The 72,089-nt window shown below is 38.8% G+C and overlaps 1 protein-coding gene and 1 long non-coding RNA gene across 3 annotated transcripts; one reads left to right on the top strand and one right to left on the bottom strand.

Annotated features, from left to right (window-relative positions):
* Positions 1-33,297: 33,297 nt before the first annotated feature.
* On the top strand, positions 33,298-54,158 carry sdc4 (syndecan 4). 2 transcript variants are annotated; one of them, XM_044348317.1, is made up of 5 exons: positions 33,298-33,615; positions 50,346-50,568; positions 50,687-50,730; positions 50,838-51,036; positions 51,179-54,158. In XM_044348317.1, exons 1-5 carry the CDS (start codon positions 33,562-33,564, stop codon positions 51,328-51,330), a joined length of 672 nt encoding a protein of 223 aa, XP_044204252.1. In that variant the 5' UTR covers positions 33,298-33,561; the 3' UTR covers positions 51,331-54,158. The 2 variants fall into 2 exon arrangements, with proteins under 2 accessions (XP_044204252.1, XP_044204251.1); XM_044348316.1 differs by having other exon boundaries at positions 33,306-33,615; positions 50,343-50,568.
* LOC122980378 lies at positions 53,066-69,340 on the bottom strand. Its single transcript, XR_006403036.1, has 4 exons — positions 69,264-69,340; positions 68,427-68,555; positions 66,173-66,301; positions 53,066-56,260 (listed from the first exon to the last, which is right to left on the bottom strand). It is a non-coding gene; the product is annotated as an uncharacterized LOC122980378 (long non-coding RNA).
* Positions 69,341-72,089: the final 2,749 nt, after the last annotated feature.

The raw sequence follows: 72,089 nt of genomic DNA, 5'->3' as shown, positions 1-72,089 counted from the left end.
ACCCATTATACTATACTCATATATTATACCCATTATACTATACCCATATATTATACCCATTATACTATACTCATATATTATACCCGTTATACTATAGTATACCCATATACTCAAAGTTAACTTATTTGCTGCTATATTGACTAAAACTGGTTTTATGAATGCTTCAGTATTTGTCCACCAGAGTTTTAAGCTCTCAGACATAATTCATGTACAGAAATAGAAAGTACACAAAATTATAACTGAACTAGGGCTGGGCGATATATCAAATTAATTTGATTAATTAAAATTTTTTTGTCTTTGCTAGATATGTAAAATATCTAAATGGTGAAAGTCGAGTTAGTACAATATACACATAAAGATTATTCTTAGTCAGAAAGTAACGTAGGTGGTAGTTGCTACATTAGCCTTTTTGAGTCACGACAGTCCCGTAATACAGGATTAAATCTGTAATATATATTATATTATATATAATTGAACAAAATCTCCCAAGAATGAAACAAAACAAATAAATAACCAAAATAATGACCTTATATATATATATCCTTATATATTTATATATATATGATTACAATATTCTCACTATTCCGACTCTCTCATGTGAGACGTGCAACAAGTGGTTTGACTTAAATTCTCCGACCAATTCTTCTGTTTCTTGTAACTTGCAGTCCTGAGAGAAGTTAAGACTGTTCTTAATTTTTCTTGGGTTATTATTACTGATTAAAAATAAACATATAGATTCGTTGACTGATGAATATATATATATATATATATATATATATATATATATATATGAATTTGAAGAATGTGACTTGACGTTACGTGTGTTTGGGCTTTAATCAGCTGCAAGCTAAAGCTAACATGCTATAAAGGCAGCATTCCTGAAGGACTAATTTAGGTCTAGTTAACATTAATGTTAGATATATTTGAAAATAAGTGCAGCTTGTTGCACTTCGGACCATTGACCTGTTCCCCCAAAAGTAATTGGCCAATGGAGACGCAGCCCTGTCACACCTGAAAGCTTTAAGTGACCACAAAAGAGAAATCACCTGATTTCCTTCTTTTGCTCCCGTCATGATCACTACAACCACCAGAAGGCGCCGTTACTGCAACATAAATGTGTAGTTTTGGGGAACTTCCTGAAATGCCTGAATCTGTAGTTTTTCTTTGTAAAACATTTAAGTTTCATCTTCACAACCTCAGAAATTACACAGAAAACACAAAAAGTAAAGTTCACTGCTTCAAAATGCAGAAATAGGTCACAGAGTCGGGTTTTCACTTTCTCCTCGTCTTTATAGTTTTTCTTCCTGTTTCCTTCCTTCGCTGGAGGACAGGAGGCTTTGGTTTTGATTCTAAAACCTTTTGCCAGTTTAATTTATGGTGCCACAAGGAGCTCCAGCTTCGTGTCATAAATTTAGTTTAGACCCAGCTCGAGGAATAATTAGCAGCCAGAAAGCTTGGGTTCAAATTTGGAGATTTTGGCAGCGGAGCCGAGTCTCTGGAGGTTTGTAACCAGAGCCGGTGTTATGGTACAGTTTCTCTTTCCCTCTCTGTCTCTCTTACTTTCTCCCCTTTTCTCTCGATCCTGCGTCTTTCACCGTGCAGCTCGGCGTGAGGGCATGATGGATGAACAGAAGCGATTGGATAATATGAGGCTGTCATGGATCACACATAAAATCAACCTGATCCAGTCAATTCGACTAAACAGCTAAAGGATGTGAGTTAACAGCGACTGGCCCGAGCGGCTGCAGCTCAGACGAGGCTCAGGAGCAGGTTTATGTTTGGTTTAATTGTAAAATAAGCTTCACTTTTCTGTATTAACAGAGTGTACTGTTGTTTCTCTCAATTTGTAGCTGAAGTCTGCCAGACTGACTTTATATGCAGATAATTTTGGCTAAAAACACATTAAGAACCACAAGTCACTTTAATTTGAGTTTAAAGTTTACAGCTACACAAGCAGACTGAGAGGTTTAATGTTCACTTCACAGCAGAAACTAAAATAGTCTGAATGTATGAAACGTTGAAAGACATCTTTGCTTTTTTATGCCTTAATGGAGCAAAAAAAAAAAAGCAAACTTTGACCTGAGAGAAAATGTCTACAATAGTCTACAGTCATGCTAGCAGCTCGGTGCGCTTTAACATGCTGATGTTTCGCTGTTTACTGTCTTAGTTAGCATGCTACTGTTAGCATGCTAACATTTGCTAATTATCACTAAACACAAGTACAGCTGAGGCTGATGAGAATGTTATTAGTTTTGATGATGATGGTGCTTTAGGAAAAGTCACCAGAGTTATAACAGTAGGCTACATCCTCTGGGGAACATGAATGAATGTGTTAACCACATTAGAGCTGCAACGATTTGTCGAATAATCGATTAGTTGATCAGCAGAAATTAAGCATTTGGTAATCAAATAATAGTTTTAGTCCAGCTTCTCAAATGGAAGGATTTGATGCTTTTTTTGTTGTACATGATAGTAAACTGAATATTCTTGGTTTTTGGACTGTTGGTCACACAAAGCAAGACATTTGAAGATGTCAACTTCTACTCTGGAAAATTATGACCATAATTTTTCACTAATTTCTGACATTTTGTAGAGAAAACGATAATCGAGAAAATAATCGTCAGATTAATAAATAATGAAAATAATCATTAGTTGCAGCCATGAACATTAGCTTTGTCAGCTGTTTCATTCAGCTAGCTTACGCAACAGATTAGAGCTGCAACTATTAATCATTTGGAGTCATTTTTTAAGAAAAGAATGTCCAAACTGTCTAAATCCAGCTCAAATGTGAATATTTTCAGGTTGTGAAAATATAACAGTAAACTCAAATATCTTGGGGTTGTGAACTGTTGTTCAGGACAAAATAAGACATTTGAGGATGTGACATTTGGGCTTTGGGAAACAATGATCGGCATTTTTCACAATTTTCTGACATTCATAGACCAAACAACTAATCGTCCACATTTTGTGGACAAAACAGTTAATCGAGAAAATAATTGACAATGAAAATAATCATTAGTTGCAGCCCTAAACCAAATTAAAGTTGTTTAGATATTTCACACAAAACCTCAAATGTCAACTTCATGGTGGCACTAACCAGCGTCAGCATGATTCATCCTCTGGAGGAATGTGCGTACAAAATTTAATGGCGGTTCATCCAAAAGGTCAAAAAAAGTCAACTGTGAATATGCAAGATGTTTCGAGGAAATATGGTTCATCTTAAGCAGGCTCGACTGGCATGCAGGAAACATTACCTTTGGTTGCATTTCCAAAAGCAAATGAGCACAGAATTATCTCTGAAATATAACTTGTTGACATTTTTTAGATTGGGACATGCAACAAGGACCCCAGGCCAGAGTCAAACCAAGGACACCAAGTGCAAACATTTCTAACACATGGAGCTGCTTTGAAGGCAAAGATCATCTCCGAGTTTAAACTTAATGGGCCAAAGAACCACATTTTATCCTGGCTAATGTCAACAACACAATAAAAAAGATTTACTCTGACACGGTTATCAACAATCTGTCATAAGTCATCATTTATAGTCTTTTAAGAGATCTGAACATTGTAACATTTTGTGAGAATTGGGAGTCAACTGTGATGGAAAGTAACTAAGTACATTTTCTCAAGTACTGTATTTAAGTACAGTTCTGAGGTACTTGTACTGTACTTGAGTATTTCCATGTGATGCTACTTTATACTTTCTACTCCACTACATTTATTTGACAGCTTTAGTTACTTTTCAGATGAAGATTTGACACAATGGATAATATAACAAGCTTTTAAAATACAACACATTGTTAAAGATGAAACCAGTGGTTTCCAACCTTTTTGTCTTTTGACGTCTTACAAAAAGCAGTGTGTAGTCGGGGTCACATTTCACATGTCTATGAGTTGTTAACAGCTCCACCAAATAGTGATTTTTCCCTCTAAACTTCTCACATGCTTTCATTTCAATAAATGTTCAAATGATCCAATATTTCAGCAAAAATCAAAGATTAGAGAAAAAGTCCAAAAACTGAAAACAGATTTGTGTATCAGAACTTTGTTTTTTCTTCTTTCCTCTCCCATTAATCATCTCACCACCCCTCAGATTTATCTGCTGACCCTTTGGAGGGCCCCGACCCCTAGGTTGGGAACCACTGGACTAAACTAGCTAACTGTATATAAAGTAGTGTAAACTAGCTCCACCTCCAGCAGCTACAACAGTAACATGCTGCTCTAACACTGATGCTTCACTATTAATAATCTAATGATGTCATATATAATAATATATCAGTCAGAGGGACCAAACCACTACTTTTACTGCAATACTTTAACTACATCAAGCTCATAATACTTATGTACTTTTACTGCAATACTTTAACTACATCAAGCTCATAATACTTATGTACTTTTACTGCAATACTTTAACTACATCAAGCTCATAATACTTATGTACTTTTACTGCAATACTTTAACTACATCAAGCTCATAATACTTATGTACTTTTACTGTAGAAGGATTTTTCATGCAGGACTTTTACTTGTAATATGTAGTATTTTTACATTGCTGTATTGGTACTTTTACTTGCAGTAAATAATCTGAGTACTTTTTCCACCACTGGGAGTCACAGAGCATCACACATTCTTGTAGATTTTTTTTCCTTCACGAGGGATGTAAGGAGTCTGTTGTCAACCAAAAACGACATAACTTGAAACAGAAATGAAATATTAGTATTCACTCTCTGATTAGATAATCACGAGTCAGTCAGTTTTTGTGCATTAAATGGTTAAAAGTCATATCCTCTGCCCGTGTTAACGCAGTCTTTGTTTGAATGTGTTCTCCTGTCCGCCCCGGGGCTTTGCCATGCAACGACAATAATAACTCAGAGAGGGTGTGTCGGCTGCACCGCTGATATTTAGACAGACAGGGGTGAGTGATGCTGCTAAACCGCACAGCGAGACAGCGTCTGCCTGAGGTTAGGCCGATAAAATAAAGAGTCAATTTGTTACCCTCCTTTCATAACTGTGAGCCACTGCTTGGAGACGCGTCCTGTTGTCGCTCAGACTCGCTGGAAACCTGCTGCTGCTACTGCTGTGTTTATAAAACTTCACACCATAGGAGGAAAAAGGTTTGTTTAGATGGCAGGATATATAGAATATTCATGGTTTGGCTGGATGTGTGTGTCAGTGGGCTGATATTGTTTTTTTATTATATAATAAGAAATAATAGTCCACTAATGTAAAAGAAGTTCCACTATAATTAAAGCTACAAAAATAATCGAGCAGGTGTGAATTCATGTTTATGTTTCTGATATTCTGTGATGTATAGAAATCTTCCATCAGCGTGGACTCCCATTAGAGGAACTATATATTTCAGCAGTCCAGCAGGCTGTGCAGCATTGTCAGACTGAAAGGTAAAAACCCACTGTCTACATATTTGTCTGACTGGGTTCACTGTTTGTGTATTTTAATGTCGCCTTAGTCAGAATGATATTTTATTCTTTGTTGTTATTTTAAAACACAGTCAGAAATACGTGTTTGACAGAGAAGCAGAGTTTCCTTCCAAACTGACTTTTCCACCATTTCCAAAAGTGACACCTACAATTATAACTTTTAACCCACACGAGCAACGTGGCTCCTGGGAGGTAAAATCCTTCTATCCACCGCTTTGGTCCAGACTGAAATATCTTGACAGCTATATAACAGCAACTATATATAAATTGTATATATGAGTTTATGGATGAGTAGTTGAGAAAAGGGGAAGGGAAGGAATAAATAAGTTTATACTTGTTCCTGCTCATTTTTGAACATGTAATATCTGATTTGTGTTGTTTATGAGAATTTGTTTATCGAGTTTGTTGTATAGATTTATTGTTTCTTTCATTTTATTGTTATTTTTGTTTTGTTTTTATCTGCTTTTTATTTTTACATGTTCAAAATAAAATTAACTACCTATTGAATGGACTGAAATGATATCTGGTATACTTTGGTGTACTTTGATGATCCCAAGCGGCAACCTCAGGGTTGTAAAATGAAGCCAAAACCTGCAGTTCCTTGAACGACCACTTGAGGCTCCAAAAGCGGGATCAATCCCCATAGACCCCCATGTTAAAATGTCCAACTTTACAGCAGAAATAAACATGTTTACAGCCTGGTACAAACAACGGTTTTGGTCTCTGTAATTTCCTCTTTCATGACAACTGTACGGGGGGTGAATTTTTTTATAACTCACCCGTTTAAATGTTATTAAGCCGTAAAGTTCTGCATAATGAAGGACATGGCTGCTTTGAGTGACAGGTCCACCAGCCGCTAGGTGGCTTGTTTCAGCCGTTCGGCCCGCCTCTTTACCCATTTTTGATTGGCTGGGAGTTAGGCAGCGTCACGCACTGCCAAGATGGCGACGGCCAGAGCGGCTCACTTTGAGCTTCAAAACCGCTCTTCAGAAACCGACGGGTGACGTCATGGTAACTACGTCCATATTTTTATACAGTGTATGGGTGATACGCCGTGTTTCCCTGTAGCGCCACCATGACGTTAGCATGTGTCGTTCAGAGTAAGACAACTGTTGAATGGATGCAGACATTCATGGTCAGATTGACGTTTTAGGTTTTTAGTAAAATATTTAAACAACTATTTGATGGATTATCATGGAATATGGAAGTCCTGCACGCATTCATGGTCACCAGGGGAAGAATCCTACTGACTTTTCCTGCGGCGCCACCAGCAGGTCAAAGTTTTCACATATTCTGAGAAATATCTCATCATCTACGAGATGGATTGGCACCACATTTTACAGACATTCATGATCCATGGGGACTTTGATCATCCTCAAAGGTTAGTTGGTCGTCACAGAGAGGCGAGGAGACATACAGTACTCTAGTAAAAGTTTTAGGTGCTAAAAGTGAAGCGCTTTCAAAAATAACTCCAATAATAGTTTTTATTTAATAATTAACTTGATACAAAGTTGAGTAAACAGCAGTGAGTTCACATGAAAAGTGACAGAAATAGTTTTGTCAAGAGTGAAAAAAAAAAAAAAAGAGAACCCTGGCTCACCTCCACACAGCCGGCCAATCATGGCGTGAAGTGGGTGTGATTGGCGGATTGTCGGTTTTCGGGAAAGCCCCCTCCTAATCCGGCGCTGTGAAGGTGTGGGGTGAGGGGGTTTATGAAGCTATTTGACCATCTGACAAGTATTTCTGATGAAGTATACTGGTGCCTTTATGACCAAATACCTGCAAAACTAATGAAAAATCTGTGCTCTTGGTTACTAATGTGATGTGTTGGAAAAAAACTGAACAACCTCAGACATTTTTTCCAAAATGAAATACTGTGTGAAAGCTTCTTCTTCTTTTCTGGCTGACCTGACGAACTCTTGGCATGGTTGTATCCTCTTAAAAGAAAGGTTTTTTTGAACAGCAGCTGAAGAAGAAAACCTCCAAAAGATTTCCTTGTTTACAGCTCGTTTACAGCTTGTTTTGGTGAAATGTCCCTTTAGGACCCAAATAATTGTCCCTGGTTGCTTCACTTCAGTTACCCCTGACTTCAGCCCCATGTCATCTGCTCCGAGTTAGGACTGTGTGTGTGTACATGTATGCGTGTATGTGTGTGTTTGTGTAAATGTAATCCTGTGCGTGTTCACCAGGTGTCACACTGTTAAACGTTGTTTTGATCAAACAAGAAGAAGATGGGATTTGTACATCAGGATGTTGGTTTGTGTGTTAAAGGGATTATGTGCCTTGCGTGACTCTCTCTGTGTGTGTGTGTGTGGGTGTGTGTGTGTGTGTGTGTGTGTGTGTGTCACCAGGTGGTTAAATTCATCACGTAAACAAGAAATTGCAAGCAAAGGTTAGAGAGCTGCTGCAAGTCTTATGTACATACTTCAGATATGTATGTTGATGTTTGTATATTATAAATAAACTAAAATGTTAATACATTTTGTCAGATTCAGAATCTAACGGTTAGTGAGGTAGATGAAGCGAGGATGAGGCAGGAATCCAAGGTGCAAAAAATGCAGAGCTGTTTTATTTTATTTTCATTTCTTTGTGGGTTTCCTTTTCAGTGTGTGTGGGTGTGTGTGTGGTTGTGTGTGTTTAAGCTCTGCAAAAGAGAGAACAAAATGATTAACATCAAATCAATTCTCAAGAGAAATTGTGTGCGATAAAGATAAATCAAATATTAAATAAGGAAATTCACTTACAGGACGCCACAACATGGCTGAGGTTCTCGTTAAGGCGAAGTGATCGTACTATCCTACCCGGCCTCAAGTGTGATCATGTGACTCCTGTCCTGTTAGATACGGTGGCCCATAAGGACAATACACACACACAAAAGCATAAACATTAAGGAAACGTGCTCCAATTCCAAAAATGCTATAAATACTAAAACACGAACAACATTAAAGAGCAAGAAAACTGGTTATTGTAATGGATCGGGGTGATGGTGGAGCCTCCTGAGCTGTAAAATTACTCACTTCTGTCTCCTCAGTCTTTTTAAAGCTGCTATATGTAATTTTCAGAAATTCCCACCCATTAGTGACACCGGTGGCCGGCGGTGAAACTGCAGTCAGCATCTTGTCGCTCGCATGTGCTCACGCTCCGTCAGCACGAGCGAGCAGCAGCAGCAGCACAAGACTATTGTGGTTTTATTTGATTCAGCTGCAGACACTTTGAACATAAGGAAAGATGAACTAGAAGTGAAAATCATCGCAATTTTCACACAGAGAAAAACCTCTAATTTACTTGTAGCCAGGGAATATAGACAGTGGTAGTTCACAGGCTGAACACTACAGCACAGCAGAGATTATTATTATTATTCTCCACTTCTTTACGCAGTGTTTTCAATGCTATATCCATATACGCCTCTGTTCGCCTTTCAACACACAAACAGCCTCTCCTTTCCTCAATGAAACATGCTATAATCTAGCATAATCCTCAACACAGCGTCCTGTATTGGTACCCATGTATTTTTCACCCCCTAGTGGTAATTATTCCCCAGACATGACGGTGCGTTTATCTATAGCACATAGATCCCTACTTGCGTTGTCCACCCCACAGTCAGCCAGAGAGGTTCATCCTCATTATCTGACAGCAGACAAATCTGATGGAAACAGGTTGTATCTGTGTTGACGCAATAAATCAAAATTAGTCCAAAAAATGCCTTGGATGGGGTTTTTTTTGCTGCTGGTCTCTGCACTGTGGAGAAGTGAGCGGAGACAGCCACGCTCCTCCTCTTCCTGTCGCTGGACTCTGTGTTGTGGTGGATGCTGGTCGTTTGTTTGACGTTAGCTGACTCCATTTCTAAGGTAACGTTAGCTAGCGTTGCACAGGAGCGAGGCAAGGCACTTGGGAGCGCACATAAATGTCACATCCTTTTGGATTTTTTTTCAGTAAAGCCGTCCCGAGTCGTTTACATAGAAATCAGTCCACAGGCTGTCGAGAAAGTCGGGGAAGGTCTCATGGAGTCACACGGCTGATTAGTTTACATTATTTCTAATTGACATTGTGGGTGTATGTGATGTGCTGTGTGTTGCTTTGTATTCTGTATTTTGTACGGTGTGTTCTGTGTGTTTTTTGTCGGGGACTACAGATGCAAACTAGCTTCAAGCTAACTCTGGTGCAGTGCATCTTTAATGTTTCAAACTGCACACTGTCCCATTCAATAAATAAATCAATCAAATGTATTTATGTTACAATTTGTTCATATATTGGCAATAGAAAGCGATTAATACATGAAAACCGCCTCACAATTCTTACATTTTGCAAGTTAGTTGGAATTTTGAAATTCGCAACTCAAGAATGAGCGGCGTTGAGGCTGAAATTGTTGCTCCATCTCACCAGACAGTGAAATCAAATCTGCAGGTTTAGCAGGAGCCCACCGCCGCTCAGCGCTACGCTGAGTGTGAGCGCAACTTCTGTAGTTGGAGTTGGCATTTCAGCCGGATGACGAGCAAAGCAGGACACTGGAAGTGTGCTAAAGCTGAGCTACAGACCTCCAGCTAAGTTTGAAAAAATGACTTTTACTGTGTGTGAGGAAACGTCGGCGTGATCTCACCGTTTTGAAACATCCTGTTGAGTCTCAGCTGTGCAACAGCAGGTTCTTCACTTCATTCAGGATCAGACTCTGCTTCATAGACGCTATATACTGTCTGACATCTCCAACTGCAGACATTACTCCGAGTAAAAAGCCCACTGTTCTGAAGATACACTCTGGAGTTGAAGTTCAGTGACTACCAGCCTCACTGCTCTCCAGACTCCGTTAACATATTGCTCAATTTAACAGATCCAGGTTCCTCGTTACTCAGATACTCCTCCTAAATCATAATGTATGACTTTATGACTCCTAAAGAAAGATTTTTTCATTTCAGCTCTTCTGTAAACTAACTTAAATAAACTAAAGATTTTTAACATTATTGTTTGACAGCCTACAGTCAGCTGTGTACTAATGATTGATTGGTTTTAACTGTTTTTGTGATGTTAATAGTTTGATGTTGTGAAATAACTTTATTAAACTAAAAGTCCTGCATTCAAAACGTATGTAACAATAAACATTTTTATCAGCTAAATGTAGATAAATATTATCAGATAAAATCTTCAACTGTTTCCTTCTGTCGGAGGAAAACTTCTGTTAACATGATGTTAAATTTCATCATCTACTTCTTCTAAAAGATCATTTATGATTCCTTACGACTCATAAACAGACACTAACTCACTCTGTGAACATTTAACATATAATGAAAAGTGAATAAACGTGATGTTTCCCCCGATAATCCTCGTCTGTCTTAACAATTTACACATTTTTATAACTGCTGATTTATTAAATCCAAGTTTTACTGAGTGAAACATGATGCAGAATTTAGCAGAAGACCTCAGTAATATATATTAAGACTTGATTGTCGTCTTTTGCCTTTAACCTAACGTTATTCTATGTACACAACTCCTGTCTTTACGTGGATACTCATGCGACACATCTTTGGGAAGTTAAGATTCTTGTGATTCGATTGATGCAAACCATTTCGAGATACAATCACCACAGCAGGTACAATCAACACCTCTGTCAGACCAACAAACAATTACAAAATTCATGCTACTCATCTAAGAAGCCTCATATTACTCCACTGACTGAAAATAAAATATTTACTCCATTATTACATCAATGTCGTAATCTTCCCACGTATTTTCCATCATAACTCGCATTAGCATGAAAACAGTAGCCACATCTCGGTATCAAAATGGCCGCTGCGCTCTAATGTTTTGATTGATACCTCACTTGACCCAACAAGAGCTTCCGTGTCTTGTCCGCAGCCTACAATAGCCAACGAGAGTCCACGTTGAAAGGAGGTGCCTGCCCCCTTTTCTTCTGTGTAAAGCTCGAGCCAATGACTGTTGCTTCAAATAGCCAATGAAATTCTGAAAATGATCATATGCTGTTTAGTGGATAATATAAAGTCATAAATGGAAATTATGTTCATTTAAAGTTTGTTGTGTGTTACTTTTTATATTAACTGTTTTTCCACCATAGCACCTCTTTTGACTCTTTTATATGCACAAAGTTTAGTTTCAACAGGGGAACAAAGCACTATAATGTGTTTATGCTTCAGTTACTCTGAAACAGGGGTTATTTGGTGTCTTTAAATGGCCTTTTTCTGGAAGCAGCCTAGAAATACCCTCAGAAAAACATGTAAAATATTATTTTCCTGTGGTATTGTTATTAAATTTGAACTTGGACTAGGTAAGGCTCCATGCTGTGGTCCCATTGTGTTTTCCAGCTAATAAGTCCCAGCTATACGTCATCATGCAGGCATCGGTTTGCAAAAAAAAAAATTCAGGCGGAAATAAAAACCTTCTACTTCAGTTTGACATGCCTATTAAAAAATAATGATGTTTTATGATGTGACAGCGCTGTGGTTAACGTCTGGTTAGGTTAAGGCACAAAAACACTTGGTTAGGGTTTAGAGAAAGATCATGGTTTGGGTTAAAATGATCACTTGCACGTCAAAGTAAACTAAAAAAACTCCAGGGAGAGTGTGTATTTTCGGCACAGTGGGCTTTTGTTTTCGGGATAATGGGCTGTTGGACCAATGGCCAATCTGGATTGTAAGGAAAGATGGATTTAGAGAAATCTAAACAACTGTTGGTGAATAAAATGTCACAGATATGTTTAAAAAGACTCAGTATTTATATAACAAAAGAGTCAAAACGGGCCTTAATACCAGATATTTAAGAGAAACACAACAATGGTGGTGATAGAGGTCACATGGCTCAGGTCCTGTCTGTTTTCAAATATGTTATAAATCCATCCATGATTTTGTCATCCTGTTTTTCTCTGTTGTATTTCTGTAATTTTGGGAAACAAACAGGTCGCTTCATTTTCTACAAATTTCCTGGAAATTTTCAGTGTAGTTCGCAGGCACGTTAACGGTCAATTTTAAGAACATTTGACAGAAAACTGTGGTACAAATTATAAAAATGGGAAAAAGGTTACTGTGGTTGAGTTGTAGTTTCATGTTATTTCAACATTTTTTTCAATAATTTCCTAAAAGTAGTTGCTGTGTAACTTTTCATTCTTATGTAATTTGGTAGTAAAAGGGAAACGCACTCATTAAAGAGTTTTTAAAGAGTTTTTAAGAAAGAATGTAATCAGTCATTTATTAAGAATTATTAATTTTATTATGAGTTTGTACTTATCAACCAAACCAACTTAACTTTCTTCTGTATTTTCTTATAATTTGTACCAAATTGCACTGCCCTTTGTGTAAAATGTCCTACGAATTAACCAGGAATTTGTTATAAAATTAAAGGATCTGTAAAATAAAGCATTAATTTTGCTTTTTTTTTGGTCTACTCTGTATTCAATTAATGTCACTTCAGTTCAAAACACTTTAAGGCAAGCGAGTTTGCAAACAAGTACACATATACAGTTCATTTACACACATAAAAACAATTAAAAATTACAGGTATGACAATGTTAGAAAGAGTTTAAATACACAAGGATTAATTTCAGCGGCTGGTCTGTAGCTGGCCAACAATATCCAACACAACAAACACACTTATAATGTGTCAAAAGTACATTTATGAGTCTGTACACGAGGTAAACTGACCATTTCTTGTGCTGTGGCTTCTGGAATAAAAACAAACTTCCTTCTGTTTGTTTTACATACAGATGATCTAAAAGGCATTCCTGTTGGCATTAAGTTAAAGTAGTCATAGAGGACATCATGTGTGGGACATCTATTTCCTGTCTGTCCGTCCTGGCAGAGGAATCCCTCCTCTGTTGCTCTTCTTGAGGTTTCTTCCATTTTTTTCCCTGTTAAATGTTTTTTTTAGGGAGTTTTTCCTGAATATAATGGAGGGTTTAAGAATAGAAGAAGTTGTATTCTGTACAGATTGTAAAGCCCCCTGAGGGAAATTTGTGATTTGTGATGTTGGGCTGTATAAATAAAAACTGACTTAACTTTCTTTAAAGCGTGTTGCCCGTAGCAGCTGGGAGCACTTCCTGTTTACCAAATCTTTTATAGCATTTCTCCTTCTGTATTTGTTTTTCCTTTTTGTATGTGGTATTTTTTGATATTTGTTGCATTTCTCTTAATGATTGTGTTTTCACTCTTCTATGTGTTTTTCTCTTTTCCAGCTGTTTCTTGTTTTTTTGGAGCTCATTTCTATTCATGTTTTTGTTTTCACTTTCGTATGTGTTTTAGTGTTTCGTCGCATTTGGTTTCCTTAATGTTTGTGCTTTTGCTTTTCAGTATTTTTTTTTTTTTTGTCTTTAGGGGCCACTGTAGTACGAAACTTACAGGAAACCTTTTCTTAGGTTTTTCCAAGCAACTTTCTTTTGATGTCTGTTAGCACATAAAGTTTTTAACTGTTCATTCCTGTTGTCATATTTTTTTTCCATTTATTTCACATGAATAAAGCATCCAGCTTCTCGGAAATGACTACACGAGGAGCTCCTTTATTTGTTCTTCACGCAAAATGTTCAAGCACTTAAAATCTCCATTGTGCCCTGATCTGCCCCGCTGTCTGACAGAACTCCTGCTCCCCGTCTTGTGGTTTCTGGGCCTCGTAATTGACTTGAAACTGAACCCAGAGCCAGCGAGCGTGCTGCTGTATTTACTGCCTGACCAGATGCTCTTCCAGTGCCCCCTTTAGGCTAATATAAGCCAGGGCCTCCTTGTGGAACAAATTGAGAACATCCAGTCCGTGGCGAGGAGTTTACAGGTTGCAGGTGGGCCAAACAATGTGACACGGATCACTGCGAGAGTCTGTTTATTAGTTTCTTCATCTCTCACAGGAAACGCTCCCCGGGGTGGAGAACGAGTTAACTCCAGGCTCCTCTGACACGGCAGAGAGAGGCAGAAAGAGAGCGGTGAGACTGAGGTTCAAACATGGAAACTGTGACAGGTTTGGATTCGGTCGGTGAACTGTAAACCTTTCGTGGTGACCCTCGCAGCGGCCGTGGAGCGGGGGTGACGTTTCTCAGGCAGCGCTGGGAGAAAAAAAAAAAAAAAAAAAAAAAAAAAACAGGGTTGGGGTTGAAACACAGAGGGAGAAACAAATGTACAATCAGACTGACCGCAGTCACGTCAGCGTGTTTTGTTCTCGTCATGAAGGAGTATGTTAGTTATTGTATATGTACGATGATTGACTTGTTTCCTGGTCTGTGGTCGTCGTTCTGGGAGTTTATTTGGCGGCTGGACGTCACCAAACAATTCAACTTGATTCACAAAGATACTTTGATTTCTGTCCACCTCAGATTCTTTATTAAGACATTGAGGAAGCTTCGTTTCTGGGCCTTACAGACAGTATGCAATGCAAACAACCATAAAAAGACCAAAAAGAAATATGCCTGAAGTTAAATCTGATATCCTGCAGTAAATATGAACAATATCACATTAAAAATAAATGAAAAGGAGAAACACGATGACATGTATCTGTTTTTATCAGAGGAACAAAAGTCTGTTTGACACCAACTTCAACATAAATGGGAACAAATCTTTGCAGTGGAAGTGATATATCAAATTATACATGAAACAACCAAAGTGTTTCAGGTACTTTGGAACCAGAGGAACTAATCTCAGGAAATAAACGAGGAATTAAAGGAAGAACCGTGTAGATTATTAAAAGTGGACACATGAAAATCAAGAAATGACGCCTTCGTCGTCCTGTTCTTTGTATTTACTGATGAATGAATGAAGGACTGAGGACACTTCTCTCCGCAGTAAATCACCTGCTGAGTGTTTGTTTTATTCTTGCTTTCGAACGTAACCACCATGAAACTATCAGAAAATAAAGTTTTATTTCTTTCCTCCACTCTCTCGCTCGCTCACACTCTTCCCCTTTTTCTCTCACTCTTTATTAAAAAATGACTCAGGGAGTCGACAGCAAAGCTTAACTTTACTGTTAACATGAACAAACGATGAGAAATGTCCAACCTTCATCCTAATATCAGTACTTCATTGTTTTATGAATGCGGCGTCGACGTTGATCTCTCTCAACCAGATGATCTCTTCATGACATTTGTCTGTCTTATATGAATATATGTATATACAGTATATATATATACAGTACTGTGCAAATGTTTTAGGGACTAAAAGTGAGGATGCTTTCTCCTCGGTGTTTCAGGTACTTGACTTCCTGCATCTTGGAGAAGTTGCAACAGTTTTGTGGATTTAAGATATTCCCTCATTTGGTGTTTTGATGATGATGGTGGTGGAGAGCGCTGTCTAACACGTCAGTCTTAAATCTCCCAGAGGTGTCGAGTCGGGTTGAGATCTGGTGACTGTGAAAGCCGTCGCAGATGATTCACATCATTTTCACACTCAAACCATCCACTATCTATACACCACTGCTGCTCAAAAGCTTCAGAACTCACCTTCTTTCCAGTTTTATTGAAATGTAAGCAGCTCAAGTCCAGTGGAAAACGTTAAACGGTACAAAGTTGAGCAATAAACAAAAAATGGAAGGTTATCAAAGACTTAAAAATGATGTGAATCTTTTTTATAAAAAGGCCTTTTTCAGGGATGAAGTAATGCGTTTACAACTTAAAGCTTTTCCGCAGCGATGGATGTAAATTAAACCATGAAAGTTGATGCAAACAATTCCTACAGGTGAAAACTTTTGACCGGTAGTGTATATACATACATTACAAGCCATTTGATCCCATCTGCAGCTTATTTTGTTCATGTGATGTTTCTTCAAGGTGGATTTAACTGAAAACAGCTTCGCACATGTAGCGATTCTGTTCAACAAGTGCTTTTTTTTTTTTGGTGCGATACATTCAAAGTTTTAAGGTGCCGGACGGAGAAAAAAATGGATATTGACATTTAATATAAACACCAAAATTATTATGATATGAAGCAACATCATGATGAACAATTTCTGTCATCTGTTCCACTTTGTTTTCAGTTTGTTTCCTGTTTAAACATCCGAAGGTTGAAAGACCGTCCTGCATTCGGGTTTACAGCTTTCACTGTTAAGCTGCCGTAGTGTCAAGTGTCCAAACGCTGAGAGGGTTGATCCTGAGAGAAAGAGCTCCTTCTCTTGGCCAGAGAGGCCTTGCTTTTCCACCTGAGCCACAGGTGTTTGCTTAACATGCCTGTGGTTTGGAGCGACTGGAGCTCCGTCATTTACCTTCACCCTGGAAATGTTGACTTTCAGCCCCGCTCCTCCCTGAAGCCTGCCAGCCCAGGGGAAAAGAAAAACCCACTCTGGCTCCTAATAAACTGTGTGTGTAAACATGTCCGTGTGTGTGTGTGTGTGTGTGCTTTATGATGATGATGATGATGATGATGGTGGTGATGATTGTAGCCTATCACCTTCCACAGCTCCCCCTCCCCCTCTTCCTTTGACGCACTGTGGAAATGTGTGGATGTGGAAACGAGTGCAGGCAGGCGGCGCTCGGTAACCTGATGATGAGAAATGGCAGCGTGTGTGCAGGTGTTTCTGTGTTTTTTTTACCACTAAACACTGCTACTCTGCTCCAGTAAAGAACGCTGACGTTGTCATTTTTAAGCCACCGTGCTGCCTTTTAACATTTGTTCTAATGTTTGGAGGAAACTTCACATGAAGATTCACACTTATAGTTATATTACAACTTATTATTTGATGATTTTACAGGGTCTTGCTCTCCTGATGGCTTTAATTTCCTTCCACTGACAGTTTGGTTCCCAAATAAGCTTTTATTTGAGTTAGGGATGCGCAGAAAGCCCAGTATTTGTATTTGTATCCGTATTTGTTGAAGCAGCAAAATTATTTGTATTTGTTTTTGTCTTCAAAAAAGGAGGAAAGAGGCTTAAAAATCCTGTTTTTGTTTTTATTAGGCTTTTAATATTAGAAATTGTTCATGAAGCGTATGTCAGAGGGCTCAGGTTTATCTCTGGGGAACACCCCCAACTCCAGGAGTGATGTCTGAATTAGGAAATGTGCGTCATGTAGCAGGTGGATGTGACTCCCCTCACTGAGACCTGCTGATAGACGTCACAGCGGAGCAGAGGAGAGACACTGAGATAGTGATGTAACCGACCTGCACGCTGGTATTTAACAGGTTTTTTTTTTCAAATAATTTTTAAAATATTTGTATGAAACAAATATTCATAAAAACCCCACTATTTGTGCTTTGCTGAATAACGTATTTGTATTCAGGCCCTGATTTGAGTGTTAACATCGAGCAGCAGCAAACACGTCTCAAGACAGCCTCAACTTCTCTCTAGAAATACTAAGTCATTCATTTTTAATTTTTATTTTTTAATGATTATAGTCTGAATCTTTAAATTCAGGCCCTATAATAAGCATGATGGTGATCATTTTGGAAATTATTGCTCTTATATATATACAGTCTATGGTTAACATGCTTCCATCTATCAGATGATCACTTCACTCAGAGATCCAGTTTAATCAGTATGGAAAGATTTATGGATCATATTTAAGATCTTTGTTAAACTTGTGGACTGTAAAAAACAAGGGCAGTTGCCATGGCGACTGCATTTTCCCAGATAGACACAGCAACTTTGGACATTCAGCTTTTTTTGTGAGAGCAGCAACAAACCTTTGGCTGCATAGAAAACTTAATATCACACTTAAAATATGGTTCAAATCTACTCAGATGTTTTTATTGGTTAATTCTAACTTGTCTGATTTTATTGTTTGTTTAAAGCTGTTTGGACAAAGAGTTGTGAAACATTTTCTCCAGTTTTTTGTGGGTTTTTATCCATTTGTCAATCTTTAGTCATGTTGGGATTATGGCTGTAAATTAGCTGTTGAGCTAAAACCAGCACATTTACATCGATGTTGTTTGAATGTCAGTGATGATTAACGTCTCTGAACACCTGAATATACGGCAGGTGCGTTTGAGGATTTTGGTAAATAGTCTCCATTGAAAGTCATGTGAATCAGCTGTTCTGCAGCCTGTTTTTTCTCTGATTTCTAAGTGAATTTATGAAGGTTTATTGGCGATGGACATCAGAGATAAATATATCCTCAGGAAGTGTGAGTCACACTGAATCTAATAATATGAATCTAACAGCCATGACACCAGATCACAGCAGATTAGCTTTAAAAGTTCATCATACAATCTCAATAACATTTCTTGAATAAACACAGCTTAGTAATAATAATAATAATAATGTGTTTCATGTCTGAGTCATGACTTATGACTCAAAGAAGGAGGAAGAGTTTTGACACAAACAGATGGGAGACACTAACTGGGGTTAGAGGGACGCTGCTGCTATGTGTTCATATCTAAATGATTCACTGACTTAAAGCCAAACTGTTTTCTAATTTGGTCACAACTTTAACAAGATGTTTTTCCTCCATAAGTGAGTCAGAAGCAAACAGGAACCTGAAAAATGAAGTCAATGAGGAAGTGCCAAAAACTGCAGTTCCTTGAACGACCACATGAGGCTCCAGAAGTGAGTCAATCCCCATAGACCTCCATGTTAAAATGCCCAACTTTACAGCAGAAATAAACATGTTTACAGTCTGGTACAAACAACGGTTTTGGTCTCTGTAGCTAATTTCCTCTTTCATGACAACTGTACGAGGGGTGAATTTTTTTATAACTCACCCGTTTAAATTTCATTAAGCCGTAAAGTTATGCATAATGAAGGACATGGCTGCTTTGAGTGACAGGTCCGCCAGCCGCCATTTTTGATTGGCTGGGAGTTAGGCAGAGTCACGTACTGTCAAGATGGCGACGGCCGCAGCGGCTCGCTTTGAGCTTCAAAACCGCTCTTCAGAAACCAGCGGGTGTCGTCACGGCGACTACGTCCATATTTTTATACTAGTCTATGGTCAGAACTTGTAGCACACGGCAAGATAATCAGTCTTTATCAATAACTCCTTCACCTCTCTTTCCAGCAGCTTCTCCTCCTCATCCTCGCTCTTTCTTCTTCACCTTCACCTGTCTGACCTCCCTCCCCTTCCTCCTCCTCTCTCTCCGCCCCCCCCCCCTCCTCCTCCTCCTCCTACTCCTGCACCACATGGCCCTTGTATTACCTGGCATGCGAATGCAGCCGTTTATTTTCATGGGGATACGTTTTCTGGCAATCTGTGCCAGAGACAATATTATGCTGGAAATATACAGGTATTAACTGTTAAGATTTCAAATGGTCAAATAAACTGGAGTTGCCGGGCTCTGGCACGGCCCAACAGAGAAGAGATTGTGTGTGAACGGCCCGCTGCTAATGAAACACGTGAGGGGGAAGCTGCTCAATCACTAATAATTACTCCTCCCTCCTTCCCTTCATCCATCCATCCATCCATCCATGCATCCATCGCTCTCTGTGTCCCCTCTCTCTCTCTCTCTCTCTCTCTCTCTCTCTCTCTCGCTCCGGGTCCAGGTGATTTCCAACCAGCTCTCTCTCATTTATCTTCCCTGCCTTTGATTTCAATGTGACATTCATTTCACGCTCATTTCCTCTCGCCCTCTCGCGCTGCGGCTGCCGAGGTCGTCAAGGCCGGCCTTTCATACGCAGCTCAGAGCCACTAAACAGTCTCTTATGCTCTGACCTTTAGCAGGCGGCGAGCTGCGGGGACAAACAGCGCTCAGCGGGGCGTAAATGATGATGGATCTGTTCTGGCAAACTTCAGGGGTTGAGTTACGCAGGAGCCGGCTGCAGTTTACATCTGGCCGCATGTGTTCGCATTCAGGGCGAGACTGCAGATCTGTTATTGCACAGAGATACTTAATGACTCTCCGGGGGTTAAAAGATTAATTGTGGAACTGTTAATTAAGAGTTAATTACTACGTTAAGTAAACTATTAATTTAAAAGAAATATGAAGTTACTTTTGCTGTTGCTAAACTTTTACATTTACTGAGCTGTGAATGGAAATAAAATAAAAGCATTTCTTTGTTTGCTTCATTTCCTGTTTTGTTTTAACTTTATCGCCGGCTGTAGAAGAAACACTTTACTAAAAGTCCCCTTTTTTAGCATTTAAAAGCAGGATATACACATTTAAAAAGTGTTTTTTAACATAATATTTTTTATTTTGTTTTTATTTTTATTTGCACATATTGTCATTGTCCTGTTACAGAATAAATTTGGGACCAATCAGACGCAGATAAGAATGTAAACATCTGAAGTGCCTCAAACTTTTGCATAGTACTGTATATATATATATGTGTATATATATATATATATATATATATATATATATATACAGATGGGTAGCAGGAAGGAAAAACCAACATAAAGTGTCTTAGTAAGGTGTTGGGCCACCACGTATCACCAGAACAGCTTCAGTGCTCCTCGGCATTGATTCTACAGTGTCTGAACTCTTCTTCATTCTTCATAAAGATATTCCCTCATCTGGTGTTGTGATGATGGTGGTGGAGGACGCTGTCTAACACGTCAGTCCTAAATCTCTCATAGATGTTCAGCTGGGTTGAGATCTGCTGACTGTGAAGGTCATAAAATATGATTCATATCATTAAATACTCATCAAACGTGTCCTGTGAATTGAGGTCTCATCATCCTGGAAGAGACCGCTCCCATCAGGATAGAAATGTTTCATTATAGGATAAAGCTGATCACTCAGAACAACTTTATATTGATTAGCAGTGACTCTTCCCTCTAAGGGGTCAAGTGGACCCAAACCATGCCAGCAAATGCCCCCCAAAGCATAACAAACCCCCCAGACCCCCTCACTGTAGGGGTCAAACATGGACCTTTTCCTTTAATTTGTCACCTGCGTACATATATGTGTGTGTGTGTGTGTGTGTGTGTGTGTGTGTGTGTGTGTGTGTGTGTGCGTGCGTGCGTGCGTGTGTGCATGTGTGTGTATAGTATATATATACAGTATATATATAATTTATATAATTTACTGAAATCTCAGAGTTGAATGTTAACAAGCAGAACTTTTCACATACATTATTTTATATATTTTGCATGCTGATGTGCTCATAATGATAATGCTAACATGCTGACGTTTAGCAGGTGCTAACATTTGCTAATTAGCACTAAAGTACAGCTGAGGCTGATGGGAAAGTCTTTAGTTTTGTAGGTATTTGGTCAGAAACCAAATTATTGGACAAATTCAGATTGTTCTTTACTAGATGATGGCACTACATCACAACAATCCATCCAACAGTTGTTGAGACAAAAACTATAAATGTTAACCTACGGCGGCGCTTTCTATGCTAAATGCTAACATCAGACCACCTGTAAAAGTGAAATACTTCCTGTTCTTCCTTTGTGGATAACTGAGTTAGCTTCATTTGTTTATTTGGATCTCTTCTAGCTCAAGGCTCATCTCTGCTGACTGTTGATGGTTTGTCTGGATTATTCAGTTCATAGCAACAAGTCCTTTAACCTGCACAGGTACAGATTTAATCACAGTTAGCATGTTTATGAAGGAGCCACTTCAAGGTGAACCCCAAACATGAAGTCAGTTTGAGATTCAAACGATTCCTTTTCTCAGAGATACGATGATGTCACAGGAAAACATGCAGGTTATTGAGAAATCATTATGATCTGTTGGTGTAATTAATCAATAAATAATAACTAATGTTCACCATTAAGTTTAAGATCAAATACACAACAAAATAGGACATGTGCAATTAAAAATCAACCATAAAAAAGTATTTTCTGACAGTTAACAGAAAAAAACTCCAGAAAGTGTGAGATTTAACTCTGATATTACAACGAGAATTTGTCATTAACTTTAAAATGTATTAATTGTGCACACATCAACTACATAGTCTACTGTCTTCACTAGGATTGATACAATCAATTCATTTTACATTTGAGTAAGTTTATTATAAGTATATAAGTGATTTATTACTCACGGTCTATCTTCATTAACTTTTAATAACTAATTGTATAATTGTATCAGCCTATTGGCCAGTTAGTTAAATCACATTTTGAAGAACAACTTCAGCACCTCTACAGGTGAAGCTTGTATTTGCTGAGTCAGATGAACATGCAGCTGTGAGTGTGGGAGCACAGCGCCATCTACAGTCAGTGATGGCGGTCGTCACCTCCTCAGGTCTCATCCTGCTGCCACCACATGTAGATCCACAAACTCCTACAAACGCACATAAAAGTGTCTCCGAGCTGCAGACGTTTAGTTGAAGTTGTAGAAATGTTTCATTCAGTTAAACCATACAGGGACGTTATCAGGCATGATTAAAGTGATAGATGGTTAAGGTTTTTATGAAGCTCAATCCCATAATAACACATTTTTCCTTGTATGTTTTCCTTTGATTTATGTGAAAATGGTCATGAAGGAATCATACTTGCATTAAAATTAAGTATTAATATTTATTTCGATAAATTATCCACAGAAAATATTTAGAGAAAATATTATATTCTGAACCTCACAATAAATTATTGTAGAAAATATGATACTTATACAAACATGTATTTTATATCTTATATTTATTCATAAATAAAAAACACATCAATGTTGTAAAACAATGAAATATAATAACTTGTGAGCCCCAGTGTCTTTAAAAAGTGTAGTCACCCCCCTTTGGAAATTATTATATTTGTTATGTTGTATATATTGACATTGAATCAAAGGAGATTTCACGTGTTTTTGAATTTATTTTAAATTAATTGCAAATATAACTTACATATTTGAAATAATTCTTCACCCACTTTGCATAATAGGACAAACCTAAAACATCCAGTTTTTATTGAAATTTAAGCAGTTCAAGTCCAGTGAATAAGCTTCAGTGGAACAAAGATAAGCAGCAAACTGCCAGAGGTGAAAAGAAAATATATATATGTTTATATTTAGGTCACCAAAAACTGAAAAATGATGTAAATTTCAGACTTAAAACATTTCAGTAAGGGGTTTCTGCAGCAATGGAAGTAAATAAAGCTTTGAAAGTTGATGCAAATTCCTACAGGTGTCCCAACTTTAGTTCATGACCTCTAAACACACTCACAGTCTGGTCTACAGCTAGTTAGTCAGAAGTTCATCCTGCAGCGAGATAATGACCCAAAATGTATACATGTATATATATAGTTGTCAAGAAGTCATTTACAGTATGTAAAGTGTAATTTACAAAACATTTTGGTTTATGACCAAACACCTGCAAAATGAATGCCATTCAGTCTCAGCTGTACTTTGTGTTTAGTGCTAATTAGCAACTCTTAGCATGCTAACACACTAAATTACACAATGCTGAACATGGTTAACATCAGGTTAGCGCGCTGATGTTAGCATTTAGCTCAAAGCATCACTGCAGGTTGACTTTTGTGGTTCTGAGTGACACTTTCAACAATATCGGATGAACTGTCATGATTTAGCGCCATCATCAGGTCAAAAATATCAATGTGTCCAATACTTTGGTTTATGACCAAATGCATACAAAAAAATGACATTCCCATCAGCCTCAGCTGTACTTTCAGTTCATTAAATGCTACGAAATATACAGTCTGTTGTCCTACAGTGATGTTACTTATTTTAAGGTAAGAGGTTTAGACCTCCTCTGAATAAACTGCTATAACTCTCCAGAATCAAAAACTGAAATCCAAATTTGGTATTTGTGAGTGTAAACAGCCTTCTGTCAACACCAACCACTGATATAGAATATATGTGAAAATCCTACCATGTTGTACAGACATGAAGGTTTGTGTTTGATCAGCAGAGGGCGCTAAAGCATCAGCAGAAACATCCAGCTGCAGACTGACTTCCTCATAACACATTTAAAACCTGACTGACTGAAATAGTACAAAACTGCTGAAATTACAGATTGTAAACAAAATTCTACCATTACTTTAAATCATTTTTGGCTTATAGTAACTTAACCTCTCTGTCTACGAACAGGAAGTACACAGTATGCAGTAAAATGACATATTCAGTGAATCTGATGTTTAATGTCACTCAAGAATTCATATAAAAGAGATGCGTCCATGAGGTCATTTTTTGGGCTTCGGCCTCTTGGTTTCAGCTCATTTTTCCACTGAGGTATTACTCATAGCTTGTTAAACTTAACCTTATAAATCTGTTCTCTTATCTTTGTTAACGTTTCACTCTTAAAACAACTTTCACAATCATTATGATGTGAAACAGAACAAAATTGTGAAATTTCGTGGCAGACGATGAATCTTCCTGACTGCTGATCGTCTGACATTTCTGGTTTTATGTGAAACTACAACAACTACTTGACACATTCAGACCCTTTACTTAAGTAAATTAAAGTACATTAATCAATAGATTATCTTTCTGGCAATCAACTAATTGATTGATTGTTGCAGCTCTAATCTACAGTATAATATACAGCAACTTTTAAGAATAGAGGGAGAAAGTTGCATGCATGAAAAATCCTCCTACAGTAAAAGTACATAAGTATTATGAGCTTGATGTAGTTAAAGTATTGCAGTAAAAGTACATAAGTATTATGAGCTTGATGTAGTTAAAGTATTGCAGTAAAAGTACTTAAGTATTATGAGCTTGATGTAGTTCAAGTATTGCAGTAAAAGTACATAAGTATTATGAGCTTGATGTAGTTAAAGTATTGCAGTAAAAGTACATAAGTATTATGAGCTTGATGTAGTTAAAGTATTGCAGTAAAAGTACATAAGTATTATGAGCTTGATGTAGTTAAAGTATTGCAGTAAAAGTACATAAGTATTATGAGCTTGATGTAGTTAAAGTATTGCAGTAAAAGTAGTGGTTTGGTCCCTCTGACTGATATATTATTATATATGACATCATTAGATTATTAATAGTGAAGCATCAGTGTTAGAGCAGCATGTTACTGTTGTAGCTGCTGGAGGTGGAGCTAGTTTACACTACTTTATATACAGTTAGCTAGTTTAGTCCAGTGGTTCCCAACCTAGGGGTCGGGCCCCTCCAAAGGGTCAGCAGATAAATCTGAGGGGTGGTGAGATGATTAATGGGAGAGGAAAGAAGAAAAAACAAAGTTCTGATACACAAATCTGTTTTCAGTTTTTGGACTTTTTCTCTAATCTTTGATTTTTGCTGAAATATTGGATCATTTGAACATTTATTGAAATGAAAGCATGTGAGAAGTTTAGAGGGAAAAATCACTATTTGGTGGAGCTGTTAACAACTCATAGACATGTGAAATGTGACCCCGACTACACACTGCTTTTTGTAAGACGTCAAAAGACAAAAAAGGTTGGAAACCACTGGTTTCATCTTTAACAATGTGTTGTATTTTAAAAGCTTGTTATATTATCCATTGTGTCAAATCTTCATCTGAAAAGTAACTAAAGCTGTCAAATAAATGTAGTGGAGTAGAAAGTATAAAGTAGCATCACATGGAAATACTCTATTGTACTATTACCTTAAATAGTACTTGAGTAGATGTATTTAGTTACTTTCCACCACTCTTAGCATTTAGCTCACAGCTCTGCGGTGCCACTGAACGGCCTCACAGAGCTGCTTGCTGACTGTAGACTCTCAGTCTTGTTTGATGTTTGATAAAATGTTACATAAACGATGTGAAAAGTTGTGCTTGTTAACGTGTGACCCTGAGCTTTCAGTTCAGCACACATCAGACCGACCTCAGACTAAACTGAAAAGCTCTCTGTGATCCAGACGGCTGATAAAAAACTGTCCTTTTATCTTTCTTATAATCAGGAACATTTACTCTGCTACTTCAATTCTCAAGAATTATAACTCTTTGAGTTCCTGTTATTCGTTCTGTCTTTCTCTACTTTCTTCACTCTCTTTATTCCAGTTTATTCACCTCTCCTGCCCTCTCTCTCTCTCTCATGCTCTTTCTTTCTAAACGAGAGAAAACCCCGTCTGACAGTAAACATTTCACTTCCTGTTTCAATTGAAATGTGAATGTTCATGTGTGACTTTGTGGTTTTTAGTTTATGACCTTTGGGGAGGGGGGAGGGGGGGTTCCTCATACTGTGTATGAAGGTGTGATGTCACCGGATTTCTCTTTCACTTCTCTGTTTCTCTACCATGAGACCTTTCTAAATGTCATTTGAGATATGATTGTGTTCATAAACCCACACACATTCACTAACCCACACGCTCACACTTGGACTTTGCCTGTTTGGCCTTTAACCAGCTTCTCCTCTCACGTTTAGGTGGCGTTTCACTTCCTAGTCTTCGTCTAGTATTATTTATCCCCGTTGACTCTCACGGCTCTGTGTTATAAAATAAACTGACGAAGAAAACCCGACACAGCAGACATCAACGCTACTGTTAGTCTTCAAATCTTATTAATGGAGCAATAATTTCTAAAACAACCACCAGCACACGTAGAGGGCCTGAAGTTAAAGACTGAGACCACAATGACTCCTTGAAAAAAATGACTGACTTAGTATTTCAAGAGAGAAGTTGAGACTTTTTGTTCGGTCAGTTGAAGTATCCAGCAGCAGTTTAAGGTGCTTCAGCATCAAACACAAAGTTGACATAGTTTTTCAGGTTTGATCACAAAAAAATGAAATTTTGCTTTAATGATGCTGCTGCGGAGGGGAACATTAATGTGTGAACCAAATTTCACAGCGATCCATCCAACGGTTGTTGAGATATTTCACTCATCAGAAAACTGAACCTCATGGTGGCGCTCGAGGAAACGTCTTCTTCATATGAGAAACATGAATATCTGTATAGAATTTGGTGCCAAATCATCCGATAGTTGTTGAGACATTTACGTCTGGATCAAAGTGATGCACCAACCATCAACCTTGTCCTGAATGATGTTTAATATATTCTTTATTCTTCATTTTATTATTTGTTCTGCAAGCATATAAATGACCTCAGTAACTTTGTAATTTCAATCTCATTTTCATATTCTGTATTTAGTGAGCCTCTGTAACATCTGTCCAGGGACTACAGATGAAGAATAGCCTCTTAGCTAACTCTGGCACATTTACAGCAGTGTTTATTGATGTGAGTGCTGGTGTGACTGTGTGAAAAAAAGTATGAACAGTAAAACAAACAAAATCAAACATATTTGACATTTTTATTCTGCATATGAATAAAGATCTACAGCGATCGATACTGACCTTTATCATTCAAATAAGTGCCGTATGCAGGAGACATTTGTGTTATTTATGTCTCCTACAAACAACAGGTGCTTCCTTGTTTTTACTAATTATTTTGTGTTTATACATTTATGGACAATCCTGAAACATCATTGCTAAGCTGTGAAGAACTGTATAATAAATCTAAACTTTGATTATCTGCAATTTGGACATTTATTGGAAGTACGTGTCACTACGGATCTCACAGTAGCTGCTGCTCAATGACAAAGACAAGTTCACAATTATTCAAGTCAGGAGCCCAAATGAACAGTGAAACATGTTTTTCTTGCTGTAATCATTCCTCCTGTTCATACTGACCATTAGAAGATCCCTTCATAATGACCTTACAATGGAAGTGATGGAGGACAAAATCCACAGTCCTCCTTCTGTGCAAAAAATGTATTTAAAAGTTTATCTGAAGCTAATATGAAGCTTCAGCGTCCAAATGAGTCAAATCAAGTAGATATCTTTCAACGTTACAGTCTTTTTAGTGCCAAAGTTCCTCTTTTTGTTACTATACTTCCACCTGCAGCTCAACAGGGAAACACTGTCCGAGGAAACACAAAGAGGGAATTTGATGCTAAAAAGACTGTAAATGTGTCAGATATCCACTTGATATGACTAACTCAGACTGATGAAGCTGAATATAAGCATCACATCAACTTTTAAATGACTGTGTGGACACACTGTGGATTTTGGCCTCCATCACTTCCATTGAAAGCACATTTGAAGGATCTTTTAATATCCAGTATGAACAGGAGGAATGATTACAGCGAGGAAAACCTCTTTCACTGTTCATACGGACACCTGACTGCTGCTTTAAGACACACTTGAAAAAATTGTGAACGTGACCTTTAACCTTAAACCAAGTCCTCACCCTGTTATTGAATGATTTACATTATTTGTTTTTTGTCCCCACAACATGAGGAAAACCCAGTAGACACACACACACACACGAGACACACCTGACTTCATTCTCACCTGGGCAGGGATCTTACCTGTCGCCTCTGGGAATATACACACACACACACACACACACACACACACACACACACACACACACAGGCTCCTGGTTTTCCCTCCTCCTCCTCCTCTGTCTGAACGGGGAATTTACCTGCATTATCTTAATCTGATCTGACTGTAGAGTGAAAACGAGCCGAGCTCCTGCTCACTCTCTGTTACATCTTGTTCGGCTGCCGTAAACTTTGGATTTTTATTCTTCATACTGTATCAGATCATCGTGATAAGATACCCGATATTTCAACATTTATATACACCTGGCCTGGTAAACCGTGCCGCTACATGTCTGTCGCTGACACCTCCGCTCCACCCAAAACACTCCGCAACACCTTCAGTATGAAGGGAAACAATCATCTGTCCTTTGTAAAGTTTTTTTTTCATATCCAGTAGTGTGACTGGGGAAAGTTCAGCAGGTGTGACCGGCCAGGTGAGGAAAACAGAAGACAACTGCTGGAAACTACCTGCTTCCTCTTTTTACGTATCGATAACACACAACAACAATGTCTCTTAAGAAGTGACCTCATTTCATTTCAGCTTGGCTAGATGTAATGAATGTAATAGTTAATGTCACAGAAAGCACACGCTTAATTTCCTTTCATTATATTATTTTATTGGCAACGGAAATTTGCATTTAAACAAACACAAAGAGCCATTCAAACACACACACACACACACACACACACACACATTGTTATAAAATGTCTTAGTCTTGGGTTTTCCCAGATACACCTTATCTTTTATCTGCGTGTGTGTTATCTTGTTCCTATGTCTGCTCCATGTGTTATCTTTGTGTTACTTCATCCTCTGCTGTTTAATACTATAACAGTAACAGAAAAAATCAGAAAAAAACAGAAACATCTGAAAGGGCAGAAAATCTCCACGTCATGTGGCCGGTGGCAACTTCTTTAAAACAGACACAGTATGTACATACTGCAGATCTGTATCAGTGGATTGTTGTCCTTCCTCTCTGCAGACAAACATTTTATATCCCAGTTTAATCGCAGACGTGTATTCATGATGTACATGTTTGTAGTAGCAGACAGGTGGTTCAGACCTCCACAAAACAGATTTAGACTGGATTGGTAAACTCCAGTAACCCTTCCTCTAAACCTGCAAGGATGAGGAACTGGTTGACTGTAAGGAGAAATCCTCCAAATCAAATGACCAGATACGTGGTTTGACCATGTGATTCCAGCCTGACACCAAACCGTCACACATCACTGTTCAAAATAATGATGTTTTATGATGTGACGACGCTGTGGTTACAGTCTGGTTAGGTTTGTTAAGGTTAGAGAAACGTGATGTGAGTTAAAGTTACTACTTCCTTAAAGTTAGGCCACTTTTGTCGTCATGGCTACAATAATAACCACGGGGTTAAGGTGAGCGGACGATCGTAGTTACGCTTTATTTAAAAACTGTCCCGATCTGAACAACAGTCCACTGTTGGGTTAAAGCCTCCATACTCATCCTCACACAGATTCTAATGAGTTTATATGTACAAGCAAACATGTGTCTCTCCTGTCTTTAAAGGCAGCATTTCTACATACGTTCACCAGGATACATATAACAAAAAATCACAAAAAGCAGAATATGTCCTCTTTAATGTAAATACTTACTGGGCTGCAGAACACATCTTTATATTGATTTTTCTTTTTTTCTTTTTTTTAAAAATATTTTCCTTGTTCTACTCTGTTAGAATTATTTGGCTTTAAGATCGGAGTTCTCACTATTACAACTGTAAGAGTTAAAATGCAATGAATTGTGGGTTATGAACTATGAATGGACGTAATCAATTAATTTGACAATAAGTAAATATAAATAAATGAATAAAGTAATAAATAAATAAATAAATTACATTTAAAAAATATATATATATCTTGCGACCCTTGTTGGAGGTGCTGATCCACATGTTGAGAACCACAGATACTGATGTAGGTTCATAAATAAATATCAAAAATATGAATACATAATAAAAATAAATAATAAGATATAAAAAAAATAATTATTAAATAACAAATATAATTAATAATACAAATAAAATATAAAAATAAATAAACACATATATAAATTAATAGATTAATTAATTAAATCAAAGGAAACTCTTTATTTAAAGTTGTTCTAGTAGTAGCCAGATACTATTAAGTACATTAAGTTTACACTCAGTTTTAACTACAGACTGCTAATATAATTAAAGGCATACTGTGCAGGATTTGTCGGCTGCCGTTTGTAAACACACAACATTCAAAGTTGACCCCTCCTCCCCGTCATGAGCGAGCGAGAGAGCAGCGGTGGTCAAGCGAGCTAGAGAGTGAATGAAGAGAGCGAGCGGCGCTGGTGAGAACAAAGCCGTGAATCAGATAAATAAAATGTTATTTTCTGATTGTTTCATGGTGGTTAGTTTCTAAAGCACAAATAAACACGCCCACACCTCCGTACAACCCTGCAGGGAGGTGCCACGTTGCTGGATTTTGTGTGAGCCCCTAACCCGTTTTCCTCATCAAATCGACAGTTGGAATAGAGATTAAACCATTCATTTGTTTGTCTAAAAAATATTTCAGAAGCTAAACGTTGCTGGATAGTTCCCTCTGACCTGTCTAGTTGATAACTAGCCTACAGTTTTTAGTTTTGCTGCGCTGCTCCACATAATGAGCTCAGGATTTATCAGGAGGACGGCTGCTTTACTCCAAACAGTATGAACCTGGACCGCATGTGTAACAACTGAACACAGAACATTAATTAACATTTAATCCGGACCGATGTTGTCAGCGTGTCAGAGATTTAAATAATCAGTGAAGTTATGCTGCTGTGCCTCGTGCATAATTGCTCACAGCTTCTCTCAATGCAGAGATGCAGCTGCGGGGAGATCGCTGCATATAACTCTGTATTTATAATATATATATATATAATATATGTTCAGATGCTGCGCTACAGGAAATCAACAGGACGGGCGTTTGATTTTCGTGAGGAGGGACACAATATATTGCAGCTTTGGACAGAGGGAACACTGACTCCCAGTCCTCCCGCCAGTTAAAAACAACAAGAATTTGGTCTTTGCAAACGGATATGATGTACGTGTTTATTTGCATATAAAGTGGGGAAGTGAGATCAGATCACAAGTGGTCACTGAAGATGTATTTTAATACCAGGTGTAAACAGGGCCAGAGACAGAGAGCAGAGCGGAGCAGACAGAGATACTACCTCACACCCTGTGGCTGTTATTAGCTGGAGGCTTCACACCCACTGAGCAAAGGTTGACACCCAGAATATAAGTATTAAGAATAAGAATGTCAATATTCACCCAAACTAACACAAGTCTCATACGTCTGTTTTGCAGTATGACACAGTGGACGGTAAGTGAGGATCAAGAGAAGTGAAAGCATCGATTGTGCAACACCTTGTGAGACAACATGGAGAGGAAAAACGAAACCAGTGACTAATGGTGCTGTTTCCAGATAAACTCCACACAATCGTCTTTGCATCTGGATGGAAACGGGAAGGTTGTAAACACCAGAGCGAAAGGGAAGCACTAAGAGAGAGAGAGCGAGAGAAGAGAGACAGAGAGACAGAGAGAGACAGAGAGAGAGAGAGGGAGGGAGGGAGGGGGGAAGTTTTCTCACCGGAAGATGTCGTCACTCAAAGTATTTCCACCCCTCAGGCAGCTTCAGCTTTACGGAAACAGAAACATGACAACAACATGAAGAAATCCAAACACTGGATTGTTTGGCTTGTAATTTGAGTTTTATCATATTTCATGGTTGCAGTGCATAGAAACTTTTGTACTTCACTTTTAAAAATAACATTTTGACTCCTACCATTGTGGAAAAACCATGTGACTAATGCAGGCTGTTGCTTAAAGTGGGTTATTTTATTATACATGACATGGACAAAAGTATGTGGACACCCACAAAACAAAATGATGTCGTAAACTAGTGTTAAACATAAGTCTATTGTTCTCTGTTGGGAAAAAAATCACCTTTAATCAAAGTCTATCAGGCAGCCACACACTGTGGCTTGTTGGCAAATGGTTTGTTATAAAAACGATTAATTATTAGCTTGTTATTAGCTTGTTATCGTGTAATTAGTGGAGATAAACATAACTTTTTTCTTGTGTGTCACACTTAATGTCTATTAATAACCAAATTTAATATTCTTGAGCCTATAGATAGATAGATAGATAGATAGAGAGAGAGAGAGAAAGAGAGAGAGAGAGAGAGAGAAAGAGAGAGAGAGAGAGAGAGAGAGAGAGAGAGAGAGAGAGAGAGAGAGAAGGGAAACAAGAAAAAGGAAAACAAAGAAAAGAAAGTCACATTAATCATAAAAAAACAACAACAAATGAGATAAGAAAATCATGGTAATAGAGAATAAAGATAGGACCATAACGTTAACTCTAATATGTTGAGAAGAGAGAAAGAGACAACTGCAATTATGTAAATAACTGCAAATATTCTATTACAATATATTATTTTGAGAAAACGATTACACTTTGTACATAACAAATACAAAATCATTTATAAAGTGAGAGAGATATAGATTTGTTGGACCCCCCCCCCCCCCCCCCCCCTTCTTTCATATAATGTATTACGTATGTTTATTGTTGTATTTAGTATTCATAATGTCAATATCATCAAAAGGTTCTTTCCTTTTTCATTAGCGGGGATAAGTCTTCGGGGATAGCCCTCGTTTTTTAATTAAATGCTCCGCTTGTTTCAGGAAAGAATGTTGAACGTGACGTACGGTAAGTAGCCTATACATAAATGTGGCTATGTAGAAGCTACGTCACAGAGCAGCTCGTCAGCCATTGGAGGAGAGCTGGGGAGTTACTATATAAACCGAGATCGGCTCGAACGCCTGCAGTTAAGTCGCGCAGACACAGTAGAGAGAAGACGTTACCGATAAAGAGACGTTAATGGTGATAAAGGTGAACAACTGGTGAACTACTGGTGAACTATTTGTACGTTTCTTGGACTATATCGGGACACCGCTGCGGAGCAACTATACCTGAAGAGACACCGGTGTAGTTATTAACCACAAAGCTAACGTCCAACGGCTTTTAATTTAAACTTTTAACGTTAACGTAACTGTTACCTGAAAGGACCACCATGCTCCACCTTTGCCTCGTGTTGATTTTATCTGCCTCCGTTTTCTCAGAGTCGGTAAGTTGTTTACTTTACATTTCTTAAATGTGATATAAAAGTCTGAAAACGCTGAGTTTTCTTCGGTTGAACCGGCTTCGCTAGCTCACGTTAACCGCGACTCAGATAGCTGTGATTTAACGTCAAAGAGACCAACTGTTGTTTTTTTAAAAAAAAAAACTTTTAAGGCTCAAACGTACAAATAAAGTTGGTATAAAGTAGGTAACACAGTCACACAGCCTCAGTGTTGATATCCAGCTACCTTCATGGTTAGATTTAGGGCTAGAGGGAGGGAGGGAGTGTTGGCTGGGGGGGAGAGGGACACTCAGGCATCCACAGCCCGCTGCTATTATCCAGTTTGGGGCCCAGATGGGGGGAAGCTGCAGAGTCACTTTTCCTGCCTCTGATGGGACATTTGGGCTGCTCGTTTTACATGAATGACTCTTTTTGATCAACAAGCCAGAGCACACGTTTGATTTCAGTGGTGGAAAGTACATTTACTCAAGTACTGTTGTTAAGTACAGTTTTGAAGTACTTATACTTTAATTGATTATTTCCATGTGATGCTACTTTCTACATTTCAGAGGGAAATATTGTACTTTCTACTCCACTACATTTATTTGACAGCTTTAGTTACTTTTCAAATGAAGATTTGACACAATGGATAATATAACAAGCTTTTAAAATACAACACATTGTTAAAGATGAAACCAGTGGTTTCCAACCTTTTTTACATAAAGCAGTGTGTAGTCGGGGTCACATTTCACATGTCTATGAGTTGTTAACAGCTCCACCAAATAGTGATTTTTCCCTCTAAACTTCTCACATGCTTTCATTTCAATAAATGTTCAAATGATCCAATATTTCAGCAAAAATCAAAGATTAGAGAAAAAGTCCCAAAAACTGAAAACAGATTTGTGTATCAGAACTTTGTTTTTTCTTCTTTCCTCTCCCATTAATCATCTCACCACCCCTCAGATTTATCTGCTGACCCTTTGGAGGGGCCCGACCCCTAGGTTGGGAACCACTGGACTAAACTAGCTAACTGTATATAAAGTAGTGTAAACTAGCTCCACCTCCAGCAGCTACAACAGTAACATGCTGCTCTAACACTGATGCTTCACTATTAATAATCTAATGATGTCATATATAATAATATATCAGTCAGAGGGACCAAACCACTACTTTTACTGCAATACTTTAACTACATCAAGCTCATAATACTTATGTAGTATTATGTAGTAGCAGTAGTAGGATTGTTCATGCAGGACTTTTACTTGTAATGGAGTCTTTTTACGTTATTGTATTGGTACTTTTAAAGGATCTGATTACTTCTTACAACTTTCTCCCTCTATTCTTAAACGTTGCTGCATATTATACTGTAGATTAGAGCCGCAACAATCAATCAATTAGTTGATTGCCAGAAAAATAATCTATTGATTAATCGTTTAAATTATCTTAAAGAAAAAGTGCTTACAAACGCTCCTCTAACGTGAGAGTTTTCTGCTTTTCTTTATTTTATATCATTGTAAACAGAATATTTTTGGGTTTTGGATTGTTAGTCGGACAAAACAAGACATCTGATGTCATCACCTACGCCACTGTAAAAATGTGATGGACACTTTTCATATTTTCTGATATTTACTAACAAATCAATAATATAAATCTGAAGTTGCTGCCCTACTGTAGGATTTAAGTGTCTTTTATTCTGGCTGATTGTTGTGACATTTTGATGCAGTCAACAATCATGAAACTTTAAGATGAGAATAATCATTCTCTTAGCATCTAAAATGTTGAATTTTTCAGTAGATGTCCGTCAGAAGACTCTGCTTCATGAAGCACTGATCCTCTGGGGGAAAAGTTGAACTGCGTCTTGCTGTGCTGTGAAAGTCTGACTTAACCTCAGAAGAATTTGTGTACCGAGCAGCGTCACCGAGCTGGAAGTGGCTGACATATACCCACGTTATTTCACGAGACACCGGAGGGTTTCCATGTGTACTTTTATGACTTTTAGGAGTTATATGCTGTAATTATTTCTAGGGTGTGACCCATCTTGATTTGACAGAAAAAAAAACCCCTATTCATGTGGGCTTTCTCTTTATCACTGTATCACTGTTCTACTCTGTTATCCAGCGTTTTCTAAAGTTTAAAGTCAGGCTGTTGTCCTGTTTGGTGTCCTTCTGCCACACAAGCCTTGTTTCTTCATTGTGCAACATGTGTTATTCAAACACCTGAGAATGTCATGGGTTGACCCAGACCTGCCCTAATATGCAAAGGACAGATTTGCCATGTGATGGTGTGTGTGTGTGTGTGTGTGTGGTGGGGGGGGGGGCTCTGTGTGGGGGTTTATGTGGTGGCGGTCACACAGGCAACTAACCTGTTTTGTGTGTAGAAGTTGGCCTGTAGCTTCTTCAGTGTTGTGTAAATGGAGAGAGATGTGTGTATATACATGTTAAAGAGTAACAATTACAACATAGAGGAAGTGGAAATAAACTCTGCAGTAACATTTAATAAAAAGGCCTTTTAAAAGTTTAGAACACAGTGGATTAATTGAGGCAGATATTGATTTAAATAAAGCATTTATCAGCGTGAAAGCACAAACCACCAGTAGCATTGACGAGGCTGTCGGTCACGTCCGTCCTCATATTCTTTGCTTTTTAACATGAACTTGTAGCTGTGTGTACTGGAGTACTAATACAGGTTGTGAGGATGCCACCCACACACAAACATCCCCCCCCCAGTCAGCCCAGTTGGTCAGTACAAATGGTGCGAGAAGGTGGAAAGCAGTAAAACGCTGACTTTACTGGTCACTCTAGGTTTGACTACATGCCTGACATTTATCAGTTTACACTAAAAAAAAAAAAAGGCAGCGAGGGTTTGAAAGCTATCACATGCTTCAGCGTGACATATTGTGACACAGTGATATTTCCCATGTGAAGCCAGAAACACTCGGGACTCTGATCGTGAAGCGAAGGGGCTGAACCTTCATCTGCTGCTTCTGTCCAGCAGCATGTCGCTGGCGTCACTATCTGCTGCATTCCTCAGAGCTTCTGCTCACTCTCCCTCATCTTGTCTCTTCTTCTTTTTGATTTTTTTTTTTTTCCTCTCTGGAATGTGACCTTTGGTGACCTTGACCGGCCCTCTTAGGGATTTTGCACACTCGGAGGGATCTCAATAGGGCCCCGGGGCCTTTTCATAAGGGACACTCCTTTCCTCCGTTGGGTGGCTGCGAGCTAGCCTAGCGTGGCTACACCTACAGCTTTCCCACCGGGATATACTCTAAAGCTGCATCGATTAATCAATTAGAGAACTAATTGGACAGTAACTCTGATAATCCAATAATGATTTCAGTGAAGCTGCAGAAACTTTAATAATCATTTAAGTAAGTTTGCAAGCAAAAAATTCATCAGTCCAGCTTCTTTTCTTTAGTATTTTATGACAGTTAACTGAATACTTTGAGGTTTTGAACTGTTTGTGAGACTAAATGAGACATTTGAAGAAGTCACCTTGGAGTTTAGGAATGATTACTGTGATATTTATAGACCAGATGATTAATTGATAATGAAGATAATCTGTAGTTTAGTCTCCACTCAGCCCGTCTCTGTGATCAGTTGTCATTCCTCAGTAAGGCCCTCAGCGGCTTTTCTCCCTCTTTTTTCTTTTCTTTTCTCTCTTTTTTTTTTTTTTTTTGCTACTCTTTCCTTTGATGGATACTTAGCCTCTGAGCTATGACAATCCTTCCCTCCCTCCCTGCAGCCTTTTCTTCTCTCTACCCACTGAGGTCATTATTGGAATGTGGGTTTGGCGTTCCCAGCTAATCGATAACAATGTTCCTTTACCTGACAATACAGCCAGCTCTGAATGCTAAAAAGGGCTTTTTTTTGGGGGGGGGGGGGGGGCCGCAGGCATGATCGGAATGTTTTTATCAATGCATTGAGTCGGCTGTCTTATCAACAGGATGCCCAGGGACGATTAATTTCTCAATTCTGGGAAGTTATTGCCTCATTTAGCGAAGTCTTTCGCTGCCTGTGGTTGATGTTTCAGAGGCTGTTTTTTTTTTTTTTTTTTTATCAGTTAGTTCAAGATAGACCAAGCCAAACAAACCCTTTTTTTTTTTTTTTCCATTGACCTCAGCATTTTCTGCCCATGTATGGTCACACATGCAAACACACACGTCTCGAATGAGAGTTGAAAGATAGGAAAGTACAGTAAGTGCTTGTGTTTTTTTTAAAAAAAAAAAATAAAAGGCACACAAACGCAGATCTCTTCAAGCTGTTTTACGGTTTTCATCTCAATTAAGCAACGTCAGAGCACCTTAATTTACTAAATGTGCTTGTGGGGGCAACTGTGGTGGTTAATCAGGGTAGGAAGAAAAAAAATCCTCTTTGCCCCCGGAGTTAATCCATGTTGCACCACCAAACCTCAGCTTGTTGCCTTTGGAGCCTGGAGGCTGAGTCCATTTGTTATATCTTGTTGGAATGTGACTGGTTTTGCATTTAGCCCCCCAATCATTTGCACCAGAATGAGCCAGAGGTTTTTTTTTTTTAAGGAAGTTTTTTTTTTTTGTGTGTGTGTGTGTCTCTTTTGCATGACGGGGTGCACTGAAAGCTTGTGCGGTGAAAAGAAGGGAGCATGATAAATAGTATCACTAGGATGTAATAATGGTTCCTGCATTGCTGTCCGCTGGTCTATAAAATCCCTTTGGGCCGTGGAATGTTGGCACAGAGAGAGAGAGGAGGTTTTTGTCCTTCCTGCCTGTGATGGAGAGCAGTCGAGAGTCTGATTTCCCTCCTCCTCCTCCCCCCTTCCTCCACCTCCCTCCACCTCCTTTCAACCGCTACATATTCTGGCAGTTGTAACGGGAACTATATGAATACATTCAGGGCAGAAGTCGACCATAAAAAAACCCCTCCTTTCCTGCTTATATCACTTTCATCTAACAGTTTCTGGACTCTTTTTGTTGTAGTTAAAGTTGAGCCTGCAGCCGTCGGAGCAGTAGAGCTGCAATGATTAATTGAACCGAGGAGAATTAATTGGAAACTATTGTGGTGATGGAGTAATCGTTTCAGACGTTTTATAGGCAAAAATACCAAACTTTCTCTGGTTTTAGCTTGTTAAACATTAACATTTCATAGACCCAGCGATCAGTCTGTTAATTGAGAAAATAACTGGCAGATTAATCAATTAAAAGTCTAGTTTTTCTCCTTTGTTACTTTCAGCTTGTGCTTCTCTTGTCTTTTAGTCTACAGCTGCAACAGTTAGTTGAGTGATTGATTAGTTGATTGGCAGAAAATTAATCTGAAGGAACTTCGATTGTCGTTTAAATGATTTTGCAAGCAAAACTTCATAGTTTCAGCTTCTCTGATGTTGATCATTTTTTGCAGCAGATTTTCACATTTGGGAAACTGGAATCATCAAATCTTTGGCATTTTTTTCTGCTTTTCTACACGTTGAGTTTTGTTTGTCGAAAGCATCCTGAGATTTTACGTTGACAGCCTGGGAAACACGCCTAACGCCACCTCCCTCTGTCTTTCAAAGAAAAGCTGTTGTGGCTTTTGTGATGGACGAGTAAAAAATATAGAGAACCGCAGAACATGCAATATGAGCCCGGCTGTGTTTCCATCAGGAAATGTATGATGGAGCCTGGAGGGAGGCCGTTTGATGTGGGCCTCTGCTGTCCCAGGACACCCTGTCATACTCTGACAGATGCTTCTTCCCGGCCTGAAGCCAGACGGTTAGCAACTATCAGCGCTGATGCACTCTTTCTCCCAGAGCTGAACAGATGTATCTGACTTGAAGAACGGAGCGGTTGCATGAAATGTAATAATCAAAATGATCTACCCTGATGCTAGGCAACACAATCAGATATCCCCATAATACTGACTGACTGCTTCTGTCTGTAATGTGACGATGTTTCAGGGCTGTTTGTTGAAGATGTTCACACATAAAGAGACTTTTGAGACACAGTCAAGTGTATTACAGGTTTGCACACTGTATGATTGCATGTTAACTCTTGTATAAATCTCGGCTATGTGGACTTTTAACCTTCCTATCATGCTTCTTCTGTATCTCAGAGGTTTATGAGCATGTCTGTGAGCTCAGTAGGTGTGTGTGGCAGCACGCTGAGGCATTTTAGTCTTCATTATTTTTGACTTAAAGCAGCTACAATTGATTATTTTTCACAATAACAATGTCTGAGCTGTCAGTGTGTAATGTGTTTGACTCGTAGTGATGAACCTACAGAGAATTATCTGCAGCTCCTCTCGGAGCTTTTATAGTGAGTTTCAGCTCGTTGTTTATCTGTCCGGCTGCAACTTTTACTGTTTTGCTTCACTCTCAGCGTCTCATAGTGTCGTTTTCAGAGTAAAAAAGCTGTAAAAAGCAGCTGTACACTACCTGCAATTGGTAGAGAGCAAAAACAGAGCTAAAAGAGAGAGAATACTGGACTCACATTCACCAGGTGGACAGAAACATGTTTAAAAAAACTAGTTTAATAGTTGACCCAATATTCAAAACACAGCTGAAACAATTTGTGTTTATGATCCTCAAGGGTAATAAATGACATCGCATTTGACAACACACGGCTCTTCCTGAAAACCAATAAAACACGACGGTTTCTGGACAGACAGAACACTGCTACACACACACACACACACACACACACACACATAAAGGCCGAACACTATCACAAGTTAATCACAGCTGAATTATTTGGATTCGAAGCGGACAAGGTGGCCTCTGTTGCTTGACAATAGGTTCAGTGACTGTGGTGCCCACATGGGCTGACTGAAGGGAGCCAGTGGTGGTCTCTAATGTAGAGAGAGAGAGAGGTAGACCCCACACACACTGTGATGCACACATTAATACAGGGACACACACACACACACACACACACACACACCACATCAAAGAGCTACTGTATTATTGAGACACATTTGTCAGGAAGGATGTCTGAATAAAGGAGTAAACCCTCGTACCACCCAAAAGCTCTATGATCTCTGCTGCGTGTGATCAGTCGATCGGGAGGAAACGTTCTCAGCGTCTTTAGTCTTCCTTCTCTTCTGTGATAGTAAACTGAATATATTTGGACTGTTAAACTATAACGGCTTTTCTTTTATAGACAAAATGATTACTTGAATGAAATCGTCAGACTAATCGATAATGAAGCTGATCATGAGTCGCAGCCCTACAGCAGGGCACGAGCTCGTTTGTCAGGAAGGATGTCTGAATAAGGGGAAAAGAAATGAGGTCAAATAAGGTTGTTTTGTTTTGCTAGAGGTTGTTGTTTCCACAGAACAACACTTCACCTGAAGAGCTTTACAATGAAATAGCCGCAAAAATAACCAAGTATAACTTCCCTTATGGGTTTCTTTCCTGTAAATCAACCACCTCGCCGCAGGACGTCGCGGTCTGATCTCGTACCTGGAGGAACCAGAGAGCAGCCGTCCTCGGTGGCTCGGGCCGGAGCTCTTCTTTTGTGTGTTTGTCTCTCTGTGTGAGTGTACAGAGAGTCTTGGCTTCATTGTAGAGAAGACAGGAATGTGGTGGCTGACTGTGGAGCCGAGGTCCCGGCTACTTAGCTGACCCACACCGAGAGACGCATTCCTCAGTCTGCCAAACTCAACATCACCGCACAGCTTCATACACTCCATCACACACACACACACACACACACACACACACACACACGCTGACTTTCTATTGTATTTTTAGACCTTAAATTAGGGCTGCAACTAATGATTATGTTCTGTTGATTATTATGCAGACAGTACAAAATGTCAAAAAGTTCTGAACAAACGCCCATCACAGTTTCTCAGATCTTCAGATGTCTATTTGTCTGACCAACAGTCCAAAACCTGAAGATATTCAGCCTAACATGATTTAAAACAGAGAAAAGCTGACATGTTTGCCATTTTTGTGTGAAAAAGTAAATCATTAGCTGATGTCTGATAACCACAAGCAACAAAATATTCTCCAGTTGTGTCACCATAGATCTGAAATTACATTTGAACAACAAGTAGCTAAGAAACTTTGAGGTTAGAAGTGTTTTCACTTGTTCTTAGAGCTGTAACTAATTATTAGCTTCTCCATTAATCATTTAAATCACAAACAGTGAAAAATGTCCATCAGTTTCCCCCAAAAACCAAAGGTGACAACCAAAAGTCCAAAAACCCTTAAATGTTCAGTTTAACCCTAACCTTAACCCTAACCTTAACCTTAACCCTAACCCATATAGGAAGAAAAGCAGCAATTCATCATATTTGAGAAGCTAAAAATCACAAAACCTTGTATGTGGTATTTTTGTTTTAAAAGACAGCTGACATATTTCCTCAGCAGGTTGATCTGTAACATTTCCTTCCTTTGCTAGTTATTGATTCAGATTTTATAAAAAGCTCTGGAGAGCAGGAGTGGATGAACCTGGTGAGAAGTAGAGTGAACACACCAGCAAGGAGGCAGGGATCATTTCATTGGTCAATAATACACCTGGCGCTCTACCGGTCGGGGAGTTCGACGGGGTTGTTGGATAAAAAAAAAAATCTAAGAGCAGAAATTTGAGAGCAGACGTTTGACGAGCAGCCTGAGCTGAAGCTGGAGATCTGTTGAAGTCGAGTTTATGTGAGTGAAGTTGAGCAGAGTAAATCTAAGCAGCAGCAGGACCTCTCTGAGTGTGAGGGCAGGGTTTGAGGGGAAACATTACAAAATCATAATCCCAAAGAAAGAAAGAAAGAAAGACAGGAAAAATCCCCATTATCACTGGTAGTGAGTCAGGCCAACGTGTGCTGGATGAAGTTGAACATTAACCGATAACACAAGTGACACATCTGTTAGTCAAGTGTCATTAAACATTGCAGTTTGTTAATCAATGCCAGAACAAACTTTAATCTGGTTTCAGTTGTAATTCAAGCAGACAGGAGACTTTATGTACAAACTGGCAAAGCTAAAACTGCAACGATTCATCCACTGAATCAGCAGCTATTTGATAATAAACAGCACTAAATGGAGCCTTTTTTACTTTTTATATTAATTCAAATTAGAGGATGTTTACTGGTGTAATGACCCACAGCTATTCAGGGCCAACTGGTAAAGAATGGGAGATATTGTGACCAACTCTGTATGAACGGACACGTGTCTAAAACGACTTTAATAGTATAAATAAGTCAGTTGTTTTGTGGCATAATTCATATTCATGCTTCTTCTCAGAGACTTTTATTTAACACTGAGTTGATCTGTCTTTAGATGGATGTTTCCTGTTTTGCTCTTTCATATTATTTCCTGCCATTTAAAGCTTCGAGCTGATCCTTCAGCTGATAATAACCTCCTCAGTAGCTTTCCATTTAGTCTACTGGGCTGTAATGTCTTTTTTTGATCCGAGGCAGCGATATGTTTGCCTGAGGGAGTGACATCAAAGAGAGAAGAAGGGAAGACATTAAGAGAAGCTTCTGTAAGAGTTTGGCTCACAGGCATTTCGGCTTATTTGTCCATCAGTCATGGATTTGGTAATAACGGGGGGGGGGGGGGGATCATCCAATTGACATGGCATGATGGCTTCATCGGAGGACAGGAAGTGACCAATAAAGGCCGTAACGATAAGACCAGCGACGTTTCCTCAGGAGGCGCTCATCAAAACTCAATTACACTTATCAGTGGAGGCTGAATCAACGCAGTCTGCTGCACAGCTGCTCCGTCTGCGCAGCTCCTGTCTTATCTACAAGAGTCAGAGGAGCAGAGCTTCGTAGGAGACAAATGGCTCAGGTTGTTAGAGTTGAATATTACTCATTTTAGTGAGTAATATTTGTTTTTGTAATAAAGAAAGAACAGCCCTGATTGACTCAACATGTAGCCGATTGATCAAATTAGTAATCATGACCACTCCCAGATATGAAACCTAGACAGAGAGACAGAGTTAGATACATTCAGGCCTCATTTTCACTTAACTGTTAGAGTTGAGGTGGACAAAATGTTTGATTGACCTCAAGGTGAACATATTATCACAGATGTGTGTTTCCAAAGCCTACAATGAAAACTCCACCAGTTACCTCATCATACATCGACGTCTCCGCTACCTGTACATCGATGGCTGTGTTGCCATAGAGTCCGGCATGGTGCTGATAGGTGGAAATGCTGCTATAGATAGACGGGGAGCAGGTAGAAGGAATGTAGAGCTCTGCTGTCACAGCGAACTGCAGGATAACACAGTAGGTGTGTGTGTTTGATAAACACATAGACTTCACTGGAACTCATCACACAAATGAGGCCCATAATGGAAACAGTCGCTCAGTGGTTTCCAGGCTATGTGAGGGGGACTGTTTTTTAGGAGAGAGAATGACGCTGCGCTCTGAATCAAACACAAACACCAGACTCTTATGGAGGCTCGTTGGATACTATAAACTAGAGGACTTGGACTCCTGAAATGAGTCTGTGAAGAGTTACGTCAGGGGGGGTCAGAAGTGCATCTTACAAGCAGATCAGGCGACACAATACATGGTGCAAATCCTGCTGGTTCAAGTATCACCACAGTGAGAGGGAGGGGGGGGGAGGGGGGAGGGTGGGAGTTGGAAAAACAGGATGGGAAATGAAGAGGGAGTGAAATGTGAAGAGGTGAAGGACGAGGAAAAAACAAGGAAGGAGGGAAGGGAGGTTGAGATCTTTTATACCTTTTTTTTTTTTTTTTTTAAATTTTTAATTTTTTAAACCATATCTGCTCCGGCCAAAAAGACTGAGCTGAACATCACGTGGAAGATTGTTAGAAAACTACAACAACTGTTTTTTTTTTTTTTCTCGAAGAGGTCAAGAGACGTCGGACATCTCAAAGAATAAGGAAGCACATTCCTGCGTGCTGGTGTTTCTTTTCGGGTCTTTTCATACTTTGTACCTCCTCCACGCCGCCGTGTGAATGGACCAGATGCCTCTCTCTGTGTCGGCAGATGGAGGGATTGTTTTCTCCAGTTTAATGAAGGGAGGCTGCTGGAGGCTTATCCCCGGTTACCTTGGTCATTGATATGCTCTCGAGGCATCCACCAGCATTGTTTGGTGTCAATGGAAGGGACAGACCCAAAGGCTGGGTGGCGGGTGTCTTGACAGACTGCCTTTTCAGTGAATGCGGACAATTGGTAACTGGAAAGTTTAGGACCTCCATGCTGAGATGGGGCAGGATAAACAGGACGGGACGGACGGGACAGGAAACAACCACTTTTTTAGAGTTCTTACCAGCTGAGGGAGTTTCCTAAATGTGATGCTACACTATGAAGTCACAGTGGAAGCAGCTAAAAGAAGAATTTGAAGGGTGTTTTTATTAGTTTATTATATGGTATGGAAGCAAAATTGGTAAAAATTCATTGGTTCCAGCTTCCTGAATGTGAATACTTCCTGGTTTTCATGCTGTTTGATCACATTACTACATAACATGGCTTTCAGTGAGTTTTAATGTGTCGATCAGGCCTGGTTTATGTCAGATCTGATGACATCGAGGTCACATGTTGGATAGCTTCAGTCTCGTGGGTGTTTTTTTTTGCTTTGACACAGCGATGCCAAATGAGCTCTGCAATTAAGAGGCTTTCATTAAACAAAGAGCAGCTTTGTTTAGCCGTTGGATGACTGACTGTTGCGGTTCAGACCAAGAGTCCCACATAAAAGATTATCTGAACTGATAATCACTTGTTTGAAGTCTCGTCTGAGAACAGGTATCACGGTCACAACGGTGTATCTGAGAGAGGAATGACCTCCACGCCGACGCGTCTGGACTGTTGCAGGTTTTTTTGCGTCACTACCGCAAATAATATTTCCTGCTTCTTTCTGTTTTTAACCATTTGGTTCGCTGGAAATCTTTTTTTGGGTTTTTGGCTGTGATCCACATCCAGCTGCTTATCAGCTGCCGCACATTAGTCAGAAAATAAACGAGGCTGTGAATCACTGATGGGAGGACAAAATGGTGATCTGTCGGGGTCATGAGTGGCGTTTAAAATGGTTGCCCAAGAACTTTGTTAGTTTTTCCTCCTAACCATCATTTTCAGGAAATGTTGTTGGAGAGATGATGATGAGCTGGATGTTTGGTTAGCCTCTGTGCTGTTCTGTGGTTTCCTTCTTAAAGCACTTTGTGTTGTTGAGCCCATTAAGGTTGTTTTTTTTGTTGTGATCACATTAAGCTGCATATGAGAGCGTCATAATTTATGTGGCAGTTATGATGCTGGATAATAATTTAGTGCTTTATACTTACAGAGTGAGTTTCAGTTCTGCTTTTACTTTTTTTTTGTCAATCGTTCACCAAATAAATGCTGATGAAAACAACAGTTTAATAGTTGTCCAACAGGCCTCCATGACTGAATGGAGCTGAGTTTAACGAACCAGACAGACCCTCATTCAGTCATGTTGGTTACATAACTACTGTTCAAGCTCTTTCACTGTCTGTACCGGCTTAAATGTTTTGTTTTTTTTGGACAACGCATGCATATCTTTGTCCCATTCACACAATAACAGAGTACCACACAAGTCTTCTGTTATAGAATACAGTTTTTATTATTTGTGTAAAAAGGAGACTTCCGGTTTCATCCGCTGCTCTGTTGTGTCGTCCCCTGAATACATTCTTGGATTTGGGAACAGCTTGTTTTTGTCCCCCGGCAGACTCGGTGGGACTTGGCCTGAATCCCATCCTGGCTTCGCTTCCTGGGAGAATATAGTAAAGATGGAATAAACCCCCCCCCCCCCCCCCCCCCCCCCCCCCACATCTGATAGTAACTTCAGTGGGCTGCCATCTTTACTTTAAACATAACAAAAAAAATTCTCAAGCTTTTGATCCTTTTTTTTTTTTCCCTCCTCTGTCTTGCTGAATGAACCTGACCTGTTGGGACAAGTCTCAGCAGCCTGTAAGACTGTAACGCTGCTGCTTTAGAGCTGTTTCATGTCCATGTTTCTTAAAGATCAGGGACATATGATGTTCTACTTTAATGTCTAAAACTATTAAGTGAATATCAAAATAGCTGCTGGTTAATTAACAGAAAATAAAACCCTTTTTAAATTTGGCAGAAAATATTCATTAAGATGGTTAGAAATAGTAAGAAGCTGATTGAAAAAAGTAGTAGTACATAGTAAAAGTTGCCTTGGGGCACGATATTTCACAGCACTGTAAAATCTCAGTGTTACGGGAAAGAAAAGCTGTTTGAATGAATGAGTCATGCCGCCGTACTTCAGTGAATAAAGCCGACTTGTTTCAGCACGTCACAGCAGCAGACTCCCATCTGAACGGCAGTGAGGAAATAAAGAGCCACTAGTCACCATTTTAGGATTTAAGACTAGATACACACTCTCCACCGGTCACGTACCAGGACATAATGAAGCAGTGACTCACAGCCTCCGCTGGGAAATGTGGGATGTTGAACTAATATGAAAATTAAACTGGAAATGTGTCCACATATTTGTGTTCAGAAGGGAAATTAACACACAAGTCAGATAAGAAATTGATGTGAAGTTGATCTAAGAAGCTAAAAGAGTCCATGAAAACTAATTAACAAACAAACAGAAGTTAGAATAGTTAAGATAAAAGTTGAAATAGTTAACTGAAGTTATGGATAAATATGTCAAATATCCAGATTCTGCTTCTCCAACTTCACCAAACCAACAGAAACATTAACATCAACCGTGTGGACAAAAAATATCGCAACATTGTCGACTTTTATACAACCGACGTTGAATAACACGCAGTTTAAAATCTGTTCATTCAACATATTTACAACATGACAGATGGTGTCGATCTCCACAGGATTTACAACGACTTTGGGTTTTTCCTTTTTTTGAAGCTGTTAGTTTTCTGAAAGAAAAGGAATAAATGAAAGAGTGAATGTTTGCTAAACACAGCAGGGAGTCTTCATCAGCTCACCTTGTCGCTTAGAGGAATCACAGTAAAATGGCCGCCCTTGTTTGAAGCCCCCCTGTATAGTTACAATGGGTGGGGTAGGGGGGCCTTCCTCCTCCTCCTCCTCATATAGGCTTCTCTTTTAAAGGCAGAGGATTACCTTCAAACACACATCGTTACTATGCCAAGCATTCGGGGAACACACACATAATGCTGGGAGGCCCCGGGCAGGCTTAGCCACCAGTTAACCCTTAAAATTAAGACCCTGACAAGACTCAGATGGAAGTAATTATGAGGAGAAGGACTGGCTGTGTCTGACAGAGAGAGAGAGAGTCAATGAGGATGTTGTGGTGATGCCCAGGCATGTTTCCAACGTGATTTTGTGGTCGGCTTTTGTTCTCGCTAAATGGAAGGTTTCATTGAAAAATGGAGGAGAGAAGAAGAAAAAAACCCAATGTGCTCTGCTCTCTCTTGTATCTGGAGTTTTGTTTCTTTCCATTAAACCAAACACAGTGATTGGCTGCTTCCCATCACACAAACTGTAGGCACGTGTTTCCTCTTTCTGTCTGACATGTGATCAATTTACTTATCAATGAGGTTGAGTGGCTGAGATCGTTAGAGGACGCCTCCAGATCATTCATCACTTTATTTCACTAGATTAATGGCTAAACAAATGTCTTGTTTTCTCCGACCAACACATTGAATATAATTTAATATAATTATGAAAGATGGATCGGCACAAGAAGTGGAATAAATAATCCTGGTTTCCAGATGATTAATCCCAGAAACATTGATGATCCTCCGTCAGTTGGTCAGAATGTTAATTTCTCCAATACTTTAGTTATGACAAGATACCTTCAAGACTAAAGACAGAAAATAAGTAAATCTTGAAGCAGAGAACTTTTTTCCTTTTTTCTTAATCAAACAACCGGAGCGACGAATCGATTCAAGGCTGAAAAGATCAGCAAATATTTTGATAATCTTATTATTTAATCTTTTCTTTTCTTTAATCTTTTAACTCAGCAGCAGCTTCTCTGGACGACTCAACTGAATGATTGGACTAATTGTTTGAGCTGTATGTTGATTGATTTACTGCCTGACAGGTTTAACATGTTTTCACTGAGACAACAAGGTGTTCACAACATATTTATCATTAATGGTGATTTATAGTGACAGAAAAGAAAATTTAACACCAACGTCTCTTTTCTGTTTTGTTCTTTTTTATCCATAAATATAAACCAGATAAACAGAATGTTTAATCTCAAGTGTCTGAAAACAGAATATCAAATATAAACTTGAGTAAAAAGATGTGAGAACATTAGTCGCCTCTGTTTTAATGAAGCTCTAATGCTGATTGAGTGTGTGTGTGTGCTGAGATGGTAATTAGGCTGATGGAGGTGTGTGTGTGTGTGTGTGTGTGTTTTTAATCCCGTTCACGCTGTTTACAGAGCAAATGGTCAATGAAATTAAGTGTGTTAATGTGATTAAAGGAGGTGGATGTTAAGCTTCACACTGATTAGAGACGCTTTCTTTACCTCATGCAGATTTCATGAACTTTGTTCTTCACACTTCACGTTAGTTAGTTAGTCGTGTGTTTCCTGCCGTTCGCCGAGTCATGATTCACTCACAGCTTCCAGTTTAGAAGAAATCAGGTTGATTGATCCGCTCATATTCAGTTTAGAGAAGCGTTTTGAGGCTTTTTTTTAATGCTTGAAACTTGACTAGTTATCAGAATAGTTGCTGATTAATTTTCTGTCGATCGACTTAAATAAATTGATCAGTTGCTGCAGATGTTTAACAGCAAAAATCCTGATTTCAGCTTCTAAAATGTGAATATTTGCTGTTTTATTTTTTTAAATTAAATATTTCTTAAATAATAAAAATGACATGAAACATACAAATATAGTAAAATCACAACACTTATTATGAAAAGAGCTGAAACAATAATTAGTCAAACAATAATGACAGATCTTCTCTGGCTCCATTTTTTTTTTCTGCTTTATCTTTTTTATAATGTTTCCTTTGATTGTTTTATTTTGAAAGGTTTAGCAGGGAAACTGATTATCACATTGTGTTTTGTCGGCTTAATTTTGCACTAACAAGTTAAAAGTGTATGTTAATAATAAAACAGGAAGTAGATATTTTGCTACTTGTTAATGTTTTAACATGCAGCATGTCTGAAGACTGCAGAGTATTTGTGCCACATTAACACGTCGTCAGTATCAATAACAGACGGTTTGGTGACAGATTTAAAGACGTTGTGGTTTTCGGTGGTAAAACAGCAGCTTCAGAGGATGAAGGTTTTTTTTTTTTTTAATATGCAGGTTTAGTTTCGTCAGGATCTCCGGTCGTCTCCACCAGGCAGTTTAGAGTCGCTAATAACTGTTTTTCTGCTGATCAGTGCGTCCAGAACGGGAGACGTTTCTCCTCCAGCGAGCACAAATCTGTGGTTTAGAGTAGAAAAGGACGTCCAGATGATGGCTGGTTACCTGCTGTAATGCTGTTATCTGCTGATGACGGTAGTTCACCAGTGTGATTATAGACACTGCAAACTGGATATTTTTTTTTTTATTCTTTATTTTTGTCGACTGAATTATCTCAACAACTATTTCATAGATTGCTGTGAAATTTGGTGCAAACGTTCGTGCTTCTTTGATGTCATCATCTCAAGTTGTCTTTACTTAACTTTGGATCATCAGATGAAAAATTTATTTAATTTACGACTAAAATCCTGCAAAACTCCTCACATTCCCATCAGCCTCAGCTGTTCCTCGGCTCAGCCTCACAGCGCCGACTGTAGACTCTTACTGTTGTTTTTTCTGCTGTGTGTTGAGTATCGTTGCTCCGGACATCGTATCCCACTGACCCCCCCCCCCTCTGTGCTCTGTCTCTGGTGTCCCAGCAGGTGAGGGAGACGGAGACGTGGATGCCCATGAAGACCACACAGACCGCCGCCTTGTCGACGCACCCGGGCGACCTGGAGTCTTCAGGAGACTCCCAGAACGGCTCGGACTTCGGCTTCACAGACAACGAAGGAGACGAGGATGACGACGACGATGATTACTACACAGACACGCTGTACGACGACGAGGACGAGTACGACAACTTCTCCGGATCCGGTGACACAGGTCGGTCTCTACAAAGACTTTTCAACATTTCAGATGTACTTATTTAAACTTGAAATCTGATTTGTAACTCAAATATACAGACGTTCAGATGAAATAAAGAATCTGCTTCCTTTCACAGCAGCGACCGAGTCACCTGAACGAGAGCTCAGGCCGTCAGCGAAGGTGAGAAACCGCTTCATGAATCAAACAGTTTGGTTTAAACCTCGGTTTGTTGACGGTGTAGAAACAGCAGGACGGCGTTCTCACATCTCCTCTCTCTTCATCCTCAGCCTGACGCCAACGTCAACAAGATCCCGGAGGCGGAACGTCCCACGCAGCCGACCGTCAACGAGGTGGACATCGTTAAGAACAGTAACGAAATCCCTCTGCTGAGGAACGAGCCGAAAGCCAGCGAGGACTACCCATCCAACGTCCTCATGTCCCTCGCCGGCGAAGACAGTATCTTTAACAAGACGGAGGTCCTCGCAGGTCAGTACGCAACCCGACAGGATGATGAGTTAACGAACACTCACCAGCTGGACAGAAACTCATGAACGTTGCTCGGTAACCGCCGGATGTTCGCTGACATCGTCTAACGTCTCTCTTTTTCTCCCTCGTCTGTCTCTTCCAGCTCTCATCGCGGGCGGCGCCGTCGGCCTGATGTTCGCCGTCCTCCTCATCCTCCTCCTCATCTACCGCATGAAGAAGAAGGATGAAGGCAGCTACGATTTGGGGAAGAAGCCCATCTACAAGAAGGCGCCCACCACAGAGATCTACGCATAGACCCTCCCCCCTCCTCCCCCCTACCCCCCCAAAACACACACACACACACACCTCACTCCCTTTAAAGCCCTCGAAAAAAACCCAATCAGGGCCAACGCCTGGCCTCACAGTGCCTCATCATCATCATCATCATCATCATCATCATCATCATCATCATACCTCCTCTTCCTCACTTTTTCCTCTGACCGCACAGCCGGTCGGAGGACGGACGCTCATGTAAACACATCAGGAGAGAAGCCCCAACAACACAATCGATTGACTGACTCCTCCTACCTGATTTAATATTATTGGTGCTCTCTCAACCAATCAGAGGCTTCGTCGGTCTCTCTCTGGTTTTTGGAGAAAAGGAGCAACAGGAGTGGACTATTTCAGCTGCGGTACACAGTGATTTTTCATTTCGTCTTGTGTTTTTTTTTTTTTTTTTTTTTTCGTCCCCCACATCGAGAGAAAAAAAAACAACACAACTTTCTCATCTCATCTTTTTTTTTTTTAATCTTTGATCACTTTCCAGTTAAAAACACTAACACTGTGCAATGATTGTCTCAGTATGATGGTACACATTAACATCCAGTCCAGTTATTTATTATCTCCTCCCTTTATTTTTCTTCTCCTTTGTTTTTTTTGTCTTCCTGGGACTGCAGCAGCTTATCACATTACTGTAGCAAATGACTTTTAAATGAACATTTTTATTTAAAAAAAAAAAAAAAAAAAGATCTTGTGATGCGGAGAGATTTTCAGAAATGTCCGTTTTTTTATTATTATTATTATTATTCTTAAAGTTCCCTTCATGATGGGAGACGATTAACTTCACATTGATTGAATCTTGAAAAACGATACCTCTCAATAACACTGCGTCTTCTGCTTCTTATGTCATCCGTTACAACTCACCTTTAATATTTACAGGCCGATATTGATATTTTAGAATTTAAAAAAAATCAGAATAATTATATATTGGCTGATTATAAATTCTCTCTTTTGTGTTTTTTTTTTTAAAGAATTAAGAAATGTGCTGGTAGTGGCGCCTTAATTACAATATTTGTGAATGCTTCTTCTTTGCTGGTTCTCCTGAGAAGACAAAAGGGGTCGAAGTATTTACAAATCATTGTTTCTGCCTGCACACGCCGAGCAGAGCAGAGTTCACCTCCCCACCAGACCGTTCAGTTCATGTTCTGTACATTTTCAGAGTTCATTAAAACGATCTTGAAAGACTTTATTTTTCTGTTACTGTCTAAACTTTCTGCCATGTTTTTTTTTTTTTTGTTTCTCCTCATGCAGGGAAAGTCCTGTCAGTCTGGCACGTAGCGCAGGATAAGTGAGCTTAACTAATCCGGGGGGGAAAAAAAAAAAAGAATTTGCAAATACTGTATGACCCAGAACACACACACACACACACACACACACACACACACACACACACAGTAAAGTGTTGTTGTCCTCTGCTGCCAGTTTGACTTCAAAAGTCTGGAAGATGTTTTACCACTATAATAATTATAACGGTTCCTCCAGGGTTTGTTTTCTGTTATTACGGTGAACTCGACTGGAGTCAAACCAACATGCTCCTGCAGGGTGACACACCTACATTCCACACACACACACACACACACGCACACACACACACACACACACACACACGCAGCTCAGTCATGTGTGAAACCAGCAAAGATTCAACAACATGTCGACTGTAGCTGCCGACTGTCTTTCACAGTCACATTTAAGTTAAAAGAAGCTTTTTTTGGTGGAGTTAGATGAGATATAAAGCTACAACCGGCCGCTAGTTAGCTTAGCTTAGCTTAGCTTAGCATAAAGACTGGAAACTGCCCTCTTTATGCTTGTTTATTTACTTTGTACAAAAACTGAGGTGTAAAAATGACAATTTCTTGGCTCTGAGCAAGAAATCAGAGACGGAAATGAAACCACATGTTTTTACTCTCTAGTTTTTATACACATAAAACAAGACGTGACGTGTTATTCGGTGAGCTTTCGAGGTGCTGGTCGGTGGGTTTTGTTGACTTTGTACAGAGCTGCTAAGCTAAGCTAACAGTAGGCTTATAATTAACAGATAACTCACTCTCTGACATCTCTCTTGGAAATGATTTAGTGGTGGAGAGTTCATATCTGTCTTTTTTTAAATATAAAACTACAGTTAAAATTTTTAAAAATGTTCATTTGTTCCAGTGGGTTGTTTGCTTTTTACTGTTTCTTAAGTAAGACAGAACCAACGTAAAAACATAACATTCACCGATTCAACAAATACGATGTATCTTGTTAATTAGTGAACTTTAAAAGTGCGGGAAGGTGGATTTTGTCGGCTTTGGACAACAGACTGACTTTAAAATAATCAAATAATTTATGCATAAATTTATAAAGTTGTTTTTTTTTTTTAACAATTACGACCAAGAAACTGAAAAATCAAGCCGTTTCCAGTCTAAAGCTAACTGTAACTCTGCCAGAAAGTCAATAAATATATTTCCAAAATGTCCAACTGTAACATAAACTCTGCCTCGTTCTGTTCACAGGACAGTTTCAGTCATTTTTATATAAATGTTTGGAGTTAATAATGGATCCAGTCAATGTTTGTCCAGTGATAAAAGAATCTTAAGCTCTGTAATCGGAGAAACCGGTAGTTTATCTGTTGTTTTGTTTTTTTTTTCTCTCTTTAATCACGGGGTCGATTCTCTCAATAAGCTACGCAGACAGTTTTTTTTTTTTTCTATGAGTAATCACTGAAGCCATTATGAACAGGTTAGACGCTCACACACACACACACACACACACACACACACTGCTCTACCAAGGATTTGTAAATAGTCATTAGGTAAAAAATAAAATAAAAAAAACAGAAAAAAAAGAATAACTTGGTACTTAGCCACATCCTGGCAACGAAAAATATCTACCAAATATTTAAATGCCAAATTGTTTTTCCTGTTTTATTTTTGTCTCCCCGCAGTAACGTTCATGTGATTTACTGTAAATGTGTTTTGATACCGATGCGAATACTAACTCACCTCCTCTCATTGTTCTCCAGTGTTTTTATTTTTTATTTTCTCCTCCAGTAGATCAACTTGTTCCCTTTTTATTTTATTTTTATTTTTTTTTTGTATTAATTTAACTGTCAAATTATTTTATTGCCTTCTTTCAGGTTTGGGGTTTTTCCCCCTTTTTAAGCTGTTGTATATGTGATTTCAAAAAAGTTTTATATACACTAGTTTGAGATTTTCAGAGGCAAATAGTTTTGAAACTTTTTATTTTGTAAGAGTTTCTATTATCTTTTAGACTTTTTTTTTTTTTTTTTTTGCTTTTGTATTTATGTGTTTTTTTTGTTGTTTTTGTTTGTAGAAGGATTGCTTATGTGGTTGGTGTTCATCTCGTTGTTCAGGGGATGTTGTGCCGAGGAGCCGTGTTGTTCAGGAGCAGACCGGAGCTGATTATCACTTGAAACTGTTGCTTTTCAAACATTTTGTTGATCTGTTGGAAGCCAAAAACGGGATAAATTCACTTCTGTAAATTCAAAGTTTCTCTGCTTACACCAGCTGCCAGCTGGTCATAGAAACGTCTTGACATTTGTTTCAAGGCCCAAAAAACACAAAACATCTAATCAAGAAAATACTGATACGTGCTTCCTTCAAGCATGTGTGCAGATATCAGCTTCCTCCCTCAGATAGAGAAATAACTCGTTAGATTTCAGCAAAAGAATCTATTTCATTGTCTTTTTTTTTTTTTTATAATAAGGGAGTGAAACAGGATGAAAATCATTTCAAACGGTAACGGGCTCCGGGTCTGCTCGCTCAGCACGGGGAGAGATAACGTATGTTTCTGCTGCTTAATGTCACAAACACCACATGTGAATCACCAATGGAGTGGAGAAGCCAATGAATCATTGGTTTCTGCATGCAGGTTCTGATTTATTATTGGAAATAAAGCTATTTTTATGCACATTAACATTTTAAAATGTTGTCTTTGTCTTGATTTGATGTTCTATAGAGGATCCGATGTTGAGAAACGCGTTAAAACTCGTTGCTTCTCGAGTATCATGTGACTTCTTACACTCAGAAAACAGTCGTTATGACGCGTAGTCACTGGTGTCAGAAAAACAACACAAGCAGCTGATGTTTTTGTTTACAGCGCAGCCAAACAAACTCATGTTGTCCTAATGATCCAGTTATAATCAGTCAATAATAATCACAACACAGATCTGATTTCAAAGGTGTTGAATACATTTTCCATCCCCGTGAAACATTTGAAAAGATGATTTTTTTTAAAAAAATATTTAAAATCCTGTGTTGTTTACGTCCATGTTTACTAGCCTACAGTCTTCACTGTCAGACACCTGTTGATCTGTTGAAACTCTGCATCATATTTGCATCTTATAGTCTGATGACTCATAAAAACTGCTGCATGGCGCTACTACAGGAAACCTGACAGGGAAATAAAAAGTCAATTTATGACAGTTTCTGGAGGTTAAACACACATGTGAAAAGGGGAAATGACACCTGACAGGCGACTGAATGAAACAGAATGTTGCCTTGATTAAAATGACGGATTTCTCGGGTTGAAAATTGCTGGAAACGTTCTGTACAATGTGAGTAAACAACTCAACAAAATACATAACATAAGTCTTGTCATTTTTAGACATTTTAATGCAGAAAAGTTACATATCAGGCCTTTAAACGTCACAGCTGATCTTAGAAGTAATCAGTTCTGTTTGATTCCTTTCAGAATGCTGTGAGATGTTATTGATCACTTATCACTTATCCCACAATCACATGTAACCTCAGTACTCTGGTGCACCAGAGTCCATGTGTGACTTTCCCAGAGCTTTGACGACACTCCGGTGTCAGATTTCCTCCATTGTCCCTGACGCCGGGGACTCACCTGTGTGTTTTTGTCTGCTGTTTGCTGTCACAGACACAAAGGACGGACAAGAGACGAACTGCAGCGGAATGAAGGACGAAACAGACGTGTGTGATGAACAGCAAAGAAACTATAACTTATAATAAATGTAGAGTTTCAGAAAAGGAGAAGAACTTAAGTTTGTGTGTTTTGTTAAAGGAGACGTTAATGCTTTTAGTAGTTTTGTTGTTTATTTCCTGTTCTGATGTCGGATGTTAAACACGGTCAAAGTTCCAAAACTTGTGGTGAACGTATATAGAAATGATGCCTGCAAGTCCAAAGTCAGGGCTTCAACCTGCTCTCAACGCTTCGTTTGCTGTGTTTTTTTCTACCTTGCTGACGAACTGACGACGGCTCCCGCTCTGTAGCTTTGGTTGCTAGGGTGGTTGCTAAGGTGTTTCCATGTGTCTCATATTTCAGATGTGATTCAGCTCCAACACGTACGGATGTATATGAGAAGTTGACATTTGGAGTAAAGAAGGAGAAAAAGAAGTGAAATCCTGCTACTATAGTTTGTTTACGTAGCCTCCGGAGCCGGAGGAAGCTTCCTGAAGCTGACCAATCAGAACAGAGCGGGCTCATCAGGAGGCGGGGCCTTAAAGAGACAGGAGCTAAAACGGCCTGTTTCAGACAGAGGCTGAACTGAGGGGCTGCATAAAGGACCAGTAGAAGATAAATTTTAACTGGAAATCATGCAAAGATATTCCAGTAGAGAACCAGGTTTATATTCCCCTTTAACATTAGTTTCCAAAAAGTCTCTTAGAAACGGGAAAACACCTGTAGAAAACCACAAACTCTCACAGAAACCAGTTCAGTGAAAGAAACACCTGGAGGTCACGCCCAGTATCATGGTGCTGAGAATAATGTGGATAAAGGAACAACAACAAAGGAATCAACTTTTAGACCAAATGAATACCTAAAGATATCTTTTAGTTGTTAGATGATGGCTTTCTGGTAAGTTTTCCAGAAAATAGTTTGGTAAGACTTCTAAAAATTAGCGAATAACTTCAAAGCAGAGATTGAAATACATACGCTAAGTACATATGCTGTGTGTGTGTGTGTGTGTGTGTGTGTGTGTGTGTTGTTGTTGACATTCATACGGAGCCAACAGACAAGCTGCTGCCTGTCGGCCTCTGAGCTGCAGGGAAAAACACACTCACAGGTGACGGCAAACACTGACAAATACAGCACTGCTGGGAGTGGCGCACACACACACACACACACACACACACACAACACACACACACACATTCCAACACAAACACAGATTCATACATCATCCTTTACCCCCATTTAACACACACACACACACACACACACACATACTTTCTGTCATATTTACACACACACACACACACACACAATCACAGCGGTCTGAAGATGAAGGTAAACTCTGCAGTGGACGTGCTGTTTGTTCAGGCTCCTCAGAGCTAAAAACAAGCACAGACGAAGGTTAAAGTGCAGTTTTGAGTTTCTCCCAAACTTTTATTTTTTTAAATGTTTGGTTACGTCTTTTTTTAAAATTCTCTTTCATCCAGCTCCACACGTTTCCACCTCGGTACATCCTGCTGCCGTAAGATGCTGCTGCAGGTTCAGTATACGTGCTTCGCTTCACGTCTCCTCGGTTTCCTAAAGGACACGTTCACAGTTGTTCGAGTGTGTCTTAAAACAACAGTCAGGTGTCCGTATGAGCAGTGAAAGAGGTTTTCCTCCTGTTCATACTGGATATTAAAAGATCCTTCAAATGTGCTTTCACTGTAAGTGACGGAGGCCAAAATCCACAGTGTGCTAACATGCTAACATGCTAACATTGGAAGTGTTTCTCATCATTCTTTATTCTCATTTCAAATTTGTCTTTAATCGATCTCCTCGATGTTACAGGATGTGAAAACTACCAGTTTACATTATTAACGCTTCGTTTTTAAGAAATCAGGTTTTGTCTGTGAGAACACTACAATACCCATGAGCCTCGGCTGCTGTTGCTATGGAGAAGAAGCCAGTCAGAGGTGTAAAATCAGAGCGTAATGAATTCAAAACGCTTCGTTGTTGAAGTTGTGAACAAAACGTGTCGCCATGGTTACCGAATGCACTCAAAGTTTCTGCCCACTGTTAGTAACAGAATTTAAAGCTCAGTGATTGGCTGTTTCTTTCCAAAATGCACCTTGGGAGTCGTAGTTAAATTCTACCTCTTAAGTTTTTATGTACATTCTTGTACCTTCGACTTTTTACTCAAGAACCAGATATATTCTTTTACAGGAACGATTCAACCAGGAGAGTTTCATGTTCATTCTGTAGAACTGTGAGTCACGTAATGTTGTTTATAAGAAAAATAAACTTCTGTAACCAGGGCAGCTCCATGTAGCTTCTCCCACCTCTCAACTCTACTGGAGTTCACAAGATAAAAAAAAGTCAGATCATCAGTTATCAGAGTTCAACCTGTGGGGAACATCAGTGTCTTTACAAAAATGTCATAACAACCATCCAAACAGTCGAGATATTTCATTAAAGTCACAAACCTCATGGTGGCGCTAGAGGAGAAGCCGGCAGATCAACAGAGTCAATAAGATACATTCAGATGTTTCTCAGGATAAATGAAAACTTTGACCTGTTGGTGGCGCTGCAGGAAAAGTCATAAGAGTTCATCCTCTGGGGAACAGGAACGTCTGAAACTTCACATCAATCCATCCGATAGTTGTTGAGATATTTCAGGTGTCGGACCGTCAGATCGACAACACCGCGCTGCTAAAAACAACTCTTACACATACAGTCAACACACATTCTTCTCTTATCTCACTTTGTTTTGACAATCTTTGACAGTTTGCACATTTGCTCTCTCTCTCTCTCTCTCACACACACACACACACACACACACACACATCTTCACACACGCGTGTGTGTGTCTTCAGGAACTTTTATGGGAATTTCCAGAACGTGTTCCACCAGGCCGGGACGCTGAGTTTCTTTTTATCCGCACTGAGCATCAGTGAGAGGAAACGGTGATTACAAAAGAACATTTCAACATCTCTCTGTGTCTCTTTTTATCTGTCTCTAGATCTCTGCAGCTCTTTCTTTCCCTTCATGAGGAAACAAACACGATCTGTCATGACTGATCACTGGAGCTCCATTCAAACAGTCATTTCATCAACTTATTTTAATGGAATCACTTTGATTGGTGGATTCACTCACAGGGATGTAAATCCCCACGTTGTTAAGAGTTAAACATCAACTTTAACTAGAATACAAAATTTTCCCTGCTGATCATTTGCAAACTGTCTTAACAATAATAACTACTGAAGATGAAAAGATGGCTTCCCTCTTATTTGTCTGCTGACTGAGAGCCAAGAGGTGGTTCGTTTAGTTGCTGTGCCAAGAAATCATTCATTAAAACTGTAACTTGCTCTGAGTTTGTGTGTGATTTGTGAGATTTGGAAGCTCGGTGTTTCTGCTAAACTAATCATCTCCTGGTTGAAGCTTCGTATTAACCGCTCAGACAATGACGGTAGTATCAGTCTGGTTTTAATGGAATCACTCCGATCGGTGGGTTTGTAAAGAAGCCCGAGGACGGCCGCGCTTGCGATAATGTCTTTTTTTTAATGCCGTTATCTCGAGATCACGAGTTAATTTATCTCGTTATCTCCAGAAAACAAAAGGCCGATTTCTCAAGATAATAAGATAATAGATTTACCACGAGATTTATCACGGGTGGAGCTCCTTCTCATTTGTTCATTCACTGTCTTCTTCTTCTCTCCGTGTCTCCTTCACATGGAGAACTCAACTGTTTAGATCGAGCACAAGAAGCCTTCAGGTGGCTCTTAAGGATCAAATCTGTCATATATTAGTTCTTATTAGTTCTTATTCCCTCTCTGAACCACAGCGTCCTTCCTCTCATTAAGGCTAATAAGATGCTTCATGAAACATCCCATCATGTTATGACCAGGAGTTAATCAACCTGTTATTTGGTTGTCATTCATAAAAGTGCTGTTAATAATAATGTCTATAATAATGAAATAATAATGGGTACTTGTGAATCTGACATTTTCAGCTTAAATCAGTTGCTCCAGTTGTCAAGACGCCATCCATGCACGCTGGCATGTGACTCCTGATCTCTGATAAACATTATAAGTAATAAGAGGAAATGACCTTCTGTTTTCTTGTGATAACAGATAATCACGTTATCTCCAAATAACAAAACTTGTTTTCTCAAGATAATGAAATAATTAACTTGTGATCTCGAGATTATTGTATTAAAAAACAGAAATTGAAAGCACGGCCGTTCTCCGCCTCCGTTGGTTTGTTTATGTTGGGCGAATTAAAACCTCACAAATTCAACTTTGTGTTCCAAGTTCAGCTTTAACAAGAACATGAAGTCAACAACCAATCTCAGCTCACCATGTGAAACTGTTTGACTTTAAAAGTGATTTTAGCATCAGTGGTTTTAACTATAACCCACAAGTCATTAACATTAGCGTTAGCTTGTTGTCCTTTGCTGTTATTAGCAGCTAAATTATTGTTTTTGTCAAAACAAACTTGCAGCACTGAAATGTGTCCTACAAAACAAGATAAACATGAGAGTTTTACAGAGTCAAGAGTTAAATACTGTTGTAAAAACAGCAGCTACATGTTTGTGAGCATAAAGCTATAATATGTAATTATTCCACATTAAAATGTCTAGAAACAACTAGACCTATGTTATATATGTTGTTGAGTTGTGTACTTACATTATCCCAAATGTTTCCAACAGTTTTCAAACCCAGAGAAATCTGTAATTAAGTAAGTAACGGACCGTTTCATTTGGTCGCCTGTCGATGGCGTCATACCTCCTCTACCAAAGAGTAAACACGCACCAGATGCATACGGCGGTGCTGTGTTTGTCCGCTACAATGGCGTCTACCAAAGAGTAACTTACACACATACAAGATAATACATCGGCGTTGTGGTTGTTCCACACAAACTGTTATAAATGGACTTTTATTCAGTTTTAAGCCACATTTTCATGATAAATTTAGGTGGTTTTTAACTATATCTTTTAGCCAGAAGAAGGATTTTAGTCATTGGACGTCTGGATCTTAAGTTATCAGAGAAATAAACTGGACAAACGTTAGCAGCAGCTCGGCTAACAGCCCCTCCCGGTGACGCTGGTTATTAAACAACGAAGACAACAACTCCCATGATCCCTTGCTACTTCAGACCGTCATCACACTCCGTCTTTTGTTATTGTTTTGATTGAGACCCCTAGCGGCTGAAATTACATATTGTGTGTTTAAATAAGCAACAGTGCTGCTAGCTAACCAGCTAACGTTAGCAACGAGTTTAAAGCCTTTTCACTAACATTTATTGCTATTAAATGCAATGTAGTCTTAACAAGTGTTATTCAGTCATAGTTGTACGTATATATAGATATAGATAATTACAACTTGGCTTAGTGTGAAATTAACATTGTGCCTTGACGTCCCTGAATCTCTCAATATAAACAGGTCATGTGTGTCTAGAGTGTGTATTTGGTGACAGAAACACCATTTCTTTATTTCTTTGTTATTTTTCACCAAACATTCTCCATTTTTAAATATTTTTCGACGTGCACAGACTCATCTTCGCCTCAGTTTGTGCCACTCAGAGCTCATCCTCGTCTGTTCATGTCCACCTCAAAGACATGCATTACCTCCTGCCTCTCTTATCTTTTGGTTTTCTCTTCTTCTTCTCTTTCTGTTTCTCTTTCACTTGAAGCTGCTTTGTTGATCAGACCAGTTCAGTCATATCGAATATTCTGTTGTCCCTTTGAAGTGAAAACCAGTCTGACTTCACTAACGTCACCTGTAAAATACCCAGCATGTCCTGATTTGACTGTTTCCCTCCGATGATTAGCATCTGGACAAACGTCTTCCTTCTTCCTGCTTCTCTGATTTGAATGTTGGGAGGCAGTAAAGGAAATTAGTGTGAGTGGAATTTCAGATAAACGTAATTTACTGTTCTCTCTTGACCGCATTTCTCTAAAAAAGGAAACTTGGAGGTTTATTATCACTCATCATCACTGATGCTGGAAACTAACGAGCAGCCAGATTTGTTTCTTTCTGTTTAGTCCACTGAGTGACATTAAACCTCCACGTTTACTGTTTCTATTATTAACTTTCCCTCGTTCATGTAGCGGTGAAAAAAAAGTTCAACTCAGGAGCTGATGTTACTGCGTTTTACTGTGTATTACTGTGTATTACTGCGTTTACTGTGTTTACTGTGTATTACTGTTTATAACTGTTTACTGTGTTTACTGTGTATTACTGTTTATAACTGTTTACTGTGTTTACTGTGTATTACTGTTTATAACTGTTTACTGTGTTTTACTGTGTATTACTGTGTATTACTGTGTTTACTGTGTATTACTGTTTATAACTGTGTATTACTGTGTTTACTGTGTTTTACTGTGTTTACTGTGTATTACTGTGTTTACTGTGTTTTACTGCGTTTACTGTGTATTACTGTGTTTACTGTGTTTTACTGTGTTTACTGTGTATTACTGTGTTTACTGTGTTTTACTGCGTTTACTGTGTATTACTGTGTTTTACTGTGTTTACTGTGTATTACTGTGTATTACTGTGTTTACTGTATTTTACTGTGTTTACTGTGTATTACTGTGTGTTACTGTGTTTACTGTGTTTTACTGTGTATTACTGCGTTTACTGTGTATTACTGTATATTACTGTGTATTACTGTGTTTACTGTGTTTTACTGTGTATTACTGCGTTTGTTGCGTTTACTGTGTATTACTGTGTTTACTGTGTATTACTGTGTATTACTGTGTTTACTGTGTATTACTGTGTTTACTGTGTTTACTGTGTTTTACTGTGTATTACTGCGTTTGTTGCGTTTACTGTGTATTACTGTGTATTACTGTGTTTTACTGTGTATTACTGTGTTTTTAAGTGTATTACTGTGTTTACTGTGTTTTACTGTGTATTACTGTGTTTACTGTGTTCTACTGTGTATTACTGTGTTTTAAAGTGTATTACTGTGTTTACTGTGTATTACTGTGTTTACTGTGTTTTACTGTGTATTACTGCGTTTGTTGCGTTTACTGTGTATTACTGTGTTTACTGTGTATTACTGTGTATTACTGTGTTTACTGTGTATTACTGTGTTTACTGTGTATTACTGTGTTTACTGTGTTTTACTGTGTATTACTGCGTTTGTTGCGTTTACTGTGTATTACTGTGTTTACTGTGTATTACTGTGTTTTACTGTGTATTACTGTGTTTTTAAGTGTATTACTGTGTTTACTGTGTTTTACTGTGTATAACTGTGTTTACTGTGTTTTACTGTGTATTACTGTGTTTTAAAGTGTATTACTGTGTTTTTAAGTGTATTACTGTGTTTACTGTGTTTTACTGTGTATAACTGTGTTTACTGTGTTTACTGTGTATTACTGTGTTTTACTGTGTATTACTGTGTTTACTGTGTTTACTGTGTTTTACTGTGTATTACTGTGTTTACTGTGTATTACTGTGTATAACTGTGTATTTACTGTATTTGCTGTGTCTTACTGTGTATTACTGTGTATAACTGTGTATTTACTGTATTACTGTTTGTTACTGTGTTTACATTTTTTCACATATTTCGCTCTGGAGGTCGAAGGTCGGGGTGGAACGAAGGTTTAGGCAACAAAAGCACTTTGGTTCAGGTCAGTGAGAGATGTTAGTGTCACTTAAATGTTCATAAACATGTTGAGTTTCAAGTCCCTGCAGACTTCTTCTGTATTAAACAGAGAACAGCATCTTTCTCTGACCTGAACCGAGTGCTGCTGTGAGTCTGAACACAACCAGAAACAGAGTAATAATATCGTCTCTTCTAGCGGATATTGTGCTGCAAGATCAGATATTTTGATGGGAGAAAAACAACCAGGTATGTTATCTTTGAACATTTCACTCATATGTTCAGTATCAACATTTCTACAACTTGCCAAAGACGTTACTACGACATTTTCTCATGTTCAGAAAATTGTGATTCAGCAGCTTTACATTTCTAGCAAAACTATTGGCTGTTGCACTTCAGTCATATATGAGCATTGTTTTATAAATTAATTAGTTTAATAAAGAACAGGCTGTAAATTAGCTTCAGCTAGACTCTGTTTACATGACATCTGTTGCTTGTCTGTTCCGTTAAATAAACTAATAAAATAAAAAATTACAACATCTTTTACGTTACGTTTTTTGTTTACAACGAACACATTTTGAACTCAGATAACCTCAGTGTGAGACGAACTCTCTTTCCTTTGAGAGACAATATATTTGAAGAAGAAATCATTTTTCCTGACGTGTTTAGTTTGATGTAATCGTTTTCAAAAATGTTTCCACACACAACGTTGGAACGAGAGCCGCAGATTACACAGACACGGAGGAAGTCGGGGGTCTTAAATCTGTCAACACCCTCACTGAGGTCAGAGGTCAGGTGTCGAGGGATTACAGGAAATGAGGTTCTCAGAGTGTGTGTGTGTGTGTGTGTTTGTGTGTGTGTGAGAGAGAAACTAAGACTTTGTAAGCAGATGGATACGTGTGTGTGTATGTTTATATAAATGACTCGTAACAGCGTCCATGTTTCTGCTCTTTAAACCGTCTCAACTCTGTGTTTGTTTGTTTTTTGTTGACATCGACTTTATCACCTCATTGTTTGGGGTTCCATCCTGCTGCGTGTATAAAATGTAAAATCTGCAAATTTAATCAGATTTTTTGGTCTCTAAATACGTTTCCTCCATTTTCTTCATTAAAAACTCAACATATAGAAAAGTATTTGAGTTGTTATGTAACCTGTTCACTGTAAACATCATACAGGAATTTAGTGTAATCAACTAATATTTTATCATGAATTTGACTTAAATATAAGTTTTATCATTTCAAGTTAATTCAACCTAAAATTTCTGGGTTTTTATTTTAATACCATTTCAGAACTCATATTTAATTTCTCAGACTTTAAACCTTTAGACTTGAAATGATGAGTTGAATGAATGAACAGCTGAAAGTTCACTCAACTCATTAAATTAAGTCTTAAAAGAAACATGATCAGCATATTAGCAGATCTCCCAGAATGCATTGTTTGAGAGTTGAAACTCTTTTCTGTAGTTGGAAGAAAACACACATGATGGAAACTTTGCTGTGTGTTAAAATACGTCATGGTTGTTTCTTTTCATAACAATAAAAACAATGTAAATCATGATGAAGGTCAGTATTGAATTCAGTGTCTATTGTAAACTACAATGACTCTACAGAACAACAGCAACCAAAGATGCAACTTCTTAGTGTCAGATGAAAAACTGACTGATTTACAATTTCAAACAACTAACCAAACCAACTTCTCAAATCCATCTGTACAAGTTTGAGCTAAAATCTGATCCAAAATATGAAAATGAACAATGTGAACAACACATAGAAACACCTTAGCAACCACGTTAGCAACCACGTTAGCAACCACGTTAGCAACCAAAGCTACAGAACTGACGGCTGTTTATGAGCACGTATGATGAGCCAACGTCAGCTCGTCAACAAGGCAAGAAAAAAGGTCACAAACGAAGCGTTGAGAGCAGGTTGAAGCCCTGGGTTTTGACTTGCAGGCAGCATTTCTACATACGTTCACCTCAAGTTTTGGAACTTTGACCATGTTTAACATCCGACATCAGAACAGGATATAAACAACAGAAAACCACTAAAAGCAGAATATTTCCCCTTTAACAAAACACATTCAACTTTATTACAATGGAAGTACTGATGAGCCTCAGAGTCTGCAGCAACACAATCAATAAAATAGCTAAAAATGCGACTGTACGTTATCTGAGGACTCTTCTTCAGGTCCTCCCACCGCTCTGTGTTATCCTGTTTCAGGGCTCCGTCCCCACATTGTTTATTTCCTCAACATTTCTAAGAAAAGGGACGAAATCTCACACATAATGCATTAAAAGAAAAGGAAGTCGCACCTGTAATTCATGCAAGATATCTTGAAGCTGGGAATAAGGTGGATAGAACTTCTTCTCTTATGCAGAAAGGTCAAAGGTCAGGGTCAGCACCAGAGCCCTGAAGCTGAGAGGGATGACCACGTTTGACATCTGACATCATAACAGAATATAAATAACAGAAAATCACTAAAAGAAATAAAATGCAAACACTAATCATTTAAACTGTGGCGAATGCTAACAGGTTGTAAGCTAACGTGTTAGCATGTAGGAAGCAGCAGCTTCTGTCTGTCTGTCTCTTGTCTTGCTTTCTTTCACTGTTTCCCTCTTTGTGCCTCATCCTCGCTGCCTCTCTTCCCCTCGTCTCTCCCAGTCATAGGCCACCTTTTGTCTGCATGCAAAAACTCAAATTCCTCCCGGCCTCTGCCCACAGTTACACACACACAGGCATTCCTTTGCCCGGCAACAATGAGGGCTTTGTGTTGCGCACCGCCTGTGTTTTCATTTCATTTTTTATTGCTTTTGAACTCCTCGCATGGAGAATTTAATCATCTCTCCGCTGGTTCCTGAGGTTGGTTTTGAAAAGGATTTTTTTTGTTTGACGGCTGGTAGTCAGGGAGGCCGGCAGCTGCGGTGTGTGTTCCCATAACGCGCACACACACACACACACACACACACACACACCCCCACATGATCCAAGGACAAAAGGACTACATGGTTTCAAAGGCACCTGACTTAACTTTTGTTTTTGTTTCAGCTCTTATCATCACTGCTCAAAGCCAAAAGTCTGCTGGCTGTGAAAACTTCAGGAGGAGAAATGTGAGAATATGAAAACAAATTAACTGTAGATGAATTTATTAAAGGAATAGTTTGACATTTTTGGGAAATAAGCTTATTTGCTTTCTTTTAGAGAGTTAGATGGAGAGATCGATACGTGTCCTCTCGGCTTTACGGAGCTTTATAGTGAGTTTCAGCTCATTGTTTATCTGTCCGGCTGCGACTTTTACTGTTCTGGTTCACTCTCAGCGTCTCATAGCGTCGTTTTCAGAGAAAAAGCCGCTGTACACTACCTGCAACAGACACAGTTAGCTGTAGACTAGCTGGTGAACATAGTGGAGCATTTAGCAGCTAAAGAGCCAGATATTTCCCTCAGGAGTTGGTAGAGAGTAAAAACAGAAGCTAAAAGAGAGTGAATATTGGACTCACATTCACCAGGTGGACAGAAACACGACTCCACATGAATGATAATGTTGCTCCGTAACTGCTGGATGTGGAAATAAAGCAACTGTTTGCTAACAAGTTCGACATATCAACTTAAAAGCTGATGATGATATTTGTTTCTGTCTGATTCCAGCTTCTCAAATGTGAATATTTTCTGGTTTCTTTAGTTCTCTATGACAGTAAACTGAATATCTTCAGGTTGTGGATTTGAGGACGTCGTCTTTGGGAAACAATGATCGACATTTTTCACCGTTTTCTGACATTTTATAGACCAAACAACTGATTGATTAATCGGGAAAATAATCAACAGGTTATACTTTAGAGGAGAAATCTACAGACACAAATATACTGAAGTCTTCACCACACATTAAACATCAATGAGGTAATATTTTACCCAGTTTGGGTTAATATAGCACCAACATAATACTGGGTTAATGTTAAAGCCACTCAGGACGATCGGTTGCTGTGACCCAGTTTTAGTGTTATTTACCCAAACTACAGCTCGTTATAATCTCTTCTTTAACTCTTTTTAAACTGACATGTCATTGTTATTGATTGTTAATAACTTGTGTAGCTTTTGAATGTCATGCGCATCGTTTTTGATATTTGTGACAGTTTTCTGGCTAAAGCTTGGTGTGTAACACTGAGTCAGAATAACAGATTTCCACTGGGTAACCCAGCGTTGTACTGGTGCCATATTGACCCAAACTGGCTCAAATTTGGACCCAATGATTTTAAGCAATGAGAGCAGCTCTCAAAACAAAAACTCTAAACTTTAAAACAATAAAACCCACAAATCTCCAACATTAAATTCAAATAAAACCAGACGCAGTAACAGACAAAGCGGCGTGCTGCTACCTGCTTACGTAAGACAGCTGCCGTAAAAGTGCCATCAGCAGTTACACGTTTCTCTTTTACAACAGCAGAAGAACAAAGTCAGGTATTTTGATGACAGCACACCTGTAAAGCGTTTGAAATTTTAGCATCCACTCAAACAAAAAGCTCCTCTCGACTCGAGCGCTCAGTCAACTAACCCAGTTTCTGAGGAGCTGCATACCTGTTTAACTGGGATCTCCTGCTCGGCTTCGCCTCTGGCTGCTTCCCTCTCAATGACAGGCCTTTATGGTCCTGAGCCTTTGAACTGAAGGTATGAATCCATCATCATCTTCTTCTTCTTCTTCTGAGGCTGTTTCTCAGATGAAGATGTACAAGAAGAAAAAGCTTTGAATGTTTGTAGAGGAGATAAAAGATGATGAAGAGAGAGCGAGAGATGTAGTAGATGTAGTTGATGTAGATTTTATAGTTTTTGTATCGTTCAGCGTCTAATAATCAAACAAATTTAAATACCATAAAGTTAAATGTGTCTATGGACGACAATGGTGGAAGTAGATTTACTCAAGTACTGTATTTTAGTACAATTTTGTGGTAAATTTCCATTTCATGCTACTTTAAACTTCCACTCCAGAACATCTCAGATATATTGTACTATTTAACTCTGCTAATACAACAGAAACAGGACAGACAGAATGCTGTTGGGTAAGTTTGCTTTTATCTTAGCATGTTTGTTGTGTAACCCTCATGTTGAGGACAAGTTCAGTGATTTAGAGCCTCAGTTTTCCTCACAGAGTTCAGATGAGGACTGTTTGACATCCTGGAGTTAGCATTAGCATTAGCCTGCTGCTGCGTGTGAATGGAAACTGGCTTAAAGTTCAGCTAAAAATGATTTGATTTAATTGATGTTGATGTAAGCCTGATATTTTGTAAAGGCAACATTATTTAAGCTTTCTGTTAAAACAGTGAAGTAGGTTACTGTCACTTTTAGAGATATAAGTCCGTTTCTGTGGTTTCCAAGGGTTGAGGCTCTGGTAAGGACCGAACCACACGGTTCTCTTACCGTAGTACAGTTTGCTGATTAGGAGAACTTGGCTTTGAATATTCCTGTAAGAAGATACTACAACCTGTGGAATAAATACTTGTTTTAACATTTTTTACATCGGAGTCCTTCGGAAGTTTTTCCTCCTCAAGCTAACGTACACGAGTTAAGCCAAGGCCCTCGCTGAGCTTCAACCAGCCACAGTTAGCATTAGCATTAGCATTAGCATTAGCCTGCTGCAGCGTCTGAATGGAAACTAGAGCAAAGTGCATCAGATGGAACTAAAAGAGTTAAGAATCCAATTCGTTTGATCGTCTATAAGAAACTACTTTTGATGATTGTCTTTTTCTCTTTTCTTTATTCTAACCCTGATATTTTTTATTAGGATGACTGAGTGTGTTTCTGCTTTTCTTATATTAATGAAGATACTTAATGTGTTTGCTGTATGTTTGATTGTATATCATTTATTATCAGGATTACCTTGAAACAGACATGTCGTTAAAACATATAACGTATGTGCGGGTCAGACAGGACGTCAGTTGGACTGTTTTAGAAAACAAAACAGACGTATAAAGCTGCAGAACACTGTGTATATAACCTTTAGCAGAACAGCTAATAGGTCCGTTGACGATGGTAACGACATATTTCAGCGTCGCTTGAACGCCCAGGAAGTTCAGCTCAGCTGATAGCCAGGTAACGTCTCTGACTATTTTTTAACCACAACGTTACGTTGTGACTTCATGCACATTCACAGACGTACTTTAGTCTCTTACTTTAGTTTCATACATGCTTCGTCGTTTATTTGTTGTGTATTTGACAGAACATTAGTTCTCCTGTTAAATCTGTTTTAGCTTATTTTTATCTTATGATTTATTTTTTAAAAAATCCTATATGTCTTTTTATCGGCTCTGTGTTTCTTGTCATAATGCATTTTATGTCTTATTTATAAAGAACTTTGACTTGTCTTGTTGACATTACAAGACAAATAAACGTGTCTCATCTGTAGAGTTGACAATCTGATAGCTCTCACAAAAACAAAACTTAAAAGTCATCTTCTCAACATTTCTTTCACCCAGTAATATTTATACTCATAGACAGTGTTAATTGTATTAAATGTATTAAAATTAATAATTTTTTGTACTATTAATGTATTCATTTGTAAATCCTTTCTGTTACGTTATTACTGTTTTGTGAAGCTGCATCTTTTTGTAAGAAATCTGCTCATATAAATAAAGTGTTATTGTTTATTATTATTATTATTATTATTATCAGTGTGAATGAAGCTCTCAGTGTGGAAACAGAAGCAGTTCTAGATGATGAGACGATCATGTGAGGCTCAGAGAGACACCTTGACAGCTTCCCTGAGCCGATGAAGCTGCTTATGTGGATTAAAGGGACGCCTCGATGCACAGTGTGTGTGTGTGTGTGTGTGTGTGTGTGTGTGTGTGTGTGTGTGTGTGAGAGAGAGAGAGAGAGAGAGAGGAGCATTAGACAGTGAAAGTCTGCATACTGTAAGTGCTGTACATGTGTGTTCACGTGATTGTGAGTGAGACTAAGCAGGTGAGTTCATAGGTTTGTGTGTCAATCCGTCTGTGTGTGTGTGTGTGTGTGTGTGTGTGTGTGTTGTATGTCTATCTGTGTGAGGACTTGGTTTTAGGATTAAGGTCAGGGTTGGGTTCAGTTCAGGGTAAGGATCTAGTGCAGTTGTAGGTAAATAACGACCCTCTGACAGAAATATTCAGCCTCCAGCAAAAGTCTAAGTTTCCCCTTTTGTAGCTTTTTTCAAAACTTTGACACAACCCTTCATAAATATACACTAAATAATAACGCAAACACAAGTCTTATGTAAATCCCAATAAATATGACCTTATAACATCTTATATAAAGTAATTTAAAACATGTTTCTCTTCTTGTTCCTTCACTTGCATGTCGTTCGTCTCTGTGCAGAATGATGTTTGTGCAGAGTTTGTTTTTTCACTTTCATCTGCTGAAGGAGGAAAGTTTATCTGAGTTCACCTTAAATCCCAGTTTAACACGTGTTTGAACCAGCGGGATTTATGACATCACAACTAGTTTGGAGCCAATCACGGTCCAGCATGAAATTTACACGAGTGTGCAGAGCACAAACACTGAGAATGAACTTCACAGTGAAGGAGGAGACATCTGGTGTCCAGCAGGAAAACTTTAGAAATGAACAATATTTACATATTCAGAGATTCTGGATATTTTAATGAGATAGAAGTTTAGTTTTATGAGATGAATTAGGTAAAAAACATACATATATCTAACCAGAACAGATTTGTGTCTATATAGAAATTTGCTTCAACCATCAAGTATAAACATAAGCTGCTTTCACTCTGTTAGTCCTCACCTACTCGTGGAAGATGTTGTATTTTATTACAATTTTATTCTTGAATTAATTAAAAGAAATAAACAAACAAACATATTAACAACATATTGAGCTGTGTTTCTACCACACCTGTAAAACACTGGTCCCCTAATTAATAGTGCTGAAAAAAACTGGACCACAGCAGCACCTGATTGTCAAGTGTTAGTGTTTCATTATGTCAATGAGGGTCCTCACAAGGATAGAAATGCAAAGTGTGTTTGTGTGCGTGTGCATGTGCATGTGAGAGAATGGTTGCCCCGGCGACACACTCGCTCACTTCAGCAGTTTTAACTTCATAATAGTGGAAAGAATGACGAGGCGTCTGCAATAACACTATTATACAATCTACAATAACACAGACCTCCACTGTGAGCCTCCTGTTACACCTGAGCGACTCACCACCTGCTTTCTTACAGTTACAGTCCAATGAAATGTCTTTTTTCCACCCCTGTTCTCCA

This window comes from Thunnus albacares, chromosome 4 (genome assembly GCF_914725855.1).
Source record: "Thunnus albacares chromosome 4, fThuAlb1.1, whole genome shotgun sequence".
In the NCBI taxonomy this organism is placed as follows: domain Eukaryota; kingdom Metazoa; phylum Chordata; class Actinopteri; order Scombriformes; family Scombridae; genus Thunnus; species Thunnus albacares.
The sequence above is the reverse complement of the archived record's forward strand: the minus strand, read 5'-3'. Positions and strand labels throughout refer to the sequence as shown.

Coding starts and splice junctions, on each gene's coding strand:
- sdc4 (XM_044348316.1), top strand. CDS start 33,562: ATGCTCCACCTTTGCCTCGTGTTGATTTTATCTGCCTCCGTTTTCTCA. Junction 50,731..50,837: donor AGCTCAGGCCGTCAGCGAAG/GTGAGAAACCGC, acceptor CTTCATCCTCAG/CCTGACGCCAACGTCAACAA. Junction 51,037..51,178: donor CAAGACGGAGGTCCTCGCAG/GTCAGTACGCAA, acceptor TGTCTCTTCCAG/CTCTCATCGCGGGCGGCGCC.